At 41.2% G+C, this 72089-nt stretch overlaps 1 long non-coding RNA gene across 1 annotated transcript; it reads right to left on the reverse strand.

Annotated features, from left to right (window-relative positions):
• Positions 1-9641: 9641 nt before the first annotated feature.
• Positions 9642-24186, reverse strand: LOC125439381. The gene is made up of 3 exons (XR_007245529.1): positions 23957-24186; positions 13623-13865; positions 9642-10169 (listed from the first exon to the last, which is right to left on the reverse strand). It is a non-coding gene; the product is annotated as an uncharacterized LOC125439381 (long non-coding RNA).
• Between the last annotated feature and the right edge of the window lie 47903 nt (positions 24187-72089).

Below are 72089 nucleotides of genomic sequence, written 5' to 3' on the forward strand. Positions count from 1 at the left end.
ACATGTGATCGGATCAACGTAGCTTCGACAATAGCAGTATATAAAAAAGGCGTGCTTTTCACCACTGCGACTCTCCCATTCTGCACATGCCCAAAACACATATCTTGATTGGCTGAATGGGAGAGTCACCCCTGATGATTCCCCACTGTCCAGCTTCCAACTGAGTTCAACTCAGCTGTAGTTGGGGGAAAAGCTGTAGTTTATAACTGGAATAACAAATTCCAGTTCTGAGGGGGCCAGAACTGAAATGAAACCAGGTTGAACTCAGTGACAGTGGGGAGTTGCTGTGACGAACCTAGGTAGAACCTAGGTCGACTCTGCCAGTGGGGAATCACCCAGAGAATTTTTCCAGGATGGAGTCAGGGTCAAAAAAACCTTGGCTCTGGTCAAGGCCAATCACGCATTCCTGGGGCCAGGGACTACCACAGGGTTTTTATTGGAGGACCAGAGTGTCCTCCATTGGCAATATGGGGTGATGCAGTTCTGTAAATATGATGGTCCCAGGTACATCCCTGTGGACATGTAAACATAAGAAATGCTAAACTTATTTTCTTTTTCCTTTTTGAGGCCAACCCATTCTCCAAAGGCTCATGTTAGGCAAACGATAAAATACATGATGGCCCTCAGAACAGAGTGATGGTCAAGGTTGAGTTTTTGTCCTGAAGGTAAGCTGCTGTATCCTGGCATACTGCCTGGTTTACAGGTCATATGGGAATCGCATGTAAGCTGCATTAAGTGGCTCTGAGAGAAAAAGGAAGAGTGGAGCATGGGTTCAATAGACTATTCAAAATATTGCATTGTAGCCCTCTAACCACTCTATCTCCTTGACCAGAGGCAGCCCTTGAAGTTAAAATGGCTCAAAACAAGCCAGGCTGTGGGCCAAACTAAACCTTATGCCCAACTCATGATTGGTCATGAATGTGCATGCAGTCAGGCATACATCAGGGAAATGCACCTTAAAAAGTGCTCATTTGCTTGGCACTGTGAGAGAGCACTGAGAGGGAAGGGGCTTCTGGTCACTTTCACCACCAAAAAGGGAGACTATAAACAATGAGGAAGTGTGTGTGGGCAAAATGGCAGATCAGCTTGGTTAGGGACAATTTGCAAGAGAAAAATCCCTGTGTAAACAAAAAAACTGTGGGAAAGTGCCACTGCAAAGCAATGTGTAAGATTACAGGTAAGTGCAACCTTGTTTTTTTTCCCTTCAATGATCCTCACCAAAAGCAGTGTATGAACTGAGTGGAGAAGTTCATTATAGTAGAAGTGGAAATGAAATCAAACACAGATGTGTGTGTTAATGTTTGCATGTGTGTAAAATTTGATTCCTTTGGTCAGACTATGTTCATTTTAAAAGAACAGGAGCAATGGCCGGTGCCATGTGTCTACTGAAAATGTACAGTAAACTCCTAAATTAATACTGGGTAATAACCTAAGCAAGGTTAGGGTGAACTTTTCAATAGAAAAACAAATCATATAAGATTTAACTTGGGTTTATTACTAGACCTTTCCTCAATATAGTATGAGAAGGAATAATTGGTATGCTATTTGTTAAAATTCCAGGATATTTTCCTTTCAATTCTGAGTTTTATGCTTTGTAACAGCCATTAAACCCTGCTAATTAGAGGGGAATGAAGCAAGTGCCTTTCTTAGTCCGAAAACTGTAAAACTAAATTCATGTTGAGGAAAATGTTATTTTGAAATGTTCACAACTTAGAAATCCTATTAAGAGTTACTTACTCGTTGAAAAGTTAGACTGGAATAACTGCACAGGATTGCGCTGTTAGCCATTCTGTGAAAACACTATTGCTATAACTTCCATATTTTTCAGACTAGTAACAATAGATGATCAGCATGTAAAAAATCAGATATTTCCCCCAGTTTGTTCAACAGAATAAGGTAATAGACTAAGCTTTCTTTAAATGATTACTTTTGAAGAGTTTAATTCTGACAAGGTCCTAGACAGACTTTGGGAAATTCCTGTGGGTTTCCATGGAACTAACTTGACCATAATTTTGATTAAATCCCAGCCGGTATCTTTGGAAAACAGTCAGTAGCTGTACAACCAGTATGCATTGCAGTCAACCCATGAAGCATGCCACATAAATATGTTCAAAATTGTGTGATTCAGCAAATGTGAAAAGTAAAATTCTAGTTGATTCTGGAGGACATGTTTATTGGAGAGGTTTTTCTGGAATTCTTAAACAATAGAATATTTCATTCGAGAAAGTGGTTATGAGGATATCTGGTCACACTCTCTTTGGCTTCCATTTTGAGGAATGGTGGCTTGCTAACTGAATGTGTCAGTTGATGCATTCAAGTAGCAAGTAACTGAATGAAGTGTAAGAGTACTTTCACCTGTGTGCTCCTCACCAGTGCCAATCAAGGTTTCTGGGCAGTGCATATGTTAATTCCTGGCAATCCCACCCTTGAACACATAGAAGCTTGCTCTCTGGTGTTGAGTTTCTTGGGGGAAAGCGGGGAAGTAGGAATATCTTGATGTTCACAAAAATAAAGTGTTTGAAAATCTAATCTGTCATTCATACTACTTGGTTTATGTCAAGTCCAGTGTTTCATATGAACACACTGATGATCTGCTTTCAAAACAAACAACATTTCAAATAGTTTTGTATCTGCACGTTGGTAGCGACACGCAGCATGGCGGGTGGCCAGGTAGCTGCTGTTGGCACATGCTTACAATTTAGTAGCTTGCTCATATTACATATGCCGTAGGGTCACCATGGCAGATCAAGCATTGTTGGAAATCAGCTATGCTCAAATATGTGTGCTGCCTGTGTGGTTAGTCACGTTTATCAGATGGATGTTGCACTGGTTCGTGTTCAGAACTCAAAGATCTGAACTTCAGTTCCCAGGTGTAGTCTGAGAACAGGTAAGCATTCCAGTTCACATGAAAGAACCCATTCAGTTTTGGGAGTCAGGTACGAAAGCAATGCAATGCAAGTCTAGAACAGTGGAAAACACTGGCCATGGACCCTCTCAGCAGAAGTGGAGGCAACAAAGGAAAACCATTCTTTTGTAAAATAATATTTCTTCTGTTAGATGGAGGGATGGGGAGAAGAGAGCCTGACAGAGCAATAGTTTTTATAATAAAGTATATAATAAAGATGAGGGATGAGGGACAATGAAGGTACAAGCAATGTGATAGTGTCAGGCTATTGTCAAGTGCTGCTGGATCCTGGCTTGCACTTAGAGGTTCAGGCCCCTTCCGTGGCAAATAGTGCCTTTTATCAGCTGTTCTTCAAAAGTGTGATCTAGCTATGATGATTGATACTCCATCCAGGTTTGATTACTATAATGCCCTCTATATAGGGATGCATTTGAAAATGGCCTGGACAGCCAAGCTATTTGCAAGGGCAGGTGTGACAGAATAGGAAGCTGAACTGCCTCTGAAGGGGAAAGCAGTTACTCAGCCAAGTCTATAGGACTGCTCCAGCATCCAATCACCTTTCAGAAGTGGAATGGAATATCGGAGGGAAGCACAACAGGAGTTCAGATCTGCCTCAGGTTGAGAGCAGTGATAGCTCAGCTCACACACAGCAAAAGAACAAATAGTTTGCAGGGTAGCTCTGTCTGGCAGTGTGGCAGATTGGTTGGGAAATACCTGGAGATTTTGGGATTGAGTCTGGGGAGGGTAGGGTTTGGAAATGGAACCTCAGCAGGGTATGATACCATAGAGTCCACTTTCCAAAGCCATTCTCTCCAAGAGAAGTGATCTTGGTCATCTGGAGATCAATTGTAATAGCAGAAGATCTCCGGGTGTCACCTGAAGGCTGGCAAGCCCAGCTCTACTTCTGTGATTGTTAGGCATGTTTCTGGTAACAAGAAGACCTTATAATGTTTCTGTCTACTCAGTCTTTGTTGACCTTTTAACACAATTTTATATGGTACTTTTAGCCTGAAAGCTGTGAAATTCATTTTGAGCTGCTCAATATGTTATGTTTGTATACTGAGGCTGGGGTTTTAATGCTGGGTTTTCATTAACAGCTTTTAATGTTCTGTTATTTTTATAATGTTTTATTTTGTAAATCATATTGGACCAGTTGTCTGGAAGGCAATATTAGAGATGTAATAAGAGATCCCACTGTTATTTGAATACCAGCATGACACACTGAGAGAAGTGTGTCATAAGGCTGGAACTGGAGAACATGTAAACTTGAGGTGTTCATCTGATCTGGTCCTTGTACATTTCTGCAGGTATAAGTCCTGTTGAATTTAGTGGGATTTACTTCAGAATAAACATAATTAGGATCATGCAGCACATGTGGTTTTGATCCAGGTATGTATGCCAAAGAAAAGAAGGACTTGATTGACCTATGTTAATATAATTACTGTAATAAAATCCTTATTATAATAACCATCTTAAAAATACACTGAATGTTACCACTATAGCCTGAAATTAATGCAAAAGTTCTGGGACATTTTGGACTTAATTTTTTAAAAGTGAAAATTAAAGAAGGATTTTGTGGAATTTAATTTCCCTTTTATTGAAATTAAGATGGCACCTTTGCTGTGAGAGTTGCTATATGTCTGCATACCTTTGAAACTGCTTTGTACCTGTTTAGTTATGCAGGATATGACTGCTTGTGCCATTGGAAACAACATTGCTTTCACTGGATCAGCTTTTATTTGCTGGTGAGAATACTTAGGGGCATTAGCATGCGACATTATCAGTGGAAACAAAGGCATTTCATTTCTGCCATGCTTCTGAGTGCTTTCCTGTAAAATGTGACATCTGGATTTCAGCAGTCTGAAAGTGATCAGCAGTTTCTTTATTATGAGCGTAGAGTTGACGAGTCAGGATGTGAAAAATGTCCACTTTGCCACCAATCACAGGTGGTGACAATGCAGTGTACACTTCTCAGCCTGCTGTCATCACTCTTAACATGGCATTCCAAGGGAGCTGAGTGCTGATCTAATATTTCATGGCCTCCGAATTGAGCATTTTAAGGTTCTTTTACAATGTCTTCAAATAAGTCTTTATAAGGCATTCTTCAAATCCATTTTAACTGTTTTGTTTCATCAGTGCTCCAAGAATATCTTGAGAAACCCAAACTGTACAGTTTAACCATGAAGATACAGTTCCAAAGTTATAATTTGTTGAAAGCAGATTCATGTTCTGGAATGAACTGATCCTGTGTGACATTTTGAAAGTTGCATTGTGAGTAAATAAACCTCCATTTCATTCCCTTTTTTCTACTAAAAGTCATACCTTAATTTGAGGAAGAAAAGAATATCTGAATCTGCATACCATTGTGAAGATTTCTTCTCAAGAAGATAACCTGTGCAAAAGGTTTGTCCTATGCTGCCATTTCCATGGTTCACCTATACCTGCAAATGATAAGTTTGTTGCAGTTATAGAGTATTATAGAACTTATACACCCCCCACATCTTCCTTGTCTCTCCATTCATACATGGCCAGCTAGTGCGTTTCACTTTTGTGACAAACTCATAGTCTGTCATTGCATCTGAAAGGCAAACAGTGATTTGCACTTTCCTTTAAATCCAAACCAAATCCTAGTTTGCACAGAAGACACAAGCCTGTTTTCAGGTATAAAAACAGAAATAGCTTGATAATTAGCTATTTTGGGGAGCTGAGGAATGTGGGAGAGAGGAGAGAGTGAATGGAAGCTTGAATATCTTCCGAAGCTTCTTCACATGATAGCAAAACATGGCCTACCACTATCATGAACTATGCCACTGTGAACAGCTGATCAGTTCGGTCTTAAATTGTATTCCAAGTTCTGCTTTTATGTGAATAGTTTTCAGATGTTCATTAAATGGTTGAATATTTGAGAAATATTCTCTGAATATTTGAGAAACTGTAGCAACTGACTGGGTGACACCTATTGTGATTATAAGAAGTGACCATAAGATTCATCACCTATGTTCTGGGGCAACCGATAGACACTGAATTATGCTCTTGTAAGGTATACTCAGATATCAGTTTAGTCTATCTCACAACATAAAAAGTCAAATGTCACTTAAAAACTGTATGCCTTTAAACTGGAAGTGATAGTGGCAAGCACAGTGGTAGAAGTGGCAGCTGTCACACAACTGCAAGTACTTTTGTATACTCATTTCCCCCTACTGGACACATTTGATACAGACAAAAAATCAGTGCCAATGACAACTACCTATCAGCAAGTCATGAAGCCAACAAGCTTAAAATACTTGATTATCAAATTTTTAAGTTAAAAGTGCAGACTTAAAATCTGAGTGACAAAATTAGAAAATTGTGCAATTGTAATTTTGGTAAATATTAATTTCAGATCAAATGTATTCTAAAACTCTTTCTAGTGCTCGTACATTCAAAAATGGAATCTTCTTCCACAACTGTAGATATAGTATGAACACTCTGTATCATGTACAATATACTATAGGGCAGTACTTTCAGACTTTTACCCTCAGAGAGCAGATTCCACAATGAAAGAGCTCACGTTTAAAGTTCACACATCTGATTGGAAGCAGGCTAGAGATTCTTGATAGAAAGCAGAGGCTGAAAAGACTCCTGTCATCCTGTGAGAGGAGACACAAGCACAGCAAGACAGCATGTGTGGCATGCCCCCTATCTCTAAAAGGGCCACAGAAGGGCTAATGAGAAGGCTCCAGGCTATATGCTCCACGTTATGCAGTAGGGGTGAGAAGAACAGAAGGTGCCCACCAACTCTGGTTAGCTGAAACCCTTTGGTATATCAGGCCAGGATACAGAAGGCAGAGTATGGTACACAGTATAAGACTTAATTTCCCCTTCCCACTGAACCTCTCCAATCCAATACATAGACTCTCATTTAGTGTAAATGCAACAAATACTGAGGCTTCATGTTACAGATGGGAGGAAATTTACTAGCTGTTACCAATTTTCTCACTGAACAATGTCTGATAAATCTCCAAGGTACATCAAGAATAGGCATTTTTCAAAGACAAAATAAAACTTCATTGCATTTGACCTTATATTTGCCTTTACAATTACCACAATCAGAAATTGCTGAGAAATGGAGAATCACCATAAGCATTTGTGTTGAATCCTGGAAAGACAGTGTGGGATGGAGCATTGACAGAGAAATAAACTTCATTTGCAAACATGAAAAATTACTCTCAGCCTGAAAAATTCATCAACTAGCGGTTGACATTCATGTTCTGTGTTAATTAACATCTTGATGTTATTAGATGTATTTCAAGGATTAATTCTTTGGGACAGATATTTTCACTGATAAACTGAAAATGTCAAGTATTTTAAGCTGTTTTTCTTTTGTTTTAAATTTCAGTTATGCTGTGGGATTAGTGTGGTATTTTGTATGCTTTTCTCAGCAGTGCTTCAATACTTGTGTTTATTGGTTTATATGCATAACTTTTTGTGTTTGTTTGTTTGTTTTTGCCTTTGTTTTATGTGGAAAACTCCTAATAAAACTATTTGTTTAAAAAATCCCCAGAACTTACTTGAAAACCACTGGGAACGGGTGTAATCTATACACAGAGACTATTAAAAGAGCATTCAAAACAGCATGCATTAAAAGAAATGTCTCATTGTAGTGAAGAAATTCATCCAGAGTTCCTTTTTCATGATGTCTGAACTGCTGCAAAATATGTGCATTTCATTGTTTCACGAGCATTACCAGAACTATTTATTAAATTGTTCAGCAAAATTACTAAGATTTAATTGATTTTAATCCCACAGTTTTAAAGGAGTCTCTTAAGTTTTAGTTCTGCTGTTCCATTGTCTTGATCTCATTCCATTTGTCTTGAACAAAAAGAATATAAATCCTCTTTGTGTCAGGGTTTGGTCCATTTGTCTTAGTGGAAGCGGATTCAAAGGTTGGTTACCTAATACAATTCTTCTGTCGCCACAGAGTATTATTGTGACATCTTAGCAGAGATGGTCAATATAAGTTCGATTGAAGAAAATGTGCTACTTAGAATTCAAATTTAAAAGTGGGAGAGAGTGTTGGCTTCCAGACATGACTCAGTGGCATGAGAGACTTCTACCCCACATGTTTCACTAGCAGAAAAAAAAGTCAGTCCTAGGCTGTTTGTCTTATTGCTGATTGCACATGTCTGATCAACTCTGTGTCACTGTGCAAAATAGCAAAATCCACTTGCAAACAATTGTGAAAGTGGATTGAAAGTGCATTATTCTGCATGTGTGGAAGTGGCCTAACAGATCAGCCTGTACTTGTAAATATAAGTTAGTGCAAAGGTTTAAAGGTACTACTGTTATGACAATGAAGACTGCTGCTACTATTTGGCGATAAGCCAAGGGCTTCATGTCACTTTCTATACTGAAGGAACAACCTGCACCTCCTAGGGCTTACTGGTCCTGCATATTGAGTAGTTCTCTACTGTTACACAAAGTGCTTGTGTTTGTATGGTTTCACACAAGATTATACTTAGCACTGTTAACAGCCCTTTTTGTAAACATTCAAAACATTCCAAGGGCCAGCTCTGTGCAGTAGTTAAAGCATTGGCCTGGGTAGGATGAGGGAGACCCAGGTTCAAAATGGGTCAGATACATTCTGTAGGGCCCTGGAATACCTGGAATGCTATGGGGTCCCAGTTCTGGTTTGGATCACTGCAGTACAGGGAGAGAAGGAGCTCTGCACTATTTTTTCTGACTGAAATTATGGTGTGTGTTGGAGGGGGGGGGGGCGCATATCAGCAAGTAATGCTCATGGTGCCATTTCAAGTTGGAAGAACAGGATGAAGTGGTCCTGACCAGAATTGGGTCCCTGCAGCAATCTTAAAAGGCATTCCAGGATTCTACAAAATTGATATCTTGTCTATTTTAAACCTAAATTTTCAGTTTATTTGAACTTAGAATTCTGAGTTCAAAGCAAATTCTCTCAGTCACTGTCCTCCACCAGCATCGCATGACACATGAAACTAGAACGTTATCATGTATTCATTTAGCACCAAAATGTCATAAAGTATTTATGCACAGAGAAATGGCCTGCTTAGTTACAACGATATGGTATAAAAAAATTAGTGGTTACTTTGGCTTCTTATATTCCTCTCCTTTAATCCCTGAACATTGTGGGTGACTGTTATGCCCCCAGAGAAGCTTTTATTATTTTATTAAGCACCAGTATCCCTATAGTTATAATGGGTTTAGTTTCTTGTATAGTCTTCTAAAGGAAGGAATTTTAGTGGACCCTGTCCCTTTAAGAAATTTTCCTAAAGGCAGTCTTCATGTTGTCGAAGGCTTCAGATCCTCTGAAGATGCCAGCCACAGATGCAGGCGAAACGTCAGGAGAGAATGCTGCTAGAACATGGCCATACAGCCCGGAAAACACACAACACCCTAGTCTTCATGTTATTACCCAGTAATCCCTCTGGTCAGTCAGTCAGTCTAAGGTGCCTAGGGTAGTTGGAAGGCTGCAATATATGTTACGTATAAGGTGTATAGAGATGGCATAAAGTTAAGGTGTACAGAACGTAGAATCCAGTTAAAGGACACTCGAGGAACCAAGAGAAACACAAAGTGAACTTTCTTGGAAGCAATCAAAGAAAGGACAAAAGTCTCAAACTTCAAACTGTTCCAGTCAAGCAAGTACTTTATTTTAGTCAGATCCTGGGAGGAGTTAGGGTCTCAATTCTTCTTAGCAATAAAACTTTTTTGAACAGTTACACCTTGCTTGTGTGTCTCCCACTCTGTTCCACCCAAGAATAGGGCACCTTTAGATTGTTTTACTTGGGGGACAGAACAGTGACTTTGAGCCACTGCTTTGCTTACATCTTTAATGGCATCCTTTTGGCTCTTCATCTTGTTGCTTCTGCTTTCTTGCTTTTTTCTTTTTCCTTTCCCCTTAGGGAAAAAAAATCCATTTTGAGTAGTGTCCCTGTGCTACTTTGCGGAAAATTGATTTCTTTTGTGGGATTATAGGATGAAAAACTGGATTTCTTAATGAAAATAATATGTGTCCCTTTAAAATGACATGTCACCATGGCGCTCTGATTCAAAGTGGCAGAAACGTGCAGGCACAGCTCCGATTGATGGAAAATAGCTAGTAGAAATCCTTTCTACACAAACGACCACTGCAGATGCTCTTTAAGTTCTACATCTGCTTCTTTGAAAGTTGTTTCCTCCATGTCCTCTGCTACGGTGCCAATGCGCACTCTTGGGAAAGAGATAAAAGCACGATGTTGCATCTTACAAGCTAAAATAAGAATAATGATTCATATATTAATCCCTCTGTGTGAAACCAAACAAAAGAAAAATAATGAGGGGAAAGAAAAGAGATCTTTGAAACATTCAGCTTAATGAGTACTGTAAATTAGCATTCTTTTCCATTCCTTCTTGAAAGAACCTGTGTCTTTCTATCTGAATCTTGGGCTGATTCTGCATGGGCAAAAAACAGTGGTGTGAAAATGGTATAAACCCTTTTGCACCGTTTTAAACCCTTTTACACCATTTTCACAGTGTTTTCACACCACTGTTTTTGACCCATGCAGAATGAGCCTTGGACTTGATTATTGGGGGTTTAAAAATGATTAGATCAGAAAAGCTTTAATATAGTACATATATACCCTAAGGGACACTGATTAATTATATTAACTCACAAACAATAGAAGGCAACTACTGATGCTTCTTACGTATACATGCAAAGGTATCATAAAGCTAATTGTGGCAGCTGCAAATTCCCTGTGAACTAATCCAATAATATCTGCTATGCCACTGGAAATCATATTGTTGTGGCTACATCACTAATTTTGTATTAAATTCCAAGCAGAGTCTTTTCAGCTGTTGAATCTCAAACTATGGAGCTCATTTCCAGAAGTGGTTAATATGGTCTATCGTCCAATGAAGCATGAAACTGTATTTGTTTCAGGAGGTTTTTGGGATGAGTTATTGACTAGAATGATTTTGTTGTTGCTATAAGATTCATTTCAGTATTTCTGCATCACTATGAGTTTTACAAGATGATTTGGTTATTGAATAAAATGCCACGGTTATTCAATTCAGTCTATTTAAAATGGATTTTATGGTATTGGACTGCATTATTTTTGCTGAATTTTACATTTTAAATTGTTGCAAGCTGCTTTGAATGTTCTGGTTTTAATTGTAAGCATCCTTGAACAGGACTCTGAAGAGAGGTATAGGAATATCCCATATAAATAAATAATTTGAACTTTTATGGAATCAGGTTATAAAGTGTATTCATATTGTTTTGAACTCTGCATGTGAAGTTTTGGGTTGGATCCAGCCAGCTTTTTAGTTCAACAGCGTTCAGGTCCCCTCCTTAGCACAGGCCTTCTTTCACATGGATTTTTTCTATGCAGATACCATGATTTCTAACGTGACGGACCCCCTCACCTTCTTAACTTACTGCGGCACGCTGAACATACTCTAACCAGATTTCCAACATTTTCTCAGGGACCAACTGCTTGGTATGGTAGTGTGGGGTGATTTAAAGCATGATTGCTCAGCCCTATAATGTGTTCCTGGATTGCAGGGGGTTGAACTAGATGGCTCTTGAGGTCTCTTCCAACTCTATGATTCTATGATATTACTGATGTTCTGGCTAATGGATTATCTCAGCTCTTGGGTCGTAACAGACTGGTACTTATTCACAGTATGCATACACACACAGTTTTGATTTAGTTAGATACCTAAAATAAACATAAATCTCTCTCTGGAGGTAAAACATAAAGGAAGACCCTAATACACTAGACAGAATCCACTTTAGAGTGTATAATTCCATACTAAGTGGTCCAGGAATTCTTCTTTTTCCTCAGAAGATCTATTCCTATTTTGTTTATATATATGGCCACTTACGGAAAATCGCTACTCTTCCACCTCAGCCTTGGCCCCTCAATAAACAACCAGTTCTCCTTGTTCGGGTATTAATTTGCTTTGCCAATTCTGGGTATTAATTTGCTTTGCCAATTCAGGCTAACGCTGTATAACTAGTCAAATTTGTACTTTGACTGAAATACACCTTCAGAGTAGATATATTTTGACACATAGTTAAGAAGAAGATGATGATTTTGGATTTATATCCCCCTTTTCTCTCCTGTAAGGGGACTCAATGGGGCTTATAATCTCCTCCCCCCCACAACAAACACCCTGTGAGGTGGATGGGGCTGAGAGAACTCTGAAGAACTGTGACTAGGCCAAGGTCACCCTACTGGCATGTATTGAAGTGCACAAGCTAATTTGGTTCACCAGATAGGCCCCCACAGCTCCAGTGGCAGAGTGGGGAATCATACCCGGTTCCTCCAGATTAGAATGCACCTGTACTTAACCACTACACTGCGCTGGCAATTAGATATTCATTCATCAGAATCAGAATTCAAAAGCATACTCAAACTTCTCTTGTCAGAGAGATATCCTCCTTCCTCTGAGTAATCCAATCAGAGTGCAGGTTAGCGTACCCAATCAGGGTGCGTTCGTGTTCCTAAGAAGTTTGTTCTTGAGTCAGACCTGCACGTTTCTGACTCATCTTTACTGTGTGGTCCATCAGTCTGCATTGCTGTTCTGGTAATCAAAGGAGACTCCCTCTTCTCTTTTTCAGCAGCTGAAAACCTGGTTGAACCCAACCCTTCATCCCTAACCCTTGTTTTGAGCACATTTCTTAATTCTTGGAAGCTACAATCAAGCTACAGAGTCTTCAGGTCCATAGCATGGGTGTCATCACAAAGTGATTCATACTTCAAAATAGAAAACCAGTGGCTGTACCAAGCTAAGCCTAAGCATTTTACATCTAGCTATAAAAGAGAGAGTAGCATAGCATGAGATATGAAGGGCAAATTCCAAAACATGTAGGGATCCTTTCTGGAACTCTAGACATCTGTGGGCTATTGCTGATGGAAAAGTGCCCTTATTGAATCACTCTGATCTGGATAGCTCAGGCTAGCCCTATCTCGTCAGATCTCAGAAGCTAAGTGTGGTTGGCCCTGGTTAATAGTTGGATGAGAGACCACCAAGAAAGTTTGTGATCACTAAATAGAGGTAAGCAAAGGCGAACCACCTCTGAACATTTCTTGACTTGAAAACCCTATAGGGTCACCAAAAGTCAGCTGCATAAATAAAATAAAATGAAAATATTTCATCATTCCACTTTCCCATTATTGCTGCGCTGGAAATATGAATGGGTTTATGAGGAGGGTTATTGTTATATTACTTGTGACATCAGTTAAGAAAGTCTGAATTATAATCTTATAAACAACAAGAGGAAGATGCTGTTTCTTGACTGACTTATTAAATAAAACACAGAGTCATAAACATATATTTGTGCCTGGTTCATCCATTTATCTGCCTGCCTTCCCATCCTCAAGACGTAGCACCTTCTCATAATGTTGGCAACCCTTTCTGTCTGCAAAGCAACCACCCACCAAAAGGAAACTCTGCATACAGTGAAATTACCAGGTTGTCCATCAGTCCAGCTAAGTAGGCTGACAAGACATACTGCCCTCAAATGTAAAACACATGGTTGGAAAACACTTGGTTTCCTGGCAATAATTAAGAATGTTACTAGGCAGGTTGGCAGCCACATAAAACAACTGTTATTCAGACCTAAATTTATTACTTTCCCAGCCTAGTGAAATGAAATGCATATTATAAGCATATGTATAGAACTACAGACATACAAAGATGAAATTGCACATACGTGTAATCAAGATGGGCACAAATCATATTGCTGGACCTTCATAAATAAATGACTGTAATGCTTGCTCCAGATTGCCTTTCAGAAATCCTGAATAACTGCTCTATTTGGGGCCAAGCCACCTGACTTCACTTCATTTGTTCCTAAAACGAATCCTCGTCTGAAATATGCTTATTTGGAATGAAGCCTTCCTTGAATATCTTCATGGCAGAAGGCTTCAAGATGATCGTGAGTCCATTTTGGAAACTGAAAGAGAAAACCAATTCATCTGAATTTCAACAGAATATATGACTCATAAAAGTAGTGAATGAGTTCACTTTCATCTTTATTCTCAATCACATATATGTCCTGTATGTGTACCAAGGATACATTAGTACACTCTCTGCATAATATATATTCCTGTATGAGAGCAATTGTCTGGGGGCTTTCAATCTAGATGTACAAACTATGCTGTAAAACTAGTTTGGCAACATACGTTTTGTTGGCGACAGATCTATATTTCTTCTACAACCCAATCTGCTAAGTAATGCTAACTTAGAAAGAATTTAAAAGTGATATAATCAGTGCTATTCACATGGGAATGCAAATTTGTAAGCTTTACTTAATCATCATACCGTTAGCCTGGATGCTTTAGCATGGAAAAGATGAAGGACTTCAGAGGTCTGGGCACCAAATAAAAAGCTATCAAAATTCTCAGCCTGTGGCCCTTCTGATTTGTCTCTAATGCATCCTTTCAAACATATATTCATGATGGTAGCCTGCATCCTGATCCACATTGTTCCATCCATTATGACAGCAGGTCTATGCATGGAAAGGAATTCACAGATCTATTAATAAAAATGAAGAAGCAGTTGCAAATTGGGAGATGCCATGGTTATATATGAACTCCCTTAGTCAAACCAGATGGCTGGACAAGACGCTAGGGCAGTGGCCTAAAAGCTTCATAAAACTTCACAAAGGCTGTGTGGCTAAGCCAGCTGAAAGATACCCCAAAGGAAAGAGCAGCCAACTTTATAAAGCTTTTAAACTGTCATAGAGAAATGAGCAAATTCCTCGATTGTTCCTTGTTTTTTTGCTTTGTATAGTATTACACTCCACAAACACAAATGTTGATATGAGTATATATAAAATCACATTAAGGTTGCCTTTTAGCAGTATTTTATTAATGTGCATGTGTATATTAGTATGTGTGTGGGGTTAAGGTTACGGCCATGCCAATTGGCCATGCCAGCACGGGCTGATGGGAATTGTAGTCCATGAACATCTGAAGCACCAGAGTTGGACACCTCTGCTCTAGGGGAACTGATCTCTATAACCTGGAGACCAGTTGTAATTTTGGGAGAATGCCAGACCCCACCCAGAACTTGGTGACCTACACAAAAGTGAGAAAATTATTGTAATGCTACTTCAAGAAATCTTTAACATCAATGCTATCAAAGGAAGGAGGGATAATATTGGGCAGAGAAAGACTTTTCCATAGGCAAGAAATGTCACAGGAAGTGTTTGGGGAAATTGGCTCATTGAAGACTTATCTTTGGAGCCCAGTAAAACATGCTTTGTACGTGGCAGAAACAGCCTTTATTTTAGCACGTTAGTTTTTATGAGAAGAAGTAAATTCCTTACTGTTCCCCTGGCATATACACAGAGACTGAGGCACAATTTTGCACAAGGGTGGTGAACCCTTTGCCTGAAGCTTACATGGGGCTTTGCTGACGGAGGAAAAGCTGAGAATTGCAATTCTCACTTGCTTTCTAAGATCCTATATTGACTACATTTAACTTGTTATTAACTGTTCTGTTAAATGAGGCATTGTTGACTTTAACTGAAAAATTCTTTTTTTTTACTGCTCCTTTGAAGATTTTTTAGGTTATGACAAGAGGCTTTCTTTAAATGAGGAAACCCCATTAAGCATATATTAGCTAAGCAAAACCACCGACAGTTATTAAAAACAATATACCATTCCCTTCACTTTGTCTACGGAATCAAATTTGAATGGCATATTGCACTGTGTTCCCATCATCATCACTTCAGCACTTTAGCATGGTAAAGGGCTGTGTGATCTTTACAGTCAAATATAAGAAAAATAAGAGTTTTGGATTTATGCCTTTCTCTCCTGTAAGGAGACTCAAGGCAGCTTACAAACTCCTTTCCCTTCTGGTCCCCATAACAGACACCTTGTGAGTTGGATGGGGCTGAGAGCGTTCTGAGAGAACTGTGACTGGCCTAAGGTCATCCAGCAGGCTTCATGGGGAGGAGTGGGGAATCAAACCCGGTTCTCCAGTTTAGAGTTCACTGGTCTGAACAGCTACAACAAAAGCATAGTGTCAAGGAATGATTCATCTTTTGACATTATCTCCATTGCTACAACCACTTGGGCTTGTAATCAACATTTTTTAGAAGGATACATTCTTAGTAGACCGGATTCAAAACCTCAGCTGGGCTGAACCTAAGGAAGGAGAGACAGGACATCATCCTGAGTGCAGTCACCCCAGCCAGCCAAGGAAAAGCACTGCAGAGTCTAGCTGCACTAGCGTAGAAAACGAGACTATCTGTGAGGTCTGCTTGTTTTTGTGAAGAACTAGAAGACTGTTTTTGCTGATTCTTACTAACCAGAATCTACATACACTGCAGTGAAGATACAAGCACAAGAAATTATGCCAGAGATGCTACTACTTGCACCGGGGATTTGAAACTGGGGAGAAGGAGCAAAAGGTGGTGTGCATGATTACTAACTGGGAGAGAAAATGGGAGAAAGGATGGGCATGGTAGAGTTCTCTGCCATCCTATGCAGCATTACACTCAGAGGAAATAACTGAAATCAACTGAGTTCAAAGAGTGTAACTCTGCTCAGGACTGCATTGTTGGCTCACTTTATCCCAGGCTATCACTAGCACTATCACATGCCTTAGAATCAATGTACATAGAGGAGGAACCAACACAAGCACACTATTTTTGCCCCCTGTTATGTGCAATTGCTGGCTCATGAGCATAGAGTCTATGCATTTGGTAAGCCTAGACTGCATCCACATGACATGGAATAATTATTTTAATGGTCCCTACGAGAAGGACAAAGTCCACACTTCCTACATATGAAGCAGACGTGTATGTGGCCAGCCCATCACATTCATTTTTACTCAGCCTTCTGAACATTGTTATCAGAAGACATAAGGTCATCTGTACACAGTTACTTGCCAGAAAACAAAGATATGTCATAAGCTCTTAAACTGCCAAGTAACCTGGCCAAATTTTTTTCTGTTTAAGTCCATCAGTGTGTTGAGATACAGTTGTGTTTATCTGGGTTTGCATTTCTTGACTTTAAATTAAGACCTCACAGACAGCTTTTGAAACCCTTGTGATGATAGAGCCATGATGTGCAACTGAGCTACCTATATGAAGGTCCAGTGAGCATATGATACTAATAATGAGTACACAATTAGTTAAACAATCAGAATAGTACTAGAAAAGTAAAAGTAGGTAGCAACATGAAGGCAGTCTTTTGCTACATGTACAGCGTATATATGTTTGTATATATGCTCAAATGTTTCTAAAGTTCTTGGAGATGTGTAATGTCAATACATGCTTTATGTCAATCAAGCACATAAAACACTGTCATGGTGACTGCCTATGCCATTAAGATGCACTTTTAAATCTCTAAAAGTAAGGCAGTATAATTATATATAATAAAACTTTCAGATTCCCTGGAGTGTTTTCTTTGTTTTTAAGATACCCAAGGTAGGTGAGGTAAAAGAAAAACGTTAACATTTTGAGTGCAGAAAAATATAAAAGCCATCCAATTGTGCATACAGAATCACTCTTGCTTTGATTTATTGACTTTAATAACTGTGGGGTCTTGTCATTTTTTTGGCTCCAGGAACTGATTTTAGGAAGGTTTTTTCCCCTCTCTCCTCAAAGAAATGATCTCTGCTTGTGTCAGTCATTTGGGAAAGTCAGAAAAGTTCAGTTGTATTTGACTATGATCTAATTTTCTAGCAATAGTTTTAAATTAAATGTTTTTTTTCTTTCAACTCATATATGTTCTTTTCCCCAAAACCCTTGGGAAAGATCAATAGCTGGTGTTTTCTTATAGAATACTTACCAAAAAAAGCAGCTTGAATTTATTCCAACAGGGTTAAACAAATCATTCAACAGTACTTTCAAGAGACAACATTTCCAGTTGCTTTAGGTGTTTCTTGTATGATTTGCCACCTGTACCCCTCATCTGCTATAATTATTTCCTCTGAGCCTTTTTAAGTCCCACAGCTATCTAATTCAATTTAACACCGAAGATAGAACATTGTATTCCAGTAATAACTGCGAGTGGCACTTGCTGATTTTTTTTTCAAGTGGATTACTGTGTTGTTCCAGTCTGAGCAGCCCCAACAGGATAGTTGGGCTCCCAAAGTACTCATCCTGCTCAGAGTCAGCAGGCACCACAGCAAAAGAAGGCATCTCCCAAACTCTTCATGAAGTAGTTTTAAAAACCAAAGATGAGGAGAGAGAAAGGGGAATATGTTTTCAAAAATGCTTGCTTCTGTTCAGCAGTAACCACCCCAGGGACGTAGGTATAGATTTTTTATGGGGGGGTTCGGGGGTGGGGCCACACCCCCACCCGCCCCTAGCGCATGGCCACGCCTCCCCAAGCCCCGCCCCTGGCCTAGCGCTTATAAAAGCAGCTCTCCGAGGTCAGGGATGGCAGACTCCCCTGCCCTGCCCTGCCCTGCCCTGCCCCTCCCCTCTGGGCAGAGGCACAGAGGGAAAATGGAGCCTGGTGCAAAATCTGAGTTTTGCCCCCCCCCCCCCCCGGGCAGCTGCTGTGATGCTGGAATCCACCCCCAAACATCATCACTTTCAATGGCATTTAAACTAGAGAGCCCAAATTCTCCTTTTAAATCCACCTTAAAGGGAGAATCTGGGGTCCCCAGTTAAACAACATTGAAAGTGATGCTGTTTTGGGGTGGATTATCCTCCACTCTGAAACAGCATCACTTTCAATGTGGCGTAGTGGTTAAGAGCACACATAGTGGTTAAGAGCAGGTGCATTCTAATCTGGAGGAACCGGGTTTCCCTGCTCTGCCACTTGAACTGTGAAGACTTATCTGGGGAATTCAGATTAGCCTGTGCATTCCCACACCCGCCAGCTGGGTGACCTTGGGCTAGTCACAGCTTCTCGGAGCTCTCTCAGCCCCACCTACCTCACAGGGTGTTTGTTGTGAGGGGGGAAGGGCAAGGAGATTGTCAGCCCCTTTGAGTCTCCTACAGGAGAGAAAGGGAGGATATCAAATCAGAAACTTCTTCTTCTTCTTCTTCTTCTTCCAAACTGAGGACCTCAGATTCTCCCTTTGAAATCCATGCCGAGAAGAGAGTGCTTGGATTTAAAAGCGAGAAATCTCCTGGAAAAAAAAATGTGGGGGGGGGGTTGCCTGCTGTCAGGGGTGAAATTGTTAAGCTAGAAGCACCAAACTTTCCAGGGGTATCTTTAGGAGTCTCTCACTAATTTATACCACTTGGAGTTTAATTGAAGTTTGGATTCAAGCCAGGGTCCCAAAGAGTTACTTAGACCCTCAAAGGTGTAGCCCCCATCTTCCATTAGCTCCCATTGACAACAATGGAGGATGGGGCACTCCCTTTGGGAGCCCATAGCTTTGGACCCCCTGAACCAAACCTCACCAAACCCGGGTAGTATCATAGGGAGAGTCCCCCAAACAATCTCTGGAAGTTTGGTGCTGCTAGCCCAAACAATGCGCCCCCTGCAGGCCAAAAACCTAAAAAGCACTAAAATGTTTTTTAAACCCACAAACGGGTGGGCGGAGCTTCAGACATGAATGGGGGGATCAAACCCGAGAAGCCCCCCCTTACCTATGTGCATGAACCACCCCATGAAAGCCAGTGAGATGTAGTTTCAGAGCAGGGTCTGGGTGACCCGGGTTTAAGTTCCCATTTTGCTGTGAAAGCTCATTTGGATGATATTCAGTCAGTTAGATATTTTCAGCCTATCCTACTCAAATGATTGTTGTGAGGGTAAAAAAGAGAGGAAAATGAAGTAATTTACTTTGGTCCCTTTTGTGGAGAAAAGGGTGATATTGGTCACGTGGGGGCGCAAAATCACCCCACACAGACTGAACTTCTGCCCTCAGCCCTGCCCACGTTGTCGAAGATGAGGAAGGAGAATGTAGGTGGGGCCATGGACTCTTCAGCCTCCCTTGGCCCGGCCCACATCATTGAAGATGAGGCAGCAGGATGGCGTGGGTGGGGCCAAAGGAGGCCAAAGACGAGGCAGCAGGAAGATGTGGGCCGGGACAAGGGAGGCGGAAGACTCTTCAGCCTCCTTTGGCCCGGCCCACAAATTCCTATCTCTTTGGATCCCATGGAATACAGCTTCACTTTGGGCAGGGCAGCCCCCAGTAGCAGCTCAATGGCACAAGCTGTTTCATGGTGAGGAAGTAAATTATCATACTCTCATTCTGCAAACATCTCCCACAATCCACATATTTAACCACTACTGACTCTCCACCCTCCCCAGCAATACCCACCCTTTTTCAGTGGTGGCCCCAATACTATGGAACAATCTCTTCACTGGGGTGGGTCAAGCATCTTCTCTATATACATTTAGAAAACTAGGAAACATGCACCTATTTTCCCTGGCCTTTGGCTGAAGAAATGATTTTCCCTTTCTAGTACTATGCATTTTAAATAGGTTTTATGAATTTTTAAATGGGTTTTTACTAATTTTAATAGGTTTTGTGAATTTTGGTAGGTTTTAATAGGTGTTATGGATTTAAAATACATTTTACAATTACAGTGTTATATATTGTTATTGGTTTTAGGCTTACTGATATTTTATGATTTTTATCTTGTGTTGTAACCTACTTTGAGATGTGTAAATATGAGGCAGGCTAAAAATACATATTAAACAAACAAGCAAGCAAATAAATAAATATTTTTACCTCCGAGTCCCCATCACTTCCTTTATTGGGGTTACAATGTTGACCCTCCTGTGACGGACTGCTCAGACAAATAAGGTTTGGAAGTGTAGCAAAAAACAAAGTTGCAGTCACAAAGGGAGAGGGAAAAATTTTTCCAAGGAACTGCACAGCACTCTAATTAGGTAAGCAGACCTGTGCTCTGATTGGTAGAGCAGCTGGCTGACTAACAGAGGGAAAAGATTCTCACTCTGAGAGGGAAAAGATTGAACACTTGAATTTGGATTCTTGCGGGTTAACATCACATTCCTTAGCTGTGTGTGAAAATCTACCCTGAGAGGATTTCAGTCCATCAGTGCAGCTGATCTGAAATATGGAGTGTATCAGCATATACTGAAAGCAGAAATACACTGACAAAAGAACTAAACGTTTATTTATTGGCGGGGTACAAGTGGAATAGTAGAGAAATACGTTTTAGTACAGACATAATGTAACCTTATCTCTCTAACTTATTTCTCAAATTTAAAGGCAGTTTACATATATATTGTTTTGTTTTTTCACAAAAAAATGTTCTGCCCCAACATGGCACAACAGCCAATCAGGACAGACCCGCCAAGCCGATCGCTTGGTAGTGGGGATTGTAACATTTCTTGCATCCGAGATAGGCCTAGATGTCTTCAGTAGAAACATGCTGCGGTGGGGAGATTGAAACCTCAATGAAAAGGTGCAGTTTATTTTGAAACTGGGTTTTATCTAGATTTAGTTTCCCAGTAGGGATTCGGCCTCTGCCAACTCCAAAGAACAATCAGCTCAGTCTTATTTTTATAGCTGTAAAGCAGCAATTACTAACACCTTTACTTCCAAGAACCTCCCTTAAAACATTTTCTTTTTTCTGTTATTTTCTTTTGTAAACTCTTGGTTTACTATAAGTCTGTACCTTTTAGAGATATCTTCTGCTTTTTCCACAACAGTTTTTGGACTTCTCTTTTTGTTCTCTGTTTTCATCTTCATTTCTTCAATGAGAGGTGCATGACTTGGATGTAGTCTTCCTTAGGGAAGGTGAAAACTCATAGGCCGTTTCCGCACGGCCTTTTTATGGCGCCCTGGGGACGGGATAAACGCCGTCCCCAGTGAGCCATTCGCACAGGCGGCGCTGCTGCAACGCAGCAGCGCCGACCTGACTGCGCTCCCCCTCCCCCAGGTCGGTGTCAGGTCGCCCTAAACAACAACCCTTTAAAGGGTTGTTTTTGCCCCAACAGCGTGTTCCCTGCGGAAATTTGCGGTGCCAAAACCCGCACCGCCGGGGAACAGCCGCCAGCCCACTCCGATCCCCTCACCTTGTCCACAAGCCCTTAATGCCCTGCTTTGGCCTCTGAAGCCCCTCCCTCACTGTCCTCCGACTCCTGGAGGTCGGAGGGCAGCGTGGGCGGGGCTTCAGAGGCCAGCAGGCCGACGATGGAGACAAGGTGAGTGGGACGGGGAAGGGGGCAGAGGCGGCTCCATGCGGAGCCACCTGTCCTCCGCCGGCCTCCCCTGAAGCCGCACGCACGCTTGCGTGTGAACGGCCTCCGCCCCCACGCCGGCAGAATTCTTGCCGGCGTGGGGGCGCCTCGGGGGCCGTGCGGAAATGGCCATAGAGAATGATGGTGGTGCCACAGACTCAACTTCTCCATCCCAATGAATCGCTATGGTAATCATTCCCTTCCTGTGTGATCCCAACCGAGGCTGTCTTAGGAGTCTTTGTGGTTTCCTCTGGTTCTCCCCTTAAACTGGGGAGGTGTGCAGCATACTTAGAACTGTAGACTGGAGCTTCAGTTCCCTGAGCAAACCCAAGAATGATCCTCTTATGTCAAGAAGACTACCTCAGAAGTCCTGATTAGACCAGAAGTATGAGAGAGATTTTCCACAGCGACCATAAATAAAGGAAAAGGGGAACATATCTTCTGGAGATGGCAGAATTCCTAAGTCAGTTAGAAGGGGAATTGTACTCAAAGGAAGATTCCCAATCTGCTTAAATCACGGCGGAGATTTCTGAGGAGCAAGTATCTAAGTGTGGAAAGGCTGTGTGTAGTGAGAGAAAGGGTACCAGCCTGTCAGAACCCAGAGGAGTTTTTTTGAAATCCATGTCAGTAACATCTAAGAGTAACTTAAGACAAAACTGCACCTTCAGAAGAAATATAACATGTAAGAAACCTAGAAAGCTTGATAAAATCCTGTGCTTGTGACAAAAAATCTAAGATTGTACATAGCTTACTCCTACTAGATTTCCATCTGCTGATTTTCTTCACAATTCCATCTTTGTTGAATAAATTGTCCTTTTAATTCATTTGAATCTGCCTCAGTTTTCCAGAGCCATTTTAAGGGTATTTGTTTGAAGAGAAAAAGGCATTTTACGCCTTAGGGTGAGACAATATTAGAACTACAGCCTGAAACCATCCCATGTCACTGGAAAGGGACCCAAAAGGAAAAGGCAGTAAAAATTGCTTCACAGTGATAATAAGGTGTGCAGTCCCTTCCCTTATTCTTCCTCCTTTTTTACTAGTTCCCCATAAGTGTTATATGGTGTAAGAGCACCATTATAATTTTAATAGATATTGAGGATTTTAAATTTTAACTGATAGATTTTCATTGTAGTTGGAATTTATTGTGAGCTGCCCTGAGCATGATTTGCGTAGGAAAGAGTGGGATAGAAGTTAAAAGAATAAATAATATATTTAAGAAGTCTTTTCTATGCTGATATCCCAGTTTTGAAATTTTCCTCTTCAGGAGAATAGCCTAGGCTCATTCCGCATGGGCCAAAAACAGCGGTGTGAAAACGGTGTGAAAATGGTGTAAAGGGTTTAAAACAGTGTAAAAGGGTTTATACTGTTTTCACACCATTTTCACACCACTTTTTTTGGCCCATGCGGAATCAGCCCTACTTTCATGAGCATTTAGATTCCAGATAACCTTTCAAGGGTAATGTTTTAAGCATCCCATGTTAGTTAACTTAGCTGTAATACTGGCAAACATGGTTTAGTTTATATCTATTGCATGATAGGGAGCTAATACACTCCGAAGAAAGTTCAATGCAGTACTTTCTTTGCCTGCTCATTTTCCATGTCTTGTTCTCAGCCTCTCCAAGTTTATTTGCATTATGCAGTAATCTAAATTCCTCATGAACACCTTCCATCATCTGCTCACTGATCCATGTCCTGTTCTTCTGGTGGAATTACATTTTAAACCCCCCCCCTTCCTGCTTCCCCTTGCTGCACCTAGTGCTGGTTGCCATGAAATGACCTTTGTCCCAAGTGGCAATCATTCATGATTGCCCTAAAATAAAAAAATACAATGTAGCCATAGTGTAAAAGCAAATAAACCACATGTCATGTTAGCAAATATGTGATGCTAAAGACCAGTAGACCAGAAAGACCTCACCTCAGATTATCTTATGATTCATATTTGAATATTTCTTTCCTCAAAGGTGGAAATTGAGTCAGATAGAGCCTGTGTGGCCCTTTTCTACCAGTCCAGGGCGACCAATAATTAATTTATGTTGAATGTAATTACTCCCTTGTTAACGGTAGTTTTTCTGCACTTTCTCTGGGTTGGCTCTGGAGACGAAGATGTTGAGTGTGATGTATGACTCCTGGCACAGAACGAAAACCTTAGGCCTGTGAAAAGACAAAGATAAAGTGAAGTTGTTCCATTACTTACTAATGAATTTATGGGCTCACCACTCTTATCTGAAGGGCAGCACAGAAAAATTCTTTGGGGCTTTTAGTGTAGTCTTGAGATGAAGATATTAAAGCTCAGATTTATCTACCACCACCCCTTCAAGTCCTCTTGTCACCTCAATGAGCACTTCAAAACAGTAATAAGTCTTCTGAATGGAGACAACCACTGAGTAACAGATTGTACACAAAATAGTTTAGCCAAAGCTGGAAAATAAAAAAAGCATAAATTGCTTTCTACTTGATCATTCCCTAAACTGAGGAAATGGGTGAATATGAAAAAAATAGGAGAAACATAGGGAATAATAACTATAAAGTCACAATAACTAAAAAGTGGAAGTTATTCTTAATGTAGGGATATCCTACCATAGTGGCATCTGTTACATTTTGGGGTTCTCTGGAAGAATTTTCGACAAGCTATCAAGACTCTGGGGGGTGGGCGTGGGGGTGAGGGAGGACATAGAAGATCCTACCCTGAATTTCACATTTTGGAAAAAAAAGTTTCTGATCCTGTTATTTGTACCAGCTTTCCTGTGTTCTGATACAAATTTCATGTCTATTCCTAACATCTCTTAAAAAAACAAACAAAACAAAACTCAGTTTAGGAAATTTCAAACTTACAAGCACCAAAATATTGGTGATGCATTTGAACCACTTTAATAATTAACAATAATTAATAATTTGCAATCTTCTGCCTGTTCCTGCAAGTCATGAATTCATCCTTATGATGGTTAAAATCATAGGGGATAACAATAATTAATAATTTGCAATCTTCTGCCTGTTCCTGCAAGTCATGAATTCATCCTTATGATGGTTAAAATCATAGGGGATCAGAGACATACATTTGTTCCCCAACGATGCATATGATGAGCACACTAGTACTAATCAAAAGCGAGCCTGTAATTCATTAACAGCACATTCCTGTCTGCGATAAAAATTAATTGCAGCTGAAGTATTTTTAAATAATTTTTAACCTACCCTCCCTCTGGAAAACCCCTTTGTCAGTGGATAAAAATGGCTAGTATTCTGATCCTGAACAGTTTGATTTGCTAGCAAACCAAAGATGGTACTTAGGGAGGGCAGGCATTTGCTCTCCCTATGGTCTTAAAGACAATGTGGTTATATACAGCTATCTGATTCTACATACTGAATTATAAACACATAAATAGGGCTGTGGAGTAAGTATGCATACTTGCATATTATTTTGTTAAAAAAGGGTGTCTGTCCTATAATAACAAAGCTCTAATTATAATAGTTCAAAGTAACCACAACAAATGGTTTTAAATATGCTGGATTGGATCCAAAGTTATTTTCTGCTAATAAAAGTCACTTCCATCAGCAAAACAGAACTTTCCTGCCTCTCCCTGACCCATTCTGCAGCCCTCTCATCTCCCCAATATGTTGCTCCTGGGGGTGGGGGTGGGATAGGGGACCAAAATGAGCAGCCCCCCGGGTAGGGTCAGGAGATCTCCTGAAATTACAACAGACCTCTAGACTTCAGAGATCAGTTCCTGCATTACTGTGAAATCTCTCTTGCCTCTTTTTGAAACGTGAAGTAAACTCCCCGAGTCTGAACCATTTTTCGATCATTTTGTTTAGGGTAACATTATCGGTATGTGCCTGAATCCATTTGTGTATTAATGTTTAGATCTTCCTGGTGCAACAACGTTAAGCAGTGAATTAGGAGGCCTAGTTCAGGAACACTGAGGGGAACTGTTCTGGAGTGAATGAAGGCTGTTGTTTCATTAGAGCAAAAGCTCCTGCTCTGGGGGACCGATGCTGTGTATGAACTACAATTTGCAGTCCTCAAAGATCCTTTGGGCCTTAAGAAGATAATAAAACAATGTGGCTATTCCTGGAAACAGAAAACTTTGCAGCCCATCCATCCAGTATAATTAAAGCTTTCAGACTTGTCAGTTTTCTTTTGGAGTCAGATGTCATTAAACTACATGCAGTTAAAATTATTTATTATTTAAGATGTTAAAACGAGCTGCATGGTTTTGTTTAGCAACAACAGAATTGTTTTTGTCCTTGGGAAAATAAAAGCTGCTAATTCCTTTAATTTATTGCATACAGTTGTAGAGCATTATGAACAGACTCGTGGAAGGGTTCAGTACAGCCAGAAAGCATGTCTTTGTTTGAGTGCTTAGTGTGCATCTACAACAAATTCTTCTACTGCTTTAGTCATTCCCTGTTCCCAGGCAATCCTTGGAAACTGCAGTTTAGGAAAAGGGGAGAATTTGAGCGTAATTCTCAGTATCTTGCCAAACGACAGTTATCAAAATTCTTCAGGAAAAGCCATCATAATGAAACTGTTACAAAATGAATGTAAGTTTTCATGATGGGCACACTCGATGGACGCATTCAAATATCATGAGTGTTTCCATTCCCACCACATTTTGACAAGAAAGTGAAAGGTGCAACTGAGAAACTGTGCACTGGCTGTCTCGTGAGAGGAAACACAAGCTCAGCCTAATTTATCTCCCACCTTTCCCTTCTTCAGATCCCAAGTTCTTCATTTATACAATTGAGCCTCATGAGACTCCTATTATAGGAATCATGAAAAATAGTCTGGATAAATACATTAAAAATCTAATCAACACAATTTTGCCACTAGGTAGGATGTTTCTGAGACAACACAATGTATCTTTCTTATTATGAAGAAGCCCTTGATCATTCCTAGCATCATGGAAAATATCAGAATACTGCGCTGAACGTACATCTGGATCTTTGTCGTCTTTTTCTGAAACAAAACAGTGACCTGAATTCCTTAGCTTAAGAGGAAAATATGTGCAAGTCAGTCTAGTTTGTGTGTGAGCCCACCAGCAGTCCGTGTCCCATTCCTCTGCATGATGAACACACAGGTATGCAGTTGAACAGGAGAGAACACTGCATTGAATGGGAATTCCACATACCTATACTCTCCAAAATTCTCTTTGAGACCTCCCGGTCTAAAGCATTGTTTCTGTCTAATTGCTCTTCTTCTTCTTTTTTTTTTTGCACTGCAACTATATTAACTATAGAATAGTGTACTAAAATAATAGTTTATTATGCAATACTTGTTATGTGCTCCATCTGTTTGTTGTTGTATTATGTTGTTCACCGCCCAGAGCCCTTCAGGGGAGGGGCAGTATATAAAACTAATAATAAATAAATAAATACTTAGTTGAGCCAGTGTTAGTAGTAGTTAGAGTGTCAAGCAAAGCAGCAGTGGTGTCGTGGTTAAGAGCAGGTGTACTCTAATCTGGAGGAACCGGGTTTGATTCCCCGCTCTGTCGCTTGAGCTGTGGAGGCTCATCTGGGGAATTCAGATTAGCGTGTGCGCTCCAATACATGCCAGCTGGGTGACCTTGGGCTAGTCACAGTTCTTCTGAGCTCTCTCAGCCCCACCTACCTCACAGGGTGTTTCTTGGGGGGGGGGGGGAAGGAAAAGGAGATTATCAGTCTCTTTGAGTCTCCTTACAGGAGAGAAAGGGGGATATAAATCCAATTCTTCTTCTTCTTCTTCTTCTTCTTCTTCTTCTTCTTCTTCTTCTTCTTCTTCTTCTTCTTCTTCTTCTTCTTCTTCTTCTTCTTCGACCTGAGAGACCCAGGTGCAAATTCATACTTGGCTGAGGAAACTCTCTGGGCGATATTGGACCAGTCCCATATTCTCAGCCTACCTATCCTGACAGGGTTGTTTTGAGGATAAAATGGAGGAAAGGAAGGCTCATTCCGCACACACAGAATAATGCACTTTCAAGCTGCTTTCAGGGCTCTTTGAAGCTGTGCGGAATGGCAAAAACAGTTGTGAAAGCAGCTTGAAAGTGCATTATTTTGCGTGTGCGGAATGAGCCGAAGACACGCTAAGATGCTTTCGGTACCATTGGGGGAACAAAGATGGAGTATAAACAAACAAATTAAATTCAAGTGATTTTATTCCTGGGAAGCATGATTTTAATTCAACCTTAAATTAAAATACAATTGCAAAAAAAAATTAGTGTAACTGAAAACAAAATTCATCCTCATATTTCAACATTCCGCATTCTCATACTGTTGCTTTAGTTGGCAATCAATCCTGTTTGCTTTCCTAACCCTATCAGAAGCAGAAATAACCAGATAGGTTTCAGCTGAACCAGTTTTGGTGATACCACATTCCCAGCTCTAGTTTTGTAGAATGAGTTATTTCATGTTTAGGTCACACAGTAAAACAGAAAGGGTGTCAGTAATGTAGTCAACTGGGATTAGTTTAGAAAGACAAATGAAGGCTTCTACATGGGATATATCTATTAAAGAAAGATTGAAATAACAAGGTGATTTACTGTGCAACTCTTAGAATCGAATGCTTCTAAGCCCATGGTCTTGAATATACTTTAAGAGCATAACTCTGCTTAGGATTGCGCTACTAATGTAGACCATGTTGTAATGAGTTTTTATTAGACTTTATTAATTCTATGTCACTAACAGAATAGTTCAGTGGAAATGATGGATAGTGCGAAAGATTACATTTCTATCTTGTTCACTGCATATAATTCTTTATCATGTGGAGGTCATTTGCACTGAGGCTTTTACGAAGAATACTTTAGCTCTGCCGAATACTTGTTTTAAAGCTCTGAAATTCTGCTGTTTCAAAATTCTGTCTCTCATTGTAGAAGAGTCACATATTTGTAGCAAGATAATTGAGATGAATTATGTACTGTACAGCCAAAACCTGCCAACATGGCTTGTCGAAAGGTTTTACAGCAAGCTTTCACAATGACAGCTGACGTGAATTCAAGTGTTGTCAGTTCTGAATTTCAGACTCAAATTACTGAAATAATGTCAGTAATTCTGTTCTTCTACTGCTTACAGCAGCTTCCAATACTTGTAGGTATATAAAAATTGCTCCTGCATTTCTAAACAGGAATGAGCACTGAAAGAAGAGATACGCATGGGATATTTCTGTTGTTTTGCACATAGCATTGTCTTAGAAGACGCAGCAGAACAGTGGCTGGGCTGAAAGACATCATGAACATTGTAAATTTGAGAACACTGTACATTCAGTAACTCAGTGAACTATTGAGCTAATGGTGTACATGATCTGTAAAGCTATACTCCTCAATTAAATTATTCTGTCCTAGGATCCTTTCTGTCAGCCTGCTGAAGAGGTGGTGGATGAGTCCATACCCTGACTATGAAGACACACGAAATAACACACAATTGGCACCTACTTACAGAGACAAAATCCAAGGCACCCCTGATAGAGTTACCAGCTCCTGAAAAAATGGTGCTTTGAGACTAAGGATGGAGCTCATTAAAAAGACTCTGTTATTTCATATGTACAGCTGTTGTACGTGCTTACAAATTCTCTGCCACCAAGCCATATTATCAACATATGATTTCTAGCCTCACAGATCTCCCATCCCTCCCGCTCACTGTTACAGAAAGTTGGGGAAGGATCAGAGAAAAAATATTTTAAATTATCACTTCTCCATGACAGGATTTAGTTTTGCTCTCTTATCAGAGAGCAGCAGTTTGTCAGGAACAGAAGTAGCAAGGTGCTGTGTCCTGCTGTCTTAAATTCTATTGCATCTATTCATCTAGTACCGTGGTGGCGAACCTATGACACTCCAGATGTTCATGGACTACAATTCCCATCAGCCCCTGCCAGCATGGCCAATTGGAATGGTAGTTCATGAACATCTGGAGTGCTATAGGTTCGCCACCACTGATCTAGTATATAAGTATACCACTGAATATGATAGTAGGGGAATATCCTCAGAAAGTAACTATTGAACTCCTGACAGTTATTTGGAGGGGATTCTTCAATTACATTTAGCTTCTGGGGCTTTTCCTTGAGTTTAGCTGAAGCACCACCACCACCCCGCCCCCCCCCCAAAAAACAACTCTTTATTCCATCTTCAAGGAAATACAGTGTGCCAGATACAGGCAGAACTTTCACGCACAGGCTCTACCTTTGAAAGTTCTATGTGAAATTGCTTTGATGAAGGCCTTCACAGCTGGAATCAACTGGCTCGTGGGTTTTCAAGGGCATGTGGCTGTGGTCTGGTAGTTTTTGCTCCTAACATTTCATTTGAATCTATGGCCGTTTCTGCATGACTGTTTCTGCATGGCCCCAAAACAGCGTCCTGGGACAGTTAAAACACTATCCCTGGGGCACTGTGGGCACAGCTGCCACTGCTGCAGCACAGCAGCGCCATGCTCACCCCTCAAACACGTGAAAACACTCCTTTCAAAACACACTGCATGAGCATATTTTTTGGAAAGCAGCGTCTTCCTGTCAGCGCTGTGCAAAGCGCACCAGTGTGAGGGCACAGCTTTCAGTTTACCTTGTCTTCCCTCCAAGGCTCCAGAGGGAGAAGGACACACCCAGGCTGCCCTCCAACCCCCTCTGGAGCCTTGGAGGAACGACTAGGTAAACAAAAGATGCAGACCAGAGGCGGCTTCGTGTAGAGCCACCTCTGCAGTTCACTGCAGCTTTGGGGCCGCCTGCATAAGACTGTGCAAACAGTTCCGTGGCTCCACTGGTATTAATTATGCCAGTGGACAGCTGCTTCTGCCACCGTGCAGAAACTGCCTATGTCTGGCATCTTTAGAGACAAGTCATGGTAAGATGTACACATGCCTGTAAACCTGCCAGCCATGGATGTGAGCAAAACGTTAGAAGCAAGAACTACCAGGCAGCCCAGAAAACTCACAACAACCAGTTCTGTGTGAAAATTGTTCTTGCAGCCTGTGTGGTAAGGCATAATGTCACCTTCAAAATAACAATGCCCAGCTTTGGCATTTTGGCCCTTCAAAAGAACTTTTTTTTAAAAAACCACTGAGCTGAGGCTCAGCTCTTGGTTGGAAGGTTGGAGGAGAAGGGCTAGCAAGACAGTAGTCAGGTGGGCATTTGTGTGCTGAATGCTGATGTCCCCCCAGGAAGTGTGTGTGTGTGTGTGTGTGTGTGTGTGTGTGAGAGAGAGAGAGAGAGAGAGAGTATGAATGAAGGCAAGAATCCAATAGCAAACAGACACCAGCCAGTGTATCAGAATTCAGATGAAACCTGGAGAAGTAGGCCTTATGGTGACAGAATCCAAGGCCAAGCTGGAGCCTGTAAGACAAGTGAAAATCTGGAGAAGCTGAATAAACTCTTCCCAAAAGGCAGTCAGGGAAGCCTTCTGTGTTTGGGTCAGGTACATACTTAGACTGTGATGGAGCTCTAAAAGGAGACAGTCAGTCCTTTTGAGCAGGATGTTTGCATAAATATTTTTACATTGCAATACTGGAAGTCTGTAATCTCCCTTGATTGTCTCCTACCAAGAAGGTTTATAGAAGGATTTGTCTTGATTTCCTTTCATAGAGAGTAATTTACTGCAAACTGAATTAACATAGAGATGTTTCACCATCAAGATTTTATTCAGTAAACTACCAGCATCAGCTTCTGTGGAAAAATAATATAAATAAGAACTAGAAGAAAGCACTGTGGTCCTCTGAAAATACTAGGGTAAATATAAGCATGTCAGTCCCAAAATACTAGCCACCACCCCCACCACTCCCATTTATTATATGGCAGATGAAAACCAGAGTCTCCTCTGGCTGTTCCTTTTCCCATTAACGTCCAATTCCAAGAAATGCAGTTACTCCCACACTCCAGGGAGTAGGTAGCATGAATTAAGAATGTAGATATGCATGCTAGAAATGCAGATTGATGGGTTTTTGATTTTGAGTGAAAAGTTTAAGCAAAGGGCATTTTCTATAGCTGAGCAGGTCAAAACCAACACCAGTGGGAGGAAATCACTATGAGAAGAGCTTGACTATAAGTTCACTATCCATTCCACCCTTTTACCTCATAGTAGCACAACACAAACCTGTGTCTGCTTGACTACATACTCAACGGGGCTGTTGAAAGCCTCACCAACTTATTATGTCATTATTCTTTCATTCATCTTTCTTGTATGACCTATGCAGGTGTCTTCCTGGTACCCTGAGTTCTTAAGGCAGGCTTGGAGAAAGGCAGGATTGTCTTGGTTCACAAATAAATGAGAAAATATACTGTCTCTTTATGAAACTGACTTTGTTTTTTTGTTTTTTTTACAAAATGACAACTGTTACAGCTTTGCTTTTTCACTTTTATCAAGTGGGAAAGAGAGTTGTTTTCAGTGAGAAACAATTTCTCATGAAAATCATCTCGAGAAGTTTCACTGAAGCATAATTATGAAAGCTATATCCATTTATATCCAACTAATACTTGTTTTTGTTTTCGCAGAAATGCATTACTCCAATAATATAACAGTAAAGTATCAGTGGTACAATGATCATAATACTATAAAGAGAAATAGGATATTTATAAATTCAAAGTTAAAATATCAAATTGAAACATTACACTCAATATTTTTGTACTGTTAGCTAAATACTCTCTGAATTTTACTTATGTGGACATATCATAATTTCCAGTCCATTTTGGACTTATTTTAATAATTTAATATATGGTCTGGATTTTTTTTCTGTATACAAGCTAATTCAGCTGGGTATTACACAAATTTAGCACTTTCCTTTTTCATCATTATATCAAAAAATTTTGCCTTCTAATCAGTAGGATCAGATAAAAAATGTTAACATGCACAACTTTCTGGATTGCAAATGATGCACTTAACATATATTAAATATTATTTGTATACCATTTATGCTAATGAAATTATACTCTAATTATAAACCTTTCCACTTTCCCTTCTTTTGGGCTGGGGTTTGTTTTTATCTAATGCCATTTTAAAGCATTTTAAGAAATCCATTAGGTGACAGAACTGTTTAATAATGTATTATTTTAGGAATGCAAAGTTTGTATTTATTTTCAACATTAAAAGAAAAACTGTTTAGCAGTCTCAAATCTTATCTAAGGGATGCAACTACTAATCAATGCTGACACATCTCCTAAGCACTCTTTATCCTACAAGTCTTTTACTCAAGTCTAAATTGAACTCCCTTTTTAGATTAATTGTCCTAAAAGTCCCTGTCACCAGTAAAAAAAATGTTATCACTTTTGAAAATATTTTCATTTTCTGACATGTACTGAAGTGCCATAAAAGGGTGCTGACAACTCCATCTCTCCTGCTCTACAAATCTTATCAAGATACATCATCAAATAGCCACACAGGGTATATCCGGCCTCTGACAAACCTGAGGCATGGCCTGCCAGCCATGAAGATAAGCTCTGAAATGTTGGTCAGTGAAAAGGTGGTAACAGGAACAAAGATCAAATAAATGTACAACCTTCACATTTAGACAACAGCAGGTCTTAACAGAGTCACTACGTGAGAAGGTCTGTTTTGCCTTTCTAGACATGCTTTCTGGCAACTACAGATGTAAGTGGCTATATTCCTACTTGGCTATATTCCTACTTGGTATTGGGAAGAAGAGGCATCAACACTGCACAATTAAATCACTGTAGCAGAATCATTATAATCACAGAAAAGGCATGTTGGAGTTTGGTAGATGAACGCTCCAACTGTGTTATCAAGGAAATCACAGCATGAACTTTTTCCATCAGTTAAAATGAAGGACCAAGTGATTTGGTCCAAAATAATAAATATTGCTTCTCTAAGAATAAAAATCCTAATTTTTTAATTTCCATTTTTATGTTAAGTTCAGCGTACAATTAAACTATGGCACAACCTATGCATAACAGACAAAAGGTCTTAATGTGCTGCATATTCCTGTTTTATTATCAATGTTTTTAAATTTTCAATTGTTTACAAAACCCTATAATTTAAACAGATTAAGTATTCTTTTTGAAAGTCTATCACTTAAGATCAAATTTACAATCATTTGCTTCTTAATAGTACTTTCCTCATGCTATCCATTTTGAAACAAACTTCATTTTTATGGCTATCATAAGAGATTATGTTCCCTTACAGTTGCTGTATTTCATGTATAATGATTTATTTTCAAGGGTTTCACCATGATAGCTCTCCAACTTTGTTTCTTCCTGTATATCACTGTTCAGGGTCAAAAGCTGGGGAAAGGGCTGGTCCCAGAGGCCTAACATATTTCACCAATGGAGACTCTGGCTTTTCACTTCTCTTTCTCTCCTCATCACTTTATGTTTAAAGAATAACAGATGTGGAAACATTTAAGGGAGGGAGAAAAAAAGAACTAATTGAATTTCACATAACACAATTTAGTATTGTTTGAGGAAGTACCTAAATCAACAGCACATTTTCAGAAAGGCCGAGCCGCTGCCTAATTAGAACACCAAACGTGTGACTAATTGGCCACACTTCCACCAAAGACCCTGCAGCAGATGAGCTGTTGCCTATTCATCTTAACTAAACTTGGTCCAGTGGTTTGGCTGCAAGGTAACTGTGGCTGTTTCAACAAGCCGTGCCAAACATAACCGGGGGTAGGTGGAGTGGAGGCAGATGATGGGGGAGGGGGGAGGGATTTGATGGAGAACAAATGCATCCAGACAGCAGAAGAGTAATCAGAACGCTTACGCTCTGGCAACACCCAGAGGATTACCAGGAGATTATCAGTGCATAAATTATTTGATAGTCAGTGCTCTGTAATTGAGACACTTAAATAGCCTGCTGTTCATCAAAGCTAACTCCATGTTCTTTTTTTAAAGTCCAGCATCTAATCAAAAAGTAATCTGATATTAAAGTGGAAGGGTTCATTTTGCCCAGCACTTCCCATAGACAGATCTGTTTTTTTACATGCAGCAGGATGTTTGCTTTCTTTCCACACCCACACCAAAACTTTACAAAAATAAAATGGCAAGCAGAGAAAAGAAAAACAGCTTGGGGAAGATGCTTTGGAAAATGTATACAATATCCTTTCAGAAAACCACAAACAGATCATTGGAGATTTGGAGGACTTTGTTTCTCAGGAATTATCCATTTGAGACTATTTGCTGTGCAATTGGAAGGATTGCGTAGGTAACAGTAGTTGGTTTCGTGCATACCTGCTAACAATCCCAATTTGTGTGGAATTGTCCGCAGGCCAGAGCTGGGAAATTCTAGGCCTGGCTTGTGTCCCAAGAATGCTGGCATAACTTGATGCAATCTCCCATATGCTTGCATGACCACCATTGGGGCTTGTTTATAGCTGTTACTCAGGCAAGAGACTAACAAGCCAGACAACTGTTCCAAGCCAATAGTCACAAGGCTTTGCTGCCTTATAATTGCTCTATTGTGGTTGCATTTGTTGGGGGGCAAGGGAGGGAAGAGATGGCAATGCTCTCTAAGTAATAATAAATTAAAATGGGAGCTGAAATGCATGAATGCTTCTGACTTTGGACAGGAGAATCATTGAAAGACCAGGGAAACATCTCAAGAAACCCTGGCCAGTTGGCTATCTGAGATCCAATGAATCATTTTGGGTGTGCATGATGTTCTTTTTGTGGCCCATTATGCATCTATTTATTCTTTTTCACTTGTCCAGTGGCCTTTCTTGCGGAAATAGATTTAGAAACACACCAAAAATATGGTTAAGTGAAAAAGCAGCAAGATGATGCTACCTAATTTGACTTGCTATCTTACCATTTTTCTTCTAAAGCTGCTTCTTGCCTTTGACAATTTTAACTCAGGTTTTAACACCTTATTTAGGGCAAAGAACATGAAATATTGTTAATGGAAGTAACTGAAAAAGGAAACATATTTGAATGATGATAATACTTCTTGTGCCAATAATTTGGAGCATATTGAGGGATTTTGAGTTCTTGGGTCCCTTTGGAGAAGAAGACAGATTAAAAGCTTTTAAAATCAAATAAAAACATATTGAAAAATATTGTACTATTCCTGGAGCGAGATCAGCAGTGACGCTATATTGATGTATATATTTAAGACAGTAAAATTGGAGTAGCTTGTTATTTGCTTGGACATCTCTGTCATATTCAGCACAGTTCATTTTCTCTCTCTCTCTCTCTCTCTCTGTGTGTGTGTGTGTATTACTGAACTGTTCCTATTTTTCAGGCTTTTATAAAGTCACCCCACCTAAGCCCTGTTCCCAAGTTAAAGTGAACATACACACAATTCATCAATTTATATGTGTATGTTACAGTCAATGCATGTATAGCTGAATGTGTGATGCAAAACCCACCTTTATCCAGATATTGGTTTCATTAATAAAGTGAACTCAGGATGCCCCTTTCTTACAAACTTACCTATGTATAGGTGGGAGGTGTGTACATTTGGTGTAACATGTGTACAGGGCTTATTTCATCCATGTTAAGCAAAAATCACTTTCAGGCAGGAAACTTCTTGTACATGGGAAAAGACTTAAGTCTTAGTTTAATTCTGTGCCAAAGCATCTAATGTAGGTATTCATGGATAAGTGAGCAAGTGAAAATGTCTAGTAACTCTTGTGATCATTTCTGCAAGCACTATTGAGAAGGTAAATCTTAAAAAGCCAAATAAATATCGGTGGCTGACAGGCAAGCAAATCTTGCGGTGCCAAGGGACAGTCCACAAAACCCACATTATGCCAATACAAGGAAAAAGATGTGCATTAGGGGGGGAAAGTAGGAAAGAAACAGAAAAACAGTCACAAACACAATCACCACAATACAAACCAAGCCTATGCCCTTTGAAAGCCAGATAAACTGCTGTGCAGACATGCCCTAAACCTAGAAACCAACCCAGACAGCCGAACACACTGGCTCCTGTCTGAGCCCCATTAAAATAAATATGATTCACTCATGAGTGAATGAGTAACATGGGAGGGAAAATGTTGATTCAATACAGACTCTAGCTATCCCAGGAACAGTGCCTGGCTCTTTTTTTCCCTCCTCATGCTACTTGTTGACGGCTGGAAATGACAAACACAGCTGATGGATTCATTGCATTTTAATTTCAATTTCTGATTGTATGTAAAAGCAACTTAATATGCTGCTGGGTCCCTTATGGTACTAATCTTGGCATTACCGCATAGGAACCTGCTGACCCTGTAATGGCTGCGGTACTCACAGTCCTGATGGAGAGCTTGGGCCGGTGGGGCATTCTAAGGATAAGGACTGGAGCTTAATAACATGAACAGGTGCTTGCTCGGCCAGAACTGTATGATTCTGAAACTCTGCCAGCAAGCAGCAGCTTAACAGCATGCTTCAATTTATCAAGAAACCTTATAAAGTTCCAAGTCATATAGAAAAATGACCTGTGCTAGCCCCTTAAGTACTTTTACCCGAACATGGTATTTTTGATTGCCATAGCATTTGAAATTCCTATCTATAAAATATGGCTGGGATCCAAAAAGGGCTATAGGTGTACAGCGAAGAAACCTCATAAACATCCGGGCTGTCATTTGTTTAATCAAAGTGATCCCAATTGCCAAAGAGAAAAGGTCACTTTCTAGCTAGACAGCATCCTTATTTCTTTGGCAATGGGAACCCACTGTGAATAGCTCTGACTACTGGTATGATAATCCACTAAAATGATCAAATAAGTTCCAGTCCTAAAACCAGGTTAGAAGCCAGATTGGAAAGGACCTATATAACCAGTATCACCAGAAATTTCTAGCTCTACACAACCAATTCAAGACATGGTTGCCATGTTTGTTTTGTTTTTTGGCATCTAAATAAATACTAGAACTGAAGACAAAAGTAGGTATGAGGAGGAACCAGGGCAGAACACAAGAGTTTTGGATGGGACCAAGGTTTTATCCCAAATAAATATGTCTGTTCTCCTAAAATAGTTGAACAGGGGAAGACAACGGTGCCTTGTTTTTTTGGCCACCCTAGTGGTCAGTAGAAGATTCTGGAAAGGAACATCATGCTAATTGATGTTCTAATTGATGTTTATAATTGAACTAATATTAATATTAGGCACCGGGCGCCACCTACACCTATGCCTATATTTATTTTACATTTAAATGCTAATGTTTAGCTAGTTTTCGCTGCTTTTATAAGTTTTAGCCTATTTATGATGTTTTAAAATTGTATTTATTATCTGCTGTACACCGCCCAGAGCCCCTCGGGGATGGGGCGGTCTAGAAGCCCAAAGTATAAATAAAATAAAATAAAATAAACTACTTGGTGGCCAAGCTGCAATTTGTAATGCATAGGAGGCTGTGCCAGAGTAGTGCTTGGCAGCTGCTAGAAACTACAACTTCCAGTAGAAACATGAGACAGTCTATGAATCAGAACTGCAAGTCATTGTTGTAAAAGAAAAATACTGTTTGTCATTACGGACTTTCAAAGATTAATCCAAAGGTTTGAGTACAAGATTTAGAATTGCACTGCAGTTCAAAAGCTGCAGTTTATAGCAGGAAACACTGAAGGGTAAAGTACTATTTATATCAAAATAACTCTGGAGGTATGGGGCCCACTTTGTCATGCACAGATCAGAGTAAACACGGCTTCGCATGTGAAATGCCATGGCTCAGCCATACAGGCAGCCTTACATCCTTTTTTGAGGATATCTCTGTCCTGCAGTGCCCAGAAGTCACCCTGCCAAAGCCTGCAAAAAAAACCCTGGTAAATAGTTACTAGACATCTGCCTGGCAGGACATGAACCCAGACCTGTATTCCCCCAGGGACTACTCCAACTCTGCAAGAATGGTGGCAGAAGGCTCAGACTGAGGAAGTATGGGGGAGGCAAAAGACTCCACAATGGATCCAGAATAGTGTGCCCAGAGTCAGAATCCTGGCCAAACCACAGTCCAGGCTCTGGATCTTCAGCACCTGCTAGCAATATATTATTATTTATTACGTTTGTATACCGCCCTCCCCCGAAGGGCTCAGCTGAACCCAATCACCTCTCAACCTAGTGAAGCTGAGGCATGGCAGAATCCATTGCTAGATCAACCAGTTCACTAGATATAAGTCTTGTGTCTCCAACTCCAAATTCCAAAAGCTTGGCCAAGGTCCAGTAAGTGCTCTGCTAAAGCAACTTGACTCAGAAAGCAGGGAATCATATGCTTTTGTTGTTTTAAGATGTGTTTTTATTGTGCCTATTTTAATTTTGCTAGCTGCTTTGGTGGCCCTTTTGAGGGGAAAAAGATGGGTTTAGATTTTGTAAAACAAAATAAATCAATAGCCTAGACTGGTTCAAGGAACAATATTTCTGTGCTTCTAGTTTATTTTTTGAATCTAGCTCCTCCTTTATCCTTGACTAAAACAGCAACTGGCATCTACAGAAAAATAATCTGAACGAATGGAGAGTTCTGCAAAACTGACTTAAGACTGCAGTAAAGCATATTGTTGAAAAATACAACACATCTTAGGCCAGTGATGGCGAACCTTTTTGAAACTGAGTGCCCAAATTGCAACCCAAACCCCACTTATTTATCGCAAAGTGCCAACCCAGCAATTTAACCTGAATGCTGAGGTTTTAGTTTAGAAAAAACTGGTTGGCTCCCTCTTCCTCCACCCCACCCGCTCGAGCAGGGGCCAGCTTTCTCTAGCCTCAAGCAAGTCCCACGCGCACCGCTCTGTGCCTCTCTAGCACCTCTGTCTCCTCTGCGCCCCCCCCCCCCGGCAACAGCCACCCAGAGCACAGGCACCAGGCCTGCCAGCTGAGTCCTCCCTGCAGTGCACGCACATCGTGCTCAGTGGCCCAGGCCAGCCTAGATGTGTGTGTGTGCGGGGGGTGGGGTGATTTTCCGCCCTCCATATGACAAACTCTGTGTGCGCGTGCGCGTGCCATAGGTTCGCCATCACTGTCTTAGGCCCACACATGCAGAATAATGCATTTTCAATCCACTTTCACAATTGTTTGCAAGTGTATTTTGCTATTCTGCACAGCTGCAAAGTGCATTGAAAGTGAATTATTCTGCATGTGCAGAAGGGGCCTTAGATTCAAGTTTGCTTGCTGGTTTTCATTGGTAAGGGTAAGTTCAAACATTGCCATTTTTTTCATATAACCAACTAAAATAATTAAAGCAATTAAAACAACATTATTAAAAACATAACAATGCACAATGTATTGTTGAAGGCTTTCACGGCCGGATTCAACTGGTTCTGGTGGGTTTTCTGGGCTGTGTGGCCGGAACCACCAGACCATGGCCACACAGCCCGGAAAACCCACCAGAACCAATAACAATGCACCTTTGAACATCAGTGAAAAATCTACCAGTCAGTTAAAAGCTAGTTGAAGTTTTAAAAATCTTAACCTAATACAGAAAAATTTTAACCTGAGACAGCAAAACAATTTTTTTTGTTTCCTTGCTCCACTGTGCCCTAAAATTTATTTCTGAAATGATGTTCTGGAAGGACAGGGAACTCAGGGACAGTATGAGCATGGAGTTAGAGGTCTACAGTAAAGATGCCTGCCTCCAGGTGGGACTTGAGGATCCCTCAGAATTACAGTTAATCTCCCGACTAGAGAGATCAGTTCCTCTGGAAAAAATGGATATTTTGGAGGATAGACTCTATCACATTGGGCCCCACTGAGGTCCCTGCTTTCCCCAATACCCATCTCCAAATCTCCATATCTGGCATCCCTACCCTCCTATCCGCCACCAATGGCTGGAGGGACCTGGCAACACTAGCCTACAGTGTGGGACGATTTTGACAAAAATTACTCCCTCCATTCTGGTAGTGGAAGTAAACTGCTGGATGCAACTTATTTAAAGGTAGCACCTGATGCAGGGCAACTGGTAGGCATTCTATAGTCACCAAAAAGTTCCTGTTTTTTATGTCCATTCACCTGAATCCATCCAGCTTGCAGTGTGACTGGATCATCAAGGGAAAGGTGAGTAACTCCTGAATCAAGTTGACAATTTCAGATACTGTGATTCAATAGTGATTAAACACTGGGCTGGGACAACTGGTGTGCATGTACAGGTGATGTGGAAGAAAAAACGTACTTACAGAGGTGCAAATAGCAACAAAGTCCCTAATTTCCCAGGTATTGAAAAAAGGCAAGCTGTGACATCTGTATTTTAAGCACGTTGCAAAATATTTCTACATGGATGAGGCAGAACTGGGACATAGGCTTTTCTTTGCTTTATAGGCTACAGCCAATGTTTTCCAAAGCCTACATTGCATTAGAGTTGATTTATGAATCACATTTGCTTTTTAGTTATTCTAGTCCTCATTATTCATGTTCATTGTTCCCCGCACTTAACCTTTTGACTCTAATTCCTAGTTCTGAAAGACATGTACAGAGACTTTGTTCTCTCTGACATGCCTTATCATTTTTATCTGTCATCTATTTTTCCAACCATTAGAAGATCCCAAGCACTCTGTATCTATAATCTGTTTACATTCTTCTCATTATGTTGTTTCAATGTTCTTCTTTCAACTCTCTGTCTTCCTCTTCAGAGTTGTTATTTTTCCTCTTGTATTCTGCCCTTTGCCTTTTTTAAAATGAGCCCAATTTCTCTGCCTGCCACACTGTACAATATTGCAGTTAATGTGGAATAATTAAAGAATCTTGAGGTGAATTTGAGTGTGCATTACAAGGATCATGCTCCTGTATATGTAGCTGTTGACAGATTTGGGTTCTTTAGAGATTTTATTTAAATGAAAACTTAAAAAAAAAACCTTTAATGCAGTCATTAGTTCCAAAAGTTGGTTTTTATATGGCTGTAAAATGTTGGCCCAAACCTACTAGAAGTAGCTTGCGTGACTCCACTAACACAGTCAGGCTGACTATGTTGGCACATGTTGGATATCACATATTCACTTATACCTTATTTAGCACTTGTCGGTATACAAAGTTCTTTCTGTATTATGGAACATACATGTAGCCTACTGATTGTAAAAAGTTTCCAGAATGATGGAGGAAAGAAAACTCATCCTGCTGTCCTAATTGACAAAGATGTCCAGCATACCTGGTGCTAATGGGTACTTTCAAAGGCCATGAAACTCAAGAACAGACTGTGACCTGATTATGTAGGATCTTGTGTTCCTGCAAAATTTTTCCTAGCTAATCTGTAATCTAGTTCCAAACAATTTCCAGCCCATCAAATTTCACTTTCCTGGGTGGGTGGGTGGGTGGGTGGGGGAGTATGAAAGAGTTCTATCAAATAAAACAAAGCAGTGTTGATTTGGCTGTAAGTTCCTACTCCCCCCACCCCCCAGACACATGCTGAGACACCTCTGTGATAAACCAGTTGTTTTCAAAAACTACTCTGAACAGCAAAAACAAAATTTGGAGTGGTACAGTAATCGGAAAATCATTTGTTTTATTCTGGCTTACCTTTTAGGACTAGCAGCTCCTTTGGACAAAAAGCAAAAACTAGCTGTTTCTATAATTACAGTGTAGGATGTAGGATACTGTAAAAATAAAACAGCCAACAACAACTGTACTGTTCCACCTATCAGTGACAAAGGGAGAAGGAACTGTGCCCAGGGCATGAGCTGCCGACGTGCCCCCTCCCACCCGCCCCGCCCCGCCCCTTCTTGCCTCCAACACGACCTCTCTTGCCCCACCTTGCTCCTGACACTCCCCCACCCCCAACACATGACTGCAATGGCGGCACCCGGGGCAAGCCCCTCTGGATGGCCCCATTGCAGCTACACCTCTGCCACCTATAGATGTTGTCAAAGCTGCCACTTTCCAAGTAGCAATGGAAAAATGAAATATATTTCCTATTTCTTTTTAGGAACTTCCTATGAAAGGTTCAGGAGTGAAAGAAGACATTACACTCAATGCACAGCTGCTGCTGAAAATGGCATTCTGTGTTGAATAATACATGCAATATGTAGGCCTGCTGACCTGTTCTGTGGCACTGTTATTTAATATATTTCCCAGGCCAATCTACATCATTAGCTGCTACAGAGAAATGAGGGGAAGCACGATGCAGTTATGTCACAGCATGGGAAATGGTGAAAAAAACTCAATACGCTGCCATTTTCAGCGACAGTTCCATGATAGGACCATATCCAATTAGCTCTGTACTGAAACTAACAATACTCTTAGAGTTTTGATTAAATCAGCATAGAATGCAATAGAAATATAATTCACTCTACATACTAGGTATCATTTACATAACATGCATGACTAGTTGTCTGCTCAAGCCACGCAAACAACTGCATGTGATGACATATTGTGAAGAATGTTAGCTAAGCTGTTTTTTATTGCCCTCTTGTTTCATTTCACCCTGCCACTGAGACATTTTTGTCCAGCCAACTCAGGAGGAGTTCTTCATACTTCTTCCAGCAGTCTCAGAGAAAACATCTTCTAAGCATCCCTCATCAATCCCCCCCCCCTCACAAGATAGGTATTTATGACACCACCAGTGAAACCCGTCTTCCCCCCTCTAATGTCCCCCTATTCTGAGGAGAGAAACTCATCTTATCATGACATCTCTGAAGATGCCAGCTATAGATGCAAGTGAAATATTACAAGCAAAAACTACCACTCCCAGTGGCATATTTAGGGGGAGTTAGGGGGATCATTTGACCCAGGCAACATCTGCCTGGGTCACAAGGGGTACATTTTGGCCCTCCTCCCCCCTGTGCCTACCATAAAAAAAACTCTCCCCATCACAAAAAAGCCTCCTGGGGGCGCTTTCCTGGCCCCCTCAGCTTTCAGGAATCTGGGTAAGAAACCAGGAGTGGGGGAGGCCGCGATGCTTGCTTGCTTACTTGCCTACCCTGTGCGGTGGTGTGGGGGCAATGTGGGAATTTGGCTGGGGACATTTTGTGCAGTACACCGCTGACCAGATCATGCTACACAGTCTGAAAAACTCACAACAGCTCATGGACTCTGGCCATGAAAGCCTTCAACAGTATATCCCCTATGTGAGTTTTATTTTATGCTAGTTTGTTATCTTATTTGATCAGCGCTTATCTCATAATTGTAGATATAAATAAAAATTAGCTTAAAATAAATTCAACACCCTAAAAGAGTTCTGTGCCATTTTAAATCATTATTATAATTTAGGAGTCATGACTATGTCATCAGATGCATGAACTACATAGTCATTCACCACACACAGTTAATGGTGCACATGGATAAAGAGATGGAAAATGTGACCACTGGGATTATAAGGGCATAACATGCAAGAGGTTCAGCTCATGAGCTTTCTCTGTGAAACTCAAAAAGTACAATCTTAGAAGAGATCATTCACAGCCGGTGTAAAAGTATCAGTTTAAGCTTTGGTTGATGCAACTACATCTATTGCTAAATTATAATAGAGCAAATGTTTATTCAGCAATTATCTATGCGAATAAACCTGATTATCTTTGAGGTGGCTTGTTTATGAAGAAGCAGAGCAATTGAAACACCCATTAAAATGCACTCAGCTGGAAGCTAAGATCCATTCCAATGAACAAATAGGTAGTATACAGTTAATGAGAAAGAAATAAAAAATTAAGTCCTAGGAAACAAAGTTATTTTACATAAACCCATATTGTGTTGTTAGGAACTTAGTGTGTATATGTGTGGGGGTGCATGCATGTGTGTGTGCATGAGAGACAGACAGAAAATTATACCTTGTTTAAGCATAGAGATGTTCCCAGTGATGATCTGTCACAAGTAAATAAGTAGAGGGTACTAAAATTAGAGAGCACATTAGTGCTGAATATGCCGAAGAATTTCATCTTCAGGCTCCAGTCACAAATTTTGTGAATCATAAATATTCTCTCATCATATTGTTCTAGAATGACTCTGTAAGATGTTATTGCTATTTCATGGTACACACAGATCAGAGCTGACCCAAGCAAGATGATGGAATGTAGTTGTAGAATGAAAAGAGCCTTTAAAAACTGGGTTTTCAAATATCGGTTTGCTTGCGGCAAAATTAGTAAGTGCTTTCCTTGAGGAGGAAGATGTAGCTGTTAGGTAATATGTAGTCTTCTGGAAGCAAAGTGAATATCGACAGCTGTAGATTCTCGGGAATAATAACTGCCAACTAATATAACGATGGTCAGAAAGAGACCACCCCTTCCCATAAACTGCCATGACAACCATATTCCTTGCAATATTTTTTCTTTTCCTTTTCACATCCTCTTTCCTGCCTTTGCCTGTTCTAGGACATTTCCTCTTGCTGCCTCACCACTGATTAAATGGGTAAGGCAATACAGGAAGCACCAACATTGTTGGCCTTTCATAAAGCATGTGACATTATTCTTTTCCAGGTTTTTTAAAAGAAAAAATAACAAACAGACAGTAGCCTGGAAATATAACCAGTTTGGAGCAACAGGTTGTATTAATTATTGTTTCCTTGGAAGGCTTTGTTGATCTTTTGCTTTATGTTTGTGTCATTTTAATTGTATTATGTGTCTTACTGTCATGTTGGCAATCACCTTAGGTTCTAGAGGAATGGCAGGATACAAATATTTCCAATGAATACTGAAACAGCTATTACATAGCTGCAGACTTTTCTGAATGTGCTTATATTTTATATAAGATTTCTTTGACTACGTTGTCGTTTTTTCATATTTTGTTTACCAACCAACATGTTTCTCCAAAGTGAAATCTTGTAACACAGGTGGAAGGGATAACTCTTAGAACTTACATAACAGCATAAAATTAGTCATACAGAATCAGACCAATGGTATATCTACTCCAGCACCCTGTTCCTAAGCAGTGGCCAGTCAAATGCTACCAGGAAGCCCATAAACAAGGCTTGCTGCCTCATGTTCTATAATTCTGCAGGTATGTGACTCTGTCCACCATCTCTTCCTCATGAACCACTTTACCAATGCAGATAGGAGGGCAGAAATAGAAAAGAGAGGGGAATAACTGTGTGTGGAGGGTGTGTGTGTGTTTCATATTAATTTGGAAAATTCATATTAATTTGGAAAATAGCCCCACAAATGTCCATCTACCCAACAACTGTAAACAGTATTGAAAACATCAAGCTGCTAAAACAAATTATCAGCCTTTGTCATCTATTTAATATTAATGTTTGAAAATTTAAGCTCCAATTCTCAATCTGTAGAGTTGCTGCTGTCAAAAACCTATCCATGTTATGAGAACTTTTCAGTGGTAACCTGCAAAGTTTTTCTCAAGTGCAGACTGTTACATGCCAAGCAGAGGCTATAACACTTGAGCCTCACTGCTGCCTAGGATTAGAAAGACAACTGTGTAGTACTGGGTTAGGCAGACCACGAGAACATTTTGTCTGGCATGCTTGGCCAGATCTCCACTCAAGCAACGCTGGGGCCAGCAATGTAGGAGACAGCAATAGGCATGGTTTATACCTGCCATCATCTCCCAGATCTACACAACTGGGCATGGAGGAGGGTGGGGGTTTGTTGCCATCTGCTACAATATTGCTCCTTTTATGCTAATTTATTCTGAGTATGGTTTTATTGGTTTTTTACTGTATATATTTTAGACTTTTATGGTTTTACTCTGTTGTTCACTGCCCTGAGCCCTTCGGGGGAGGGCGGTTTATAAGTTTAATACAATAATTTAAAAATAAAACAAAACTACCAGCCGACACCAAGGCAAATCTCTGAGATGCTGGCAGCTTCACTGAGACTTGGCTTGCTCCAGCTCTGCCTCATCCCCACCCTTTTTGTTTGCAAGCACATCATTTTCACCTGGACCCAGAAGCTGACCAACCCTGACTCATGGCCTTATCTCTGGGCTGAAGGGCAAAAAATGTCCAAAGACCCACCAACTACTTGTTCATGTATACTGCAGTCTTTAGATGCACATTATCTAGTCATCTAATATGCAGGAGACAGTCATTCTGCTGAATTCACAGAGGATTCTGTACTAAGGCTGAAATGAGACATACTTTCTATATTGCAGCATCATGGAGATTTCACTCCACAGTGTCAGCATCCAAAAAAGTGGGAGATTGCTTCCAAGACTGTTGTCACAATGAAATGCATATTAGGATCAATTTTACCCTGTAGCTTGAGTCATATATCAACATTCTGTCTTGTGTACTATTTAATCCTTCATATTCCTTATGGATAGTGTTGATTTTAAAAAATAACCTTTGGAATGCTTTTCAGTATTTAAAACTTATGACTATATTTACAGTGTATATGTACATATATTATTCAGAGGAGCTCTCAACGTACCCTTTTCTGGGATACAACTTACTGATATGATTCATATGCAGAAGAAAGAGGTGCCATCATCATATGAGTCTGTTTTCCTATTGGAACATGACCAAAATACAGTTCTGCAACATTTGGCTGTGATAGATAAGAAATACTGAAGTAGCAATAATAAATTAATGGCCATGCAAGATGAAACCCCAGTTGCTCAGACGGCTGTCTCCACATAATCTGTATTTTATACAAAAGGAGAAAGAACTCTACAGAATTTCAGCTGCGACCGGATAAAAACTGCCAACAAATTGTGATAAGGCAAGTCTAATGTGCTTATTAATCATGTTTATTGCTCTTCATTTGCTGATATATTAGCCCAAACTCCCTTTAATATTTTTTAAAATCACTGGTAGGTACATTTAAAAGGGCCCCTATTGTTGTTTCCAGTTTGCATTAATTAAAACTAATTGACTCTGATGGGTTTTACAATAAATCAAGTAACAGGAGCATTTGGAAAAGTGGTTCAAATGATGGCAAGCTTTTCAAATCAGAGGATTTGAAACAGCTCTTCAGTGTCTTTGCTTCCTATCCTCATTCATTTTAAGTCTTTTTAGCTGCTGAATAATTTTGCTAAGCAATAACATCATCATCAATAACAATAAGCAGGCAATAACATCATCTAAATATGAGGGCCACCTCATCTTTTCCCATTAATAATCTAGATTGCACAGAGCCACATAGAGTTGACTTGTTTATATGGGTTTTGGAAACCCATTAATTTCCCACTCAGAATCTAGGATACAATTTATAACCTAACAGTCTGCTTCATTCCTTCATGGAACATTAATTTCTCAAGGCCCCATCTCTTGAAAAACACAATTCTAGACATTCTTCTGTTTTCCAGTTGCCATTTTCTCTCTAGCTATTGGCATGTAGAAGCACCAAAACATGGTTGTAAGAACTGATCCATAAATTTGTTTGTTTACAAGAATTGTACTCGATTTAAACCAGGGCTCCCATTTGCTAATTCATGATGTGAGACTCCCACCCAGTTGTAGCCTTTGCCTGTTGATTCTTAGCTGATTGACTGGGGCCAAAGGCAGGTGGGCAATTGCCCTGGGGGAAAAATAAAAATAAGACTTTGGCCACTTATCAGAAATTCTGACCATAGAGTTCTTGAAGATTTCTAGACCTACCTAGATGTGTTTAGGGTGCTCTACCAATTACTGGAAACTCTAAAGTAATTTTATCTTAGAGTTTTTGGCAATTGCTAGTAATTTGGCAACTGAGGCAATCTTACCACAGAGGTTCTGATAATTGCTAGAGCTATGTTTGTTACTTCCAAATTGCTCTTGGAATTGTCAGGAACTCTGTGGTCAAACCTGCTGATAAGTGGCCAAGGCCTTTTTTATATGTGTGTGTGTATATATATATATATATCCTACAATTCACCCCCACCTCAACTGGGAACTGCCTGGTAACCCTATTTTCTGCTCTTATCAGAGTCACCAAGGGACAAAATAAAAGATAATAGAAGTTTGTCTTAAAACAATTAAAACTAAACCAAAACTCATATTCAAAGTAATTAAAACCGAAGCTGAAACACACATACCAAAACAGGAAAGAGGAATCATTCAAGGAACACCAAATAACACAAAGAAATCTTCACTTCTGGCAGCAGACAGCAACAGAAAGAACAGATGAGTCTCTCTGGGGAGACAGTTCTGGAGTTTGGTGCTACTATCAAGAAGACTATCAAGAAGTGAGGTGGAACCTGAAGCAAGACTTCAGAAGATAATAATATTGGTCAGGAAAGTTCATATGCATATAGCTCCTTCAGGCATGCTGATCCCAAGCCACATAGGACTTAATAGGTTAACACCTAGCAAATTGAATGTGCTCAGAAACAAACTCGGAACCAATATAGAGGGGCCAAGATTGAAGTGGCATGGCCCATACGACTTAACCCAGTGGTTTCATGTAGATATTGAAAAGCATAGGGGTTAAGATGTGGATGTCACAGGTAAAAAGACAAGGTGCTGAGCAGCAGCTCCCCCAGCTCCAGGTAGGATTGGTAACTCCAGGTAGGATTGGTAGGACTGGAATTGTGATCTTAACAACCTGAGAGCTATTATTTGGGCCCAAAGTATCTCAAAAATATCCTGCCCAAAAGTACCTTTTACCAAATGCATAAAGGGTTATACACAACCTAGAACACTAAGTTCCTTATAACATGTCTGTAGTGAAGTGGCTCTGCCAATGGAGTCTTCCTCCATTGGCAGAGCCACTTCAATTGGAGGAAAACTCTTTAAATTTGGGGAAGGCTTCAAACTTGAGCCAAAAAGAAAGGTGGGATACAAATATTTAAACAGATCTTGCTCTATCTAATAGAAGAATAAGGATAGGATCCCCCTCAATGAGGTTGTAGGCACTATGCATTGAAAAAAGGCAAAGAGAAGCTAATTTGTATAGTTATTGCCATACTATGGCTGCAATCCGAATGGCACTTTCCTGAGAACAAGCCCCACTGAATAGCATGAAACTTCCTTTTGAGTAGAACTGCTTAAGCTCCCTCCCTACATTACTGGGAGTGTCACTAAAACTTGCAGTGACATGACTTGCCTCACAAACACATTACGCCAGAGTATTTGCAGTTATTATGATGCTATCTGATTGATGTCAGTAAAGTTGAAATGGCTCAGATCCAAAATTCTATGTCCTAATGTGTTTGGGGATAACAGCCATGCACTAGTACATAATTTAGTCCATGACGTGCTTTTCCCTGGATGCCATGACTTCATCCATCGAGTTATGTTACTTGTCAAGTGATAACACTCTAATTAGTTGTTGAACTTTGGTGTCCTCTGTACACACTTCCCAATCCAAATGTTCACTTTATCTGTACAAAAGTGCTACATGATATCCTTGTTGTTTCAGGAGAATATGCTTGCTATTCACTGATTACTTCTCAGTGTTGAAGATAAGCACTACAAACCGCCGACTCCCCTTTCAAAATCAGACACCACATTCAGCAATGAGACCTGTCTTCTATGCACCATAATGTAACTACACCACTTATTACTATGAAGTCACTTTTGTATAAAATGTCAGAATGTTTCATTATATAATGCTTGACGAATTTCATTTTTCATTTTAACTATTCCATTACCAAGTAGAAATCCACTTCTTAGCTATGATTGTGATTATTTACTCTGACATTAAAATCTCTGACATATGAAACTAGTAATGTCAAACTGATGTATACCTAGCAACCTTGTAGTCACACAAATCATAATTTATTTCCAAAAGTTATGAACTGCTTTTCTGCTGGATGCATTTTATTTAATTAATTTTCATTTCATTTATTTACTTGATTCATATCCTGTCTTTCTGTCCAGCAAGGATCCAAAACTGTTTACATCATTCTCTCTCTTCCTTTTAATCCTCACAACAACCTTGTGAGGCAGGGCTGAGAGTGTGTGACTAGCCCAAGGTCACCCAGTATCAAGGGACTGGGCTGCCTCCCATCACTCCACTTAGATAATAAGAACTGGATTTCATCAGCATATTGGGGACAACACACTTCAAAGCTCCTCATGATCTTGGCTAGTGGTTTTATACAGAGATTAAAAAGAAAAATGGATCTTTGGGGTACTGCACATATCAGGTCCTAACTAGCATACTCATCTGCTACTGTCTTTGGCCGATTACCCACTGCCGGCTCTGACCTGCCCTTGCAATCAGGGGCGTAACGAGGCAGCCCTGGGCAAACTGTAGCCCTGGGAAAAACCTGAGTTGGATGCCCCCCCCCCCCCCTGGCAGCCACTCCACCACGACCAATTGTTTTTGCACCAGGACATTGGTGCCTGCAGGGGGTGCATTTTTAGACATATCAGCACCACAAATTTAGCATATCATCAGGAGACTGTCCTTATGCTACTCCCCAAGTTTGGTGAGGTTTGGTTCAAGGAGGCCAAAGTTATGGACTCCCAAAGGGGGTGCCCCATCCCCCATTGTTTCCAATGGGAGCTAATAGGAGATGGGGCTACAGTTTTGAGCGTCCATAACTTTGGCCCCCCTGAACCAAACTGCACCAAACTTGGGGGGTATCATTAGAGCAGTCTCCTGATGAGACCCTGAAAGTTTTGAGACTGTGCCTTCAGAAATGCCCCCCCCCCCCGCCTGCAACCCCCATGGACAGCAATGCAGAAAACTCAATGCAGAACAAAGATTCTTGGGCAAATTTCTGGGATGTTCCTGCAGGGGGCGCATTTTTGGATGTATTGGCATCAAAATTTCAGGGTATCATCTGGAAACTTTCCTTATGGTACCCCCAAAGTTTGGTGCAGTTTGGTTTAGGGGTCCAAAGTTATGGACCCTCAAAGGGGGTGCCCCATCCCCCATTCTTTGCTAAGGAGATAGGGGCTACCCTCTGAGGGTCCATAACTTTGGACCCTCTGAACCAAACTGCACCAAACCTTGGGGGTGCCATCATCTCCAGATGATACCCTGAAATTTTGGTACTGATACATCTAAAAATGCACCCCCTGCAGGAACATCCTAGAAATTTGCCCAAGAATCTTTGTTCTGCATTGAGTTTTCTGCATTGCTGTCAATGGGGGTTGCAGGCTGTGGGGGGGGGGGACATTTCTGAAGGCACAGTCTCAAAACTTTCAGGGTCTCATCAGGAGACTGTCCTAATGATACCCCCCAAGTTTGGTGCAGTTTGGTTCAGGGGGGCCAAAGTTATGGACCCTCAAAACTGTAGCCCCCATCTCCTATTAGCTCCCATTGGAAACAATGGGGGATAGGGGCACCCCCTTTGGGAGTCCATAACTTTGGACTCCTTGAACCAAACCTCACCAAACTTGGGGAGTAGCATAAGGACAGTCTCCTGATGATACGCTGAAATTTTGGTGCCGCTAGCCTAAAAACTGCGCCCCCTGCAGGCCAAAAACGGAAAACCACTAAAATACCCAAAAACAAACCCAGCATTTTGATGCCCCCCACAAGGTGATGCCCTGGGCAGCTGCCCACCTTGCCCAATGGGCATTACGCCAGTGCTTGCAATGCTCTGGCAGAAAAGTCATGCCAGAAGTGCACTCATTTTCAGTGGGGAAAGTGAGAAGCACAGGCAGGGCAAGAGGAAGAAATCTTGCCCCGATGCATTTCCTCTCTTGGCACGCCACAAAGAGGAAGTGGGTCGGGACAAGATTTTTTGCCCTGACGTGCTTCCACTCCCAACGCATGCCAGGGAGGAAGTGCACCAGAACAAGATTTCTTGCCCCGATATGCTCCAGCTGCCAGTGCATGGCAGCTACCCTGTGGGTCTTTGTGTGAAAAACCCCTGCTTTTTTTTTATTCAGGCATATTGAACCCATAATTCCCTATGAGAACAGTTTTCAGATGGCTGAGAGGTTATTCTTGAAGGTTCAGGCATCAAAATTGCTGCAGAGCTGCTGGCACCTGTCCTTTAAGTAGTTGCCAAAGTTCAAATAAATTGGATCATGGGGTCAAATTCTCTGGCCCCATTAACGGGGTGACCACAGTCATCTTCCATTATTTCCTATGGGGTGAAAAGGAAAAAAAACCCTCCAGACTGGTTCCACAAAAAAGTCATATCTGTGAGCATCAATCACTGGTAAAATCATGCCTCCCATGTGGAAGAGCCAACACAACAAGCCAAACAGAACCATTGCAGAACCCAGTGATCCCAGAAACAAGCCAATGTTTTAAGCCAAACAGAACCAACGTAAACCCAGAGAAACTCTGCAGTGGAAACCCAAGTAAGGAGGGGCATTTTTTACAAGCCTAACAGGACCAAAGTCAAATGAGAGACTCTCTGCAGTAGAAACTGAAGGGGACACTTTTGCAAGCCAACAGAATGAATCGCAGTGTACAGAATGCCCAGCAGAACCCAGGGGCCCTCTGACAGCGCAAGCTCAGCAGGACTGATGCCAAGCCAGAGAAGAAAAAATCCAAGCACTAGGCTGTGAGCAGCACTATAAAAATTGTGAGCCAACTTTTGCAAAGCAACAAAACAAAAGAAAAACCCTCTTGAAACTAAGGCCGTTTCTGCATGCCGTCGATGAGGGTTGGGTCGGTGCATTCTGCACCGCCCCAACCCCCCTGGGACCGTACGCAGAGCGCCGTCGCCCGGCTGACCCGGCGTGTCCCTGGCCCTCCGGCACGTCGCCGAGGACTGGAGACACGCCCCCTCGGCCCTGCGTGCCTGCTTCAGCATCGCAGGGCAGGGGGGGCCTGTCCCCAGGCCTCCGCGACGCGCCGGAGGGCCGGAGACAAGGTAAGTGAAAGGGGAAGTGGGGGGGGAGGCGCCTGGAAGCCGCTGCTGTTTGCACGGCAGTGGCTCCAAGCCGGCGTTTTCATTAAACCTCGCTTGTTAAGCGAGGTTTGGAAACGCCAGTTTCGCGCCGGTCGGGCAGTGTGAGGGTGGTGCAGCTGCACAGCAGCTGCGCCCCCTGTGCGAATGGCTCCCTGGGGACGGCATTTTTGCCATCCTCAGGCCGCCATAAAACGCCCGTGCGGAAAGGGCCATACAAAGGAACCTGAATGACTGAAGCAGCTGGGCAAAACCACAGAATCCCAAAACAAAAGAAAGGGGACAGGGGACAGTTCCTAGGAACCTGCAGATGCTGACTCCCAGTTTTCCTCGTAAATCACAACTATTTCTATTTTTTTAGGACACTTTATTTTAGCTTTCAAAAAACTCCCAGATATCTTTGGGAAACCCCAATATACCAGAATATACACTGATAATGCACACCCCTACTGCCAAAGTATTAAACCAGTGGAGGTCTGTTTTTTCACAAACACTGGTTGCAGTTGATCCACCAGAATATCATGCTCGACTGTATCAAATACTGCTGATACAGATTGCCCTTATCCAATTGTACATAAAGATCACCGGCCAAGGCAACTACTGCTCTTTCATTCTTGAATCCCAGCCTATAGCCAGACTAAAGGGCAAAAAGGGCAAATGTTTTACCCAGAAATGTCTGCAGTTGCTCTGCCACAACCCAATCAATCATCTTGCCCCAAAATGACAGATTAGACCCATGTTGATAACCGCTCCTCATCACTGTTATCCAAAGATTGTTACTTAACTAGGGGTCTAATTGCAGCTTTTTAGTCGATTAGGAAACACCTCTCATAAGAGGGACATATTAATATTTCCCAAAGATTTTAGCACCTTTTCCTGCAGTATTTTAATAGAGAGGTTAAACAAGAATCCATTAGGAAGTGGTCTTCAGAAACCCATGTACACTGTCAACATCAGTGAAGGAACCCAATTTGATTCTCTGCATGGAACTCTGACAACAGATCAATATTTGCAGCACAAGATCTGCTCACAAACTGGCACCTAAGCTAGCCTATTACCGGTATGTACATGTAAACTGCTCTGCTGTGAGCTTACACTCCTTCAGGGTTGTTTTCAACTTGCACACAATTTTTACCCGCCTCCGCAGACGGGGCACAGGAGATTTCAAAAACCTCACTTTTCTGAAGAGCAGAGAATGCTTGAATTTCCCCCCTTGATCTAGGGGGAAAGTGGAAGAGATGATGAAAGCAATCAAATGGGCTTTTTGTTTGTTTAAATGCCAGCATTCTTCCGATTCAATAAAATATCACGCAAATGAAACGCTGAAAGCACAAGGCACTGATCATTAAAACATATGCACGCATGCACACATTTCCAATGGCAACATCCTGTGGCCAGCACTGGTGCCTCCAGCTGGAGCAGCAGCAGCAGTTCCTGGCCACCTGGAGCTCTTCCTCTGCACCAGCCTCTACTTCCCCCCGCTAAAGGAAATGGCAGAGACTGCTCAAAAGCACTGGCCATGCCCAAAAGGCAAGCTGGAGGGAGCCCTCTGGGCAGGCAGTGGAGACAGAGATCTGTTGCTCACTTGGAAGGCAATTGCACAAACAGCTGTGGTGAAACCCCATTCCAAAACAAACAATCCAGAGGTAAGGTGGTAATGCATAATGGGCCTTATAGTCTCTATGGGATATACTTTTATCAGTGAAGAATCAAGCTAAATTGTCACTGCTAATTTCCCAATTCGAATTTAAAGTAAGAGCCCCAGATGTCACTGTATCTTGTGTACAAAATTATTTTGCTGGGTGAGATTTAGCTGCTGCCATAGGAACAGAAAAGAAAGACTTCTGTGCCACTTTCATGGCCATCTTATAGCCCCTACAGTGTGATCCTGTCTCAGGCAGATTCCACATGGGCCAAAAACAGCAGTGTGAAAACAGTCTGAAAAAGCTGTAAACCCTTTTACACTATTTTAAACCATTTTACACCGTTTTCACATCCCTATTTTTGGCCTGTGCAGAATCCACTTCAGTGTGTGATCCACGCTCTCAAAATTCCCCAGGGCCATATTTATATTATTCATCACCCACTGATCGCTCTATATTTCAGCACAAAATAAATGGTTTGTTATATATTTCTGCCTCTCTTGAGAATTTGTATTTTAAACTTTAGTGATCAAGGAAAATTCAGATTATATTCTTGATCAGGAATTTTTACTCTTGTTTACCAGATATTTTGCCTTCGGCTGGTCTCTACTGAGTTCCTTTACTTTTCTTTGAACAGTTTTATTTCGACTGGTTTCCAAGTAAGCACTGCAAGATAGCATTATGGAGAAAATTATTTATAAGCACTATCTGTGGTTGGCAACAACTGCTTGAGAAAATTCCTGTTATTAAATGGTAGTTCTTGGAAGAAAAGAAACAAATCTATATCTTCTCCCTTCCAAGGAAATGGTTGGAGTATGGCTTGTGGATTGCGATACATACATTAAAAGTCTCCCATTGCCTCCCTGAGCTGCTCAGTTCTTTAAGGCTAGCTCTGTAACATACTGAAGTCAAAACCTAACAAAGTGTTGACTGAGTTCCAGTTGGTGACAACAAATGGTACATTAGCTAGTTTATCTTTGCTGTCTCTGTGTGCAAACAAATGTGCATTTGTTCAGCAACAGTCTGATTTCTCCTCTTACGTCACAGGGCTCAGTATTATTTTTTCCTGAGGAATCTCACTGAAGCTTTTCAGTCCTCAGGAACCCATTATAAAATTTAACATAATGTTTTGCCAGACAATTTATCCTATTCACACACAACATAAATAGATTGTAGATTACTGACAAAATATGATACTAGGCTGCAGTGGGAATTCGATTTTTAAATATTGTGGGCAAGTTGAAGGGGGAGAAACAGTGGTGGGGTTCAGCAGGTTCACACCACTTCGTCAGAACCAGTTGTTAGAATGGTGCTTGTAAACAACCAGTTGTTAAATGATTTGAATCCCACCACCGGAACTGGTTGTTAAATGATTTGAATCCCGCCACTGAGGAGAAAGTAGAACAGAACAGAACAGAACAGAAAGCCTTTATTGGCATATTAAAAAAACACAATAGCTACAAAACAAACCAATACAGCAAAACACATCCAATGCAAACCCGCATGACACATCGATCCATGTTCACATCTTCAACAAAAAGAAGGCCCCCAGTTCTCATTCCACTGGGCCCGAACCACCCAACAACAAGCAAATTCTGTCTGCATCATACTGGCCATGTTTGTTATGATTACTATTAGCAAGAGACAGAAATTGAAACACATATTAAATCTAAAATTAATACCACAGATAAACATTTCAGAGCTGCTACAGAGACATGCTAAATTCCCAGGTTAATATATTGTAGTATAACAATAAAATATTAAAGTAAGGTGGCGTGATAAGGAAGGGAGAAGTTACTTACTTATGCTCTAAACATACTTAGACCCATTGCTGGATTATTTGCATTCAATTATTTCAAGGAGAAAGTTTGCCACAATCTCAGGGTTGGTGTTATTCAGAAGAATTGGAATTGCAACCAAGTCAGCAGGGGCCATGGTGAGTAGTGGTATGGAATTTACATATCGATCTCTGACTCCCTTGGTTCTCGAGCAGTGAAACAGAGAATGGGCTATGGTTTCAATCTGCGTTTGGTTGCAGGAACATAATCTTTGAGTTTTATCAAGACTATTGAACCTGCCACGCAAAAAAGCGGAGGGCATAACATTAAATCTGGCAAGCGTCAAGACTCACCGTTGTGTTGGGTTAACCAGAGTAATTAAATAGTTAGCCATTTGGCCTTGGATCGGGGGTATTGCTAGATTAAGTGGTGAGCATGTCCTTTTTGCTGCCTTGGTCAGTGTTTGGAATTCCACATCAAGCAGTTTCACTTTCAGGGTGTTATAAGCCTCAGTAAGGGTAAGCATACTGAGCGATTCCAAGGATAGACCAATGGTTTCAATTTTGTTTTTGATAATATTTGACCATAACATTGATTTGCTATCTTGTAGAAAAGAGTGAATGAAACTGGAAGAGTCCTGTTGATAATGTATTTTGAGCCAATATTTGAATGCTCTTAACCAAGCCAAGGTCTCAAAAGTGATCTGTCCCGTTTCCAGGCAAATAGCAGCAAAGGGAACACAGTTAGGTAGGCCCATTATTTTGTGTAGAAATTTGGATTGTAGAGTGTTAATGGTTTTATTAACTGCAGAGATCCAAATTGGGGACCCGTATAATATCTGTGCTCCAACTTTGGCATTAAATACCTTAACTGCTGCAGGTATATATCTATTACCAGTGTTGTAGAAGAAACGGGAGACTGCTCTAACGCTATTGGAGGCCATGGTTGAGGAAAGATTGCGATGCGAGCGCCAAGACAGATTATAAGAGAAGGTGATTCCTAAGTATTTAAATTGTTTGACCTGCTCCAGAGTAATATTTCTGGGGAGAAAGTACATTTTACTTAAAAGCAATTGACCTGAGAAATGCAGACTATTGACTCTGAGCAACCCCAATTGTACATCCTGCTGAGAAGACAGGGAATGCAGGTGTTCCTTCTGGAACAGTCTCTACCCCTCGTTCTTAGACCCCACTATTCTTCTCATTGAAGAGTGGGACACAATGGAAGCAGGGGTGTGGAGAAGCTGGTGGCAGAGCAAGGGAAATGGGTTTAAAAAAGAAAAAGGGGCTGCAGATTAAAAAGAAAAAAAAGAGGATTTGGGGGAGAGATCTGTGGTTGTGTAAACAGAATGCAGCGATGGAATGCAGAGAACAAAGTGCTACATTGAAGAGAGAAAAGTAGGGAGTGAAAAGGCAGCAAAGGTTGGGTTGCCAACTCTGGCTTCAGAAATTTCTGGAGATTTGGTGCTGGAGCCTGGAAAGTGTGGTGCTGTGGGGAGGGGAGGGGAGGGACCTCACTGGGGTATAACACTGGCCATTTTCTCCAGAGGAACTGAGCTCAAATTTCCGGAGATCAGTTGTAATTCCTGATTACCCCACATGGAGGTTGGCAATCCTACGTAATTGTGCCAACCCAAGAGAGAAGAGAGCATGCTATGAATATGTATAAAAAATGGAGACTGACAGCAGTATACTGAAAAGAAAACACTGAGCTAAAGCTGGAACAAACAATGTGTTTCAGCTGCTAATATAGCAGTGTAATCTTCTGAATCTAGAAAGAATATATACAAGTGGCCCTTAGAGTTTTTTAAACTGGGTATCCTTGATAGATGAATCTAAAAGCAAGTACAAGACAAGAATAAATAGCATGGCTGATACCAACAAACTAACAGGACCTGAGCCAAGCCCAATACCTTAAAATTATTCCCTAGGAATTACAGATTATATGTATTATTTTCTTGACTGTGCTAAGAGTTACCAAAAAAACCCACCTCTCAGTAATATAATAGTGCTTTTTGTCTGGCATCCAATATGATAAATTTGGAAACAATCCTGAAGCAATAAGGAATTGTAGTAATCCATAACCAGGCCTTTTAACCATGTAAGAACAGGATATATAATCTCACAAATTTTATTTGTGGGATTCAGTATGCCATTAACGTGGTGGTTTTTTCTGAGCTTTGCCTTTTTTAGGGGTGGGTAGGTTTATTATAGCATTCATTTTAATTTGAATTCCTTAATATCTCCACATAAAGGCACATTCCCCACTCAGACTGATATTTTTCTTGGTTTATTTATGAGCACATAAAAGTATGGCTTCCTGAGCATAATCTGTGCAAGCTTTGGGGTTTGTTAAACACCACCCCGTCCTTAAGCACAACATGAAAATAATTCCTCTGGTTCCTGCACCCACCCACAGTCCTATTTTAAAATGGTTTAGGCCAAAGGTCACCACATCGTGTAGTTTTCAGTATCAAATTGCCAGATGTGTGGTTCTGTTTTTACTCTCAAATTTGAGAGGAAATATCTAGCCAATCCAGAACCAACATGTTAAAAAATAGAAGGTTAATGGTTCAGCTATGATACCTGAATATGAACACCTATCATGCATTGTTGGACACCTAAACAAATGCACAAGAATGCATAAAAATGCATGGTTTTTCCACAGCTGACAAATCAAAACTCTATATGCTTTAGAATGATTTAAATTAGAAAAATATCTACCATCATGAGAGGTGTTGAGTGAAAGGAATATTGCAAGGCTTCTGAGACTATAAACTGTGTGTCTCTCCTATTATTGATGGGATACCCTGGCGCCCAGCAGGAAAATGGCAGCCCTGACAAAATGCTGTAACTGCTTATAGTACCCTGTTTCCCTGAATATAAGACATCCCCTAAAAATAAGACATAGTAGAGGTTTTGCTGAAGTGCGAAATATAAGGCATCCCCCGAAAGTAAGACGTAGCAAAGTTTTTGTTTGGAAGCATGCCCGACGAACAGAACACAGAAAAATAAGACATCCCCTGAAAATAAGTCATAGTGCATCTTTAGGAGCAAATATTAATATAAGACACTGTCTTATATTCGGGGAAACACGGTATGAGAAATAACAAACTGCATAGATACAAGAACCTTTTGACTAGGGCTATGGTGAATATTGTCCCTGCTTCATTTCACACTGAAAGCAGTGTTTTGTGTATGTATGTGTGTATGAAAATATTCTTCTCTGCTTAATCTGGTCCACTGTAACTGTGTTTCCTTTCTGCTGCTTCTTTGACCTTTCCCACCCCTTTTAGTGAATTCTTGTGTCTATGAATCACATAGGTGATCCCAATGAGGGATGACTTAGTGAATGGAATTACATTATAATATGATGGAATCAATCAGACTGGGTTTGTATCAATTTAAGTTAATTGAAAGAAAAGGCAATATTTCCTGTATGATCAGGGGCATATCTGCCAGAGGGACATGGGGTATCACATGTCCCTGGGTGCACGCCATCTAATCACTTGGGGAGGGACCTGGGCCTCACTCACCAGCTCAGAGCAGTAGACCTGGCACTGTTGCCGGCTCCAGGCAGTAGACCTGGGCACCTCGCTGGCTTCAGGTGGTAGACCTGGGTGCCAGGGGAGGGGGGCGGAAAATTCAGATTTTGCCCTGGGTTCCATTTTCCCTAGATACACTTCTGAGTACGATATACTATTACTAACAGCGATCATCTAATCAGCAGGACTTACCTAATTGGTGTTCTCCCATCCCATTAGCTCTCCCTGCTGATGAGGGAATGACATCACAAATGCAGCAATGATATTTCCAGGCTCCATGTCTGCAGCAACACTGTAGGAATGTCTTTGCCAATAGAGATTAAGGAAAATTCTACAATGGCGTGGGTGGTGGAAGCAATAATATCACTGCCAGTTGATTGACATTGTTACATCAGTAATGCCCCCTCTCCCTAAATTCCATCAACCAAAAGCTTCTGAGGATTACCAGCACAGCTAATTGGTGTGTGTGCATGTGTGTTCGTGTGTGTAATTAAATAGCAGAGATAAGTTTCCAAAGTACTCACAAGAATCAGCGTAGAATGAACAACAGGAAAGGAACTGAGACATCCTACATGCACATTCTAGAACAGTCACTGAGGTGTAGTGGGTAGACTGTAGTTCTAGGATCAGGTCAAATCCCAATGCTGCCATGAAGCTCATTGAGTGGCTTTGGACTAATTCTGATCTCTCAGCCTCACAGGTTTGTTGTGAGGATAAAAACAGTGAAATTGAGAACAAGCTACACTACTGCCCAGGCCAGCTTATCCATTAAACACAGCTTGGTGATTGCCCAGGGTGCCAGTGGTGGAAAGGCACTAACCAGTCCTGTTGTCACCCTGCTTACCCACCCACCTGTGGGTTGGGTCTACTATAGGATGCAGCAGCCCCAGGAGGCGGCCCCCAGAGACCCTGCTTCTTTCTTCACTCCCACCAGTTGGGGCTGGGAGTGAGGCTGCTGATGGTTGGTGGCTTCCTGTACCTCACAGTGTAGGAAGGTGAGGAGAATGGGTGGCCACTTCCTCACAACATGGAACAGCCCAGGGTGCCAAAAATCCTTGAGCTAATAATCGTGCTACAGCTTTGTGAGGAAGGGCTGGATAAAAATGAATAAAGAATTGTGTGAACTATAGGGCACTTTTATAATCTTAGGCCAATTCCAAGCAGCAATATTCCCTAGAAAGATCAAATTATGAATACTCTAATATGGTGTCTCTCTTCTATGTGAGCACATAAATATACTCAAGGCAATTAAAAAAATATTCTTCATATAGAAAAATGTATGTGGTTTTTCTACATGGAGATTGTGAGAAATGTCATATGAAGGATGTACCATAAGCTTTATGTGTGAAAGGTTTTTCAGAATATTCACAAGCTGAATGCTGAGTCTTGCCCACATGAGCACTGCATTAATTTTAAGTATTTATTTTTGGCACTTATATCCTGCCCTATATGGAGGTCTCGGGGTAGCTGACAAAATTAAAAACAACAATAAAAACATCATATAAAACAATAATTAAAGCACCATTAAAAACATCCAAAATATTACCCACCCACATACCTTCCCCACCCCCAACTGGCAGCTTCCAGAGGGGACATCAATTCTCTTCTAATCTCAGTTCTAACTGGTAAATGGCTACAAACATAAAGTGGGAATGTAGGCTATTCCTCCACCCTAACAGTACCTCCAGCAATCCATATTAGTATGACTTTTTCAATCAAATATACATGCATTTTCCTACTCATATGTTCTGTGAAGTTCGCAAAAGCAATGCCAGGTTTCATTATTCCTCACTTTATATTGTGTGCATCTCTGTTAGTTACACCAGCATATTTGTCTCAAACTGCCTGAGCAGTAAAGTTTGTTTTTTGAGAGAATGTCAGGTCAGAGACATGTTGCACTGTTAAAAGACACAAACACCCCCTGGAATATGTTTCCAGTTACATTTTTATTGTGCTTAATGCCTGGAATCATTAATGCTGGAGGAAGTACAGTACTTCATAGATCAAGCGTACAATGTGCAAAGGAGAAGGTCCATTGTTGCAGTTAGGAAGCAACTGGTCTAGGAATAACTCTGTTGGTAACTTTGCAAACTTTTCCATGTAACAAAGCTGAAAGCAAGGCCTTAAAAATACAATACTAAATATAGTATGATGTATTGTCGAAGGCTTTCACAGCCGGAATCATTGGGGTGCTGTCTGGTTTCCGGGCTGTATGGCTGTGTTCTAGCAGCATTCTCTCCTGACGTTTCACCTGCATCTGTGGCTGGCATCTTCAGAGGATCTGAGGGCCTTTCCCCACTTTTCCCTCGGCCACCGTTGCTGTGCGCAATTCCCAGTGTGCGGCATCCCTGGCGTGCGCCCGGGCGTCCCCATCAAAAGGCGCCCTTTGCAAGAGCGCCAGGGATGCCTCACACTGAGGGGGCGCGACAGTGGCAGCATCGGGGCGGCTGCGCTGTCGCCGCCCCTCTCGTGGGGAGTGCCGGGGACCCCGCGCTACTCTCCTCAAGTAGTGCAAGGCTTAAGGTAAGTGGGGAAAGGCCCTGAGATCTGAGACAGCCCGGAAACCAGGCAGCACCCCATAGTATGATGTATTTGTAAGACTCTTTTCATTTGCAAAGTGTTTTACAGTCTTCTCCATTATATGTTGAATTCACAACTACTCTGTGAGTTGGACCATTAGCTTTACTTTACAAATGGAGAGATAAGAATGATTACTTGCTTGATTATACACATCAAGTTGGTATATGTGTACTCTAACCTATGTACATAAAAATAGGAGTGCACTAAAAATCCTAGATGTTCAAATTTTGATGTTGAATTTTTGAGCTTTTGGGGTTTTTTTAAATCCTTTCAGCTAGGGCCGTGGTGGTGAACCTATTGCACTCTAGATGTTCATGGACTACAATTCCCATCAGCCCATGAACATCTGGAGTGCCACAGGTTCACCACCATGGAGCTAGGGTATAGAATTTGTAATGTTCATGACAACTTAAAATAAATTCAGAAAAGGTTCTGTGACTGCTGGAAAGCATCTAGGCCATGATGAGAGCTAATGATATAAGTGGGAAAATCAGTATAAAATCCTCCATTAGATCGAGGGTCATGAATTATGGGCACTATGACATTGTACATGTGCTATACTGGATTTCTGGACACTACAGGTAGGATTGTGCTTAGATTTCTAATATTGGATTAGAAAGTTTGCCATGTATGGCTTGGCCTTTTATAGCAGCAGCAACCCACAGTGGATTCAGGATGTAATCTCCATTCCCTGCAAACAACTGATTGTTGCTTGATTAGATGTGCTGCACAAGAAGCAGAATATTTCATTGCCATCATTGCCATCATTCTAGATCAAGGCCACAGTAAAAATTATACAGTGTGCTATATTTGGAGTGTATTAAGTTTGCTAGGTAGGATTGCCACACAAATGGCAGGAGGATGGGAGAAGGGATATAGGTGGTGGCTGACAGTGAGGGCATGACAAGTGACACCGGTCCTCTCTAGGAATCAGCAAAAAAATTCTGTAGTCTCACCATAGAATTTCTAGTGATTCCTATACTCTGTTTTACATAAAGAACTAAGTTTGGTCTGTGGTGGTTTTCAGAAAGAGGAAACAGCTTACTTCCACTTAAGATAATAGTCCGGAAAGAACATTAGCATTACAGATTCATTTTAAGGTGCTGTCCTCATTGAAAACATCATTCTGTGCACTACGAAACATGGCAGTTTGAACAAAGGGCATTTCATTTCCCCATGCAACTATCGGTGAAACTTGTCTTTTTTACACAGAAACAGGAGAAGGTCCCTCTCCAGAAGTCCCAAGGTATCAGTGTGGACCAAAGCAAAGCGGCAGCTCAGTTCACAGTGGCCAGGAGAACCTGCCAGTTTGGGTGACCTCATCTGTGCTCCCACTTCACACTGCAGCTGCAGAGCCAGGTGTTGCAGAGGCACAGCTGGGAGCACATATGTGAGGTGGGCCAGGAGTGCACTTCTGACTGTTAGTCCTGGGCTGGAGTCGGCAATGGGAACAATGAGAGAGGTCATCTTTTTCATCTCACAGCTTTTGCTGCTCAGCTTCTGCTTTATACCAGCCTCAAAGCCCGCCATTACCGCCCCCAAATTCCAGCTGGATAAAAACCAAGGGCCAAGCTAAAAAAGTGGACTATAAACATGAGGGTAGAAATAGGCATGCTTTAGGGCCCTGTGGAACTTTCAACAAGATAAAAAGATCCAGGAAGAAGAGCTAGATGGATTTTCAATTCTACTTAGTTCATTATGCGGAACAGAGTTTAAAGAAGAATAATGTCAGTTCCAGGTTTTGCCCAAAAATGTCAGGACATTGCCAATGGCTGCCCTTAACCCCCAGTCTTCCACTGGTTGCCAGGTTGGGTCTGGTGATCCTCAATTAGATCCTCTCTTTCTGTCTCTTCAGAGTCTTTTCTTGTAGTTCAGAAACAGCCTCCTGTTCCAACCAACCTTAGAGGAAGTGTAAAATCTTGTATCTCTCATTTGCTAGAGATGTTGAGAGACAAACCCAACGTTCTTCTTTCTCACAGATGCCTGGGATAAAGTCTCATTTCACCCAGAGGCTTAGCAAGGGAGAAAAGTGCCCCTTGCACTGGCGCATCCTACACCCCCGGCCCAGAACGCCCCCACCACGCCCTCGCCACACCCCACAGGGGCGCGTGCCCAGTGCGTCACGCACGCACGCACACACAGACACACGCTGCCTCTGATTTCACCACACTTAAAAAGGTAAGACTCTGCTTAGGATGACACTGTGAATAAATATGCATGGGTTCTGGCTGTTAGTAAACAGAATGTTTCTTTGGACCTAATGTAAAATGTGTTACATATTTGTTACCCATCAATTAATTCATGACAGGTCTATCAAATTTACTGGGAAGCAGTAAATTTACTTTGTGTATTTTTGTGTTTGAATGCATTTGGGTATTTTTGTATTTGAATGCATTTGGAAGAGAGAACGGCAAATATAATTATGTATAAGTGATAACCCAGGCACAGGTTTTGTTGTGGTCACTGACTAATTTAAATTTGATGTCCAAAGCACATCCATATTTTCACCAGTAAACTTTCTTTCTGGAAAGTATGCTCAAGTCTGCAGCCTTTAATTCTGTTTTAATTATGGTCTTTATGCTCCTCCCGCCCCTCGCTGCAGCTACTTTTTGCAGAAGCAAGGATGAAAGTTCAGCTTTTGGTGAGAACATCTCTTTGCACAATTCATCTATCAAGAATATTAACTGCTTTGTAGTGGCTGATGAGCGAAATAAAGATAGAGAGTTTGAATACACTTTATTTTGTTCATATTAATATCTCCCTTTAAAAGAACTGCTATTTAAATCCTTTATATCTCACAAAGATAAACCCAGACCAGCTCTATTTGTTTTAATGATTTATGGGAGTCTGGAAAGAGTTGCTGAGCCAAGGTTGAAGTCTGATAATATTCCACTATGCTAAAAATTCATAATCAGACACATCACGGCTTCTTACCACATAAAAGAGCTATTACCTCATTTTTTCTGTCTTATAAAGGATGATAAGGTTTTAGCACCACAAATATACCTTGGATTTCACAACTGCTGTTGCCTTTTTCACTGTGGAAACACATTCTTTTGCTGTTCTTTAACTTGGTGCCATTTATCTGTCTTAGAAAGTTCACTCCTCATATTGGTGATGGATATGAAGTGCAGGCCTGTAATAACTGTTAGGAAGGAGTCGTTTTTTTTATTAGAAGATAAATGACTTCCAAAGACCTGCCTCCTTGGATCAGTGGGATGATCCCCATATCATGACTGGCCTACTGGTTGCTGTTTGATAAGGTGGTCATACCACACTGAAGAAAGATGTTAAGCAAGGTCAAATGGCCTCTCCAATGAAAATTCCCACATTTGGACAGGCAGGAAAATTATAGGGGGTGTGGAAAAGTTGGGGTGACAGTTAGTTAACAGCAAGACATCACTCTTGAGTGTCTTAAATCTTCAGTGAGAGATATCTTTTTGCATACCTTTTGCCTCAAGATGATTGATGTTATTTTGCTATGTCATTAAATATCCTAAGACTGCAAACTGATTTGTGTTTATCTGAAATGCTTGCCGTTCTCTAAAAAGCTGCTTTGTACATGTGAATATTATGGCTCTGACACAGGCATCTACGTCTAAAATCAAGTGAGCCTTCAAGGGCTAATTACATTTCATCTTTCAAGGACTATGTGGGAGGATTTCACTTTGGTCCTGTGTTTGGTGTTGACTGCAGTCTCTCTGTATTACCATTGAGCTTAATTTCAGTATAGTTGATCTATGGCTTTCAACTAAAATTCCCCAGGTGGTGGTTTTCAGGATAATAAAATGCAATGCAGTTCTTCATCCCGCCCGCCCCCCCCCCCCAATTTGGAAGCAGTACTGAAACTACCAGACTCTCCCTGTGTGTTGTCCACAGAGGAGAACAGAAGAGTGAACTTGAAAGCAGATAGATATTTATATCCTACTTCATCTCCTTAGACTCAAGGCAGCTAACAATGCAACAGCATTGGGGCTGTGGCTCAGTGGAAGAGCCTTTGCTTAGAACAGTGATGGCGAACCTTTTCGAGACCGAGTGCCCAAATTGCAACCCCAAACCCACTTATTTATCGCCAAGTGCCAACCCGGCAAATTAACCTGAATACTGAGGTTTTAGTTTAGAAAAAACGGTGGGCTCCGAGGCGTGCGTTACTTAGGAGTAGGCTTGGTGGTAGTTGGTGACTTTGCTTTGAAGCAACCATGCAGCTCTTCCAATGGGTGAATCACAACCCTAGGAGGGTTTTCTCAGAAGCAAGCCCCATTGTTAGCAACTAACCTTACTCCCAGGTAAAGGATCATGCTTTAGTTCTTCGCATGAAAATCAGTGGGGTTTAACAACACTTAACAGGGTTACCTACACTGCTTCCCCAAAACTGGGTCTTAGGTTTAATGCTAATAATCAAGCCCAGCAGCCCAGGCCAGCCTAGATGTGGGGGGGGGGGGCACTCTGTTTGCGTGTGCCCACAGTCATTTCCTGTTAAAAGGGACTGGGCAGCATGAGACCTTGGAGAGCCACTGCCAGATGGATCACAGTGCAACCTCGAGCAGCACGTGACATGAGGGAGGACAACAAGGGGCCTGCTGCAGTAGGCCTAGTGGTAACAGCCCCCCCTTTTTCTTTTGGAGCTCAAGTGGGAGAAGCCAGGAAAAAGAGCAAAGAGGCCCCAGCAGGGGGGGAAAGCGCCAATGGCAAGAGGGAACAGCATAGGTGATAGGGGCAACCCATGCAAGTGCCCCTCTAGGCCTCAGACAGCACCAGGCACCTGAAGAACAGGGGCAAGCAGCTTAGCCGCAGGCCCATTACTCTAGTCCTGCTGGTGGGCTTGTCCAGTCAGCTGTCAAGTATCTGCTCCTCCCAGTTTGAATTAAAGCTGTTCCGGGCAGCCTTTTCCTTGGCCTTCTGGGGGGCTTTTCGCTGCAGTGAGTTGGTGCCCATAACTCGGGATGACTATAGTGCCTCATGCTGTCGGACCTATGGGTGGGTGGCTTTGAGGTGCGCATCCAGCTTCGCCAATCCAAGACAGATCAGCATGTGCGTGGGACCATGGTGGTCCTTGGGGCTCCCCCCTCAGGACTGCCCTGTCCAGTCAGAGACACAGCCAACTAATCACGTTTCCAATTTACTAGCATCCTTTGGACTTGCTTGGGTGACATGGGCTTCCAGCATCAGAGTTTGGCCCCCACACCTTCCGTATCAGTGCCGCTACCACCGCAGCACACTTGAGTTTGCCTGAGAAGCAGCTCCCTGGCATACAATGGATATGTTTGGCCCTGGCTTGAGAACGAATGTTTCTTACCTTTCAGGCCATCGCAGGACAGCAGACATGCTGCCCAGTTGTGGATCCGTCCCCTATGCTGCACCTCTGCTTCCTTCAGTCAGCAATGCATACCAATAAACAGGCTGTGGTCAAATTTTATTCCACACAAAGTGATTGTCTGTGTTGTCTTTCTGCACCCTCGAGCTCATTTTCCCCTCTTCAGGAGGCAACCATTTTTACCCAAGACAGTGACTTAATCACTAAGAATTGAAAATGCCTTTCCTTTGATGAGCATGATTCAACAGAAGGAAGGAAGGAAGGAAGGAAGGAAGGAAGGAAGGAAGGAAGGAAGGAAGGAAGGAAGGAAGGAAGGAAGGAAGGAAGGAAGGAAGGAAGGAAGGAAGGAAGGAAGGAAGGAAGGAAGGAAGGAGGAGCAGGAGTTTGGATTTATATTATGCTCTTATCTCTTGTAAGATATCTCAAAGCAGTTTACAAACTCCTTCACTTCCTCTCCCCACAACAGACACCTTGTGAGGTAGATGGGGCTGAGAGAGTTCTGAGAGAACTGTGAGGAGCCCAAGGTCACCCAGTAAGCTTCATGTGTAGGAGCAGGGAAACAAATCCAGTTCTCCAGATTAGATCCACAGCCAATTATACACTGGTGCTCTGCCCCACACTGAAGGGAGATTCTTTTGGGGCCGTGCTTCTGTTACAGATGCCTTTTTCCTCCTCACACTCATTGCACAGCAGATCCCCTGATCTCTGCTGTTTGTGACAGTGGCAAAAAGCGACTTGTTCCCCTGCTTTGCAGGGAAGATGAAAGCAATGGTCTTGCGTTATTCTTTGGACTTCCACCCCACCCCACCCCACCTCCCCTACTCTACTTCTTCTCTTCCTGATCATCAGGAGGGCTTTGTAAACTTTATTTCAACTTCAAGCATTTGTACCATATTAGATCTATTGAAACAATGATAGATCTAATATTGGAATATCAAAATACCAAGGAATTTTGAAATAACAAGGCATTCTTACTTCCCACGGCAGCATGTGTGGGGGTGGGGGAGAGAATATCAGTTCTAGGACGTGGTCCCCTTCTTCAGTAGACTATGGCCCAGGGAATTGCTTTGCCTCTGTCATCTAGGGGGGATTATTTTGGAGACTGGGCTACAACGTTGATATAACTACAATAACAGCAATATTGATATATCCACAATTTAAAGGGTTTTAACAAAGCCAGCAATCTTGCGACTGTGTACATTTAAGGGTGAGTTGATTAGCCAATGACATCATGTTTCCTCATCCATCACTCCCAAAGTCTTCCAGCGTGGTACAGTAGTAATTAAGAGCAGGTGGACTCCAATCTGGAGAACCAGGTTGATTCCTCTCTCCTCCACATGTGCAGAGGACTCTTAACTGGTGAACCAGATTTGTTTACCCATTCCTACGTTTCTGCTGGGTAACCTTGAGTTAGTCACAGTTCGTTCGTTCAGAACTCTCTCAGCCCCACCTACCTCACAAGGTATCATATTATGAAGAGAGGAAGGGAAAGGAGTTTGTAAGCTGCCTTGAGTCTAAATGCAAACTCCTTTTCTTCATCTTCTTTGTCGTCTTCTTTGTCCATGATTTCAGTCACGCGCCTGGCAAACCTACATAACAAATTATTTTCTTAGAGTGCCACAATGTATTCCTTATTTTGAAGCCCTTCAGAAGATAACTCTAGAACAGCTAAACAACTGAAATACAATAGTCAAACGCAGTGCTTAGATAACAGTTCAAAGAAGTAACTGCACTGCATTCCTTCTTCCTGGAAACAGAAAAATGGTTGAAAAGCAAAATAACTTAATAGGGGCCTCAAACTTTACAGAGTCAGTGCTGGAATATGATGAAGAAATCAGAAAGACCCACATATTTGGGAAGATAGAGACTCTACTGAAAAGGCAACTGCACGTGATTAATTTGATTAATGCAAATACTGATGCGGGGCATTGTTTAGTCTGTTCAGACTGAAGAGGGAACTAGTATTGTATTCTGTCTACTCTTCAGAGCTTATTGGGTGCTTCTCTTGTTTTTGCCTCCCTGTATCTTGTTGTGCTTCCCTTCTATGGTTGCCTGCCATAGCTGACAACGAAGCAGAAACATAGGTGGAACACTTTCATTGGCATCATGCCAACATGCGATGTCACTTTTGGCACAAAGCCAGAAGTGATGTCATCACATCAGGATGACCCTGTACAATCACCCAAAGCCTTACGACCTACCATAGAGTTTTGGGTATTTCCTAGAGCATCATCGCCAACATGATAGGATCAATTACAGTTTTGTGCCAGAACTGATGTCATACTAAAGAGCCCTTTCCATTCCTCCCCCCCACCCCCAATTCCCCACAACCAGCCTGTCAATGGTGCTGGAAAACAGGGGGCCAAGGCTAGTGATCTCTCACTAAGGCTCTGGAAACCTACCCTCCATTCCCTCAGCTTGTATAAATACGTTCTTGTATTCTAAAGGTCTCTCTGCTGTTTGAAGGCATATAGTTAGTTTTTGAAAATACTGTTGTTCCAGTAAACGTTACTGAAAGTCATTTTGCATTTATGGGGGTGGGGGTTATTTTAATGTGATTTTTAATTGTTCTATTTATTCATGATGCTTTTATTGTGGCTTTTAATTTTTTTAGCATGAGGCAGGGTATAAATATCATAAATAAATACAATTCCACAACTCTGCTTAAGTGTGTGGTATTATGCAGAATGGTGAGAGATCTGTGATCCAATTTTAAGATACTTGGGCAACCCAACAATTTATGCACTATAGGCTACCTCTTGTTCATTTGAAGAAAGCTTTCACCAAAGCTAAATAATGTACATCCCAGTGATTTTAATCCAAATAGTTAAAAAATCATAACTATTCAAAATAGTCTTTCAGATTTAATTCAATTATATATAATCTCCATGACACACATATGCAAACAAATTGCTTCTATACCTCCCCAGTGGTAAAGTGAATGGTTTTATGGGCTATTTAAAACCAGGGACTTTCTTAATGTTATTTATGTTCTTGGCAGTTTACTGTTCACATGTCAATGGCCAAACTCAGTCTGCTAATAGGCTGTGAGCAGCACTGGCCCCGGTGAAGAGAAGAAGGTGCAGGAGCAGCTTTATATAAATAAACTCAAGCTCCCTTGAAGGATGTTTTTTTTGTGTGCTCTGCTTTAAACCAAGCACCTTCATGAGTGAAAGTAATTAAAGATGGCCTGTGAAGGTTGTTAGAGAAATGTGTAAACAGCAGTATAAACATTAGGGCAGGTCAGAGAAAGAGGCAGGCTTTTGTTGAGGTGAGCAAGCCATGCTTGCCAAAGTATTTTGTGGGAAACAACATGATCAGATTTATTTATTGAGTCAATTTCTATCCCATCATTCAAATACATCTTAGGGCAGATTACACAGATTTTGCCAATGCACATCATTTCCTAAGTGGCATGTTTTGCTTCGAGCACATGAGAGCTAAACAGGGAGGAGGGTCTTATTCATTGATAATTATTACAATAAATCAGAGTAAAAGTTTCATTGACGGAGCTTTTGATGAAGTATAAATATTTGCGCAGATGGAGCTCCTGTATGGATTTGATTTTTGCATATCGATTTAATTCTCTTATCATTCTCGAGAAGAAAAGTGAAATGTCCACACAATGTTGCAACTTAAATTTGTCCATATTAGAATCAGGAGGAATTATGTGGTTGCTTCAATTTGGAATATTGCTGTGAGAATACAAGGAATACAGAAATCCGCACCAATTTCATAGAATTTGGAGCATGGTCCAGGTACTTTCAGTGTTCTACT

The sequence above is a fragment of the Sphaerodactylus townsendi genome, linkage group LG01 (genome assembly GCF_021028975.2).
Source record: "Sphaerodactylus townsendi isolate TG3544 linkage group LG01, MPM_Stown_v2.3, whole genome shotgun sequence".
Taxonomy (NCBI): domain Eukaryota; kingdom Metazoa; phylum Chordata; class Lepidosauria; order Squamata; family Sphaerodactylidae; genus Sphaerodactylus; species Sphaerodactylus townsendi.